This window comes from Carassius carassius, chromosome 6 (assembly GCF_963082965.1).
Source record: "Carassius carassius chromosome 6, fCarCar2.1, whole genome shotgun sequence".
NCBI lineage: Eukaryota > Metazoa > Chordata > Actinopteri > Cypriniformes > Cyprinidae > Carassius > Carassius carassius.
Window position 1 is genome coordinate 11,794,996 of NC_081760.1, and position 72,089 is coordinate 11,867,084.

The 72,089-nt window shown below is 37.7% G+C and overlaps 1 protein-coding gene across 1 annotated transcript; it reads right to left on the reverse strand.

Annotated features, from left to right (window-relative positions):
- Positions 1 to 36,316: 36,316 nt before the first annotated feature.
- LOC132142387 (SLIT and NTRK-like protein 1) lies at positions 36,317 to 39,624 on the reverse strand. The gene has a single exon (XM_059552203.1). It carries the CDS (start codon positions 38,544 to 38,546, stop codon positions 36,456 to 36,458), a length of 2,091 nt encoding a protein of 696 aa, XP_059408186.1. The 5' UTR covers positions 38,547 to 39,624; the 3' UTR covers positions 36,317 to 36,455.
- Between the last annotated feature and the right edge of the window lie 32,465 nt (positions 39,625 to 72,089).

Here is a 72,089-nt window from a genome sequence, read left to right on the forward strand (position 1 = left end):
TGCTCAAACCTAAAATGCAGCATCAGAATTTCTTTGTCATATATTTTGTTCAGTCAGCTGCACAAAAAATCAACACAGTCACTGTGCAACATAAATTAGGTAAATATTTTCAATAGTTAAATATTTACAAGGAAGACAATACCAGTCACAATGCAGTTTGCAAATATTAAGATGATAGCATTTTTGTTGGCTTTCAAATTATTTGTACTTATCTACAATGAAGAAAAAAAAGTGTAGAAACAATTTTCACTCGGAAATTGCTAGTAAACTTCACAAACAATTACAAAGAAAGGCAAAATAACACATTGGATTAAATGTGTAGGTATGAAGAATTCAAAAACCTCTTACTGTAATTGCCATCAGAATTTTCTTCTAAAATTAGTTTTTTTTATTGTTGTTGTTTTTTTTCTCAGGCTTCTATATTTAGTTTAGTTATTGCACTTTAATGGCAATGAAAAGAACTATTTATTGCCATTCAGATGAAACTACTGAACCAACATATAGGAGAATGAGAAAAAAAAGCTTATATATTATAGATTATATATATATAATCAAACTCTTCAGATATACAAACCCGATTCCAAAAAATTTGGGACACTGTACAAATTGTGAGTAAGAAAGGAATGGAATGTGGAATAATTTTCATATCACATAAATGTGTATTTTATTCACAATAGAATATAGATAACATATCAAATGTTGAAAGTGAGACATTTTGAAATGTCATGCCAAATATTGGCTCAATATCCGGGTACTGAAATGGCCAGCCTGCAGTCCAGATCTTTCAACCATAGAAAACATCATAAAGAGGAAAATGCAACAAAGAAGACCTAAGACAGTTGAGCAACTAGAATCCTGTATTAGACATACCTATATGTATAAAGCTAGTATTTCATTTAGACCATATCCAATATCTTTTTCATAATATGTTTGTGTATATTCATAAGTGAAAAGGAGCAATCAATACGTCACACACATGTGTATATGGCCTACACACAACAGAGCGCAGCTGAGCAACAGTTTTCTGCAGTACTGTCAGCATGCCAACATTGCACTGCATAATTTATTTGCCCTGCAGATGGCCATATCCATAGCAACTAATGCTTGCACTGCTATTTACAGGTGGCATCTGGATGCAACACTGATGAGATTTGAGGTTCTCACTAGAAACTATTACTGAGCGAGGAACACAGACATACTGATCCACATGAAAAGGCATGTTTCTTTGATTTTCTACACATAAATTCACCACCGAGACAGGCCACAGCGAGCAATGCACAAAGCTATCATGTACATACTGGCTGTGTCTCAACAGGAAGGCAGCAGCCTTAATGGCTTTCTGCCCAGATGGTCTAATAAGGGCATTTCTCTCAGAAAGAAGCTTCCAAGGTACTGTTACACGTATGCAGTTTTTCCTCACTCTTGATCGCTCCTTCTTATGGCAAATTCAAGAAATATTTTAAACACAACAAATGTGTGTGTGTAAATAATTGGTGATGAACAGTCTATAGAATGCACGTTATGGTACCATACTATAAATTTAAGTAAATAAAGTATGGTGACTGCCATACTCTAACATATGGAAACACCGCCCCTGCTCTAAATGAAAAAACTGTATCAAATTGTAGCTAGTGAAATGATGCTGCTTTCTGAGATAATTTAATTTGTTCATGGGTCATTTAGGCTAAAATCAGAGGAAACATCACATCCTTTAGGGAAAAATTTCAGAATTGCTTGCAATAAGCTCATTAAAAAAATCTAATCCAGATAATTAGGAAAACATACATTTTAAAGGGGTCATATAATGCATTTTTTTTCCTTTCTCTGTGGAGTGTTACAAGCTATTGTTGCATAAAGAATATCAGTAAAGTTGCAAAAACTAAAGTCTCAAATCCAAAGAGATATTCTTTATAAAAGTTAAGAGTCATCCACACCCCGCTAAAATGGCTCATTCTAACAAGCTCCCACATGTCTACGTCACAATGTGGGATGATTTGCATAACACTGCCCAAATGTTCACACAAGGAAAGAAGGCATAACTTTTATTCTCGCGGTTTCCGCCATCACTGTGTGTTTCAAAAGAGGACAGAACTAGAAATCAGTGGTTAAGTTGTATTTATAACACTGTTCCGGAACAGTTCAACCCAAATATTCAGATGTGTGCTGCACATTTTATGGAGGATGAGGCTTGTCTACTGAACCAGTAGCCTACAATGCGTCTGTGGCACAAAGGATGTTTCTATAAAGTTGGGCAGTTCCAACTTTGCAAGAACAGTCTGGTGCTTCTGACTCGCAGTCTGTTAGTAACGTTACATGTTTATTTTTAAATAATTTGCCAATGAAGATTAAAGATTAGCAATGTAGCAATGTAGAGCAGTAGCAATGTAGAGCAGGCTTGTTGTTTCTCTGATCACCTGCTACACAATGCAGGGTGATATACAATGCAATGTGTAAAAAGACAGTATAAGTCATTATAATCAGTAATTATGTTGCGACTGGATGCAACAAATGCTTCGTTTGTAATAGGTTTTATTGGTTTTGTCTTGTCTAGTGATGTCCGGTTCGTGAACAAATCGTTCTATTTAACCGGTTCTTCTTAGTGAACTGGACGAACCAGTTCAACAAATCAAACTGAATCGTATGAAACAGTTCGGGTCTCCAGTACACACTAATCCAAAAACTACTCAAACTATTTGGTTTATAAATGGGCCTGACACTCCGTCTGACACTAAATAAACCAGTATCCAGAGTTATTAAGTTACTCCTAACAGTACATTGACTGAACTGCTAAAAGAGAACTATTGATGGGATGTGCACGAGCAGAGCAGCTGGACTGAGTCTTGTACTGCTTGGAGACAGCATCACAGTGTTAAGGGGCATCAAATGCTTGAGGCATTCAGCCAATCACAAAGCACTGGATAGCTGGCCAATCAGAGCACACCTTGCTTTTCAGAATGATGAGCTGGGCATAAAGGATAAACAGTAATGCACATTATGTGGAAAATAATGTGTTTTTTTAACCTTAAACTGCATAAATACATTGCATTTCACCAAATACACAAAATAATGTTCTTTTTAGCCACGTCATATGACCCCTTTAAATATAGGCTACTTCAAAGATTAAAAGTATTATTATTATTATTATTATTATTATTATTTTCAAGTGAAAAAAAATACATTATATATATTCAGTTATAATGCTTTTGTTCAAATATGTTATGAGGTTCAGATTGGGTTTAGATGATGTTTATGGATACAACTGTCAATGTAATCTTTGCACAATGAGTCAAAACTGAATATGAATATATTACAAATGAAATATATGATATACTTATTTACTTACATGAAAATAATTGTATATCCGGTTTTTTAAATACCCTTTGTATACGAAGTAGTTCACAGTGTGTGTGATGTGCTGTTATTCCAATTCAAATGTAGTCTTCAAATTTGTGGTTATTGAATTAATTTGTATAAACACATAGATGACAGCTGGTGTGAGTGCCATTCTTTATAGCACAAATTGTCAGGTTAACATGATCCCTGCAGGTGTGGAGGCTGAAAAGCAGTTACACGCTGTCTTCCAGTGACAGTCAACAGTGAAAAGCTTGCTAGCAAATCCCTGATTTTCAAGATTAAACTCTGTTGGGCCTTAGTCATTTCCAATTGAAGTCTCAGTCCCTTAACTTACATCTTTTTATTGATACACATCAAATTCAATAAAATAGCTTTAAGCAAGCTGAATCCTCTCAACTTTTTCTTACTCTTAACATTCTTGTACATTCCTTACATTTACATTTAATCATTTAGCAGACGCTTTTATCCAAAGCGACTTACAAATGAGAACAATAGAAGCAATCAGACCAACAAGAGAACGACAACAGTATACAAGTGCCATGACAAGTCTCAGGTAGTCTAGTACAGAACACGTAGCCAGTTTTTTTTTTTTTTCAGGAATATGATAGACAAGAAAATAAAAGGTAAGTGCTAGTATAAGTTTGTTAAGTGCTGGCGAAAAAGGTGAGTCTTTAGATGTTTTTTTTTTAAAATGAGAAAAGACTCGGCTGTTGGAATTGAGATTGGGAGTTCATTACACCAGCTGGGCACAGTCCAGGAAAAGGTCCATGAGAGTGATTTTTAACCTTTTTGTGATGGCACCACAAGGCATCATTCACTTGCAGAGTATAGGTTTGTTGGTGCCATGCCAGTGGTCGTCTTGTAGGCAAGCATCAGTACCTTGAATTTGATGCGAGCGGCTACTGGTAGCCAGTGTAACCTGATGAGGAGAGGAGTAACGTGAGCTTTTTTCGACTCATTGAAGACAACCTTCGCTGCTGCATTCTGGATCAGTTGCAGAGGCTTGATAGTACATGCAAGAAGGCCCACCAGGAGAGCATTACAATAGTCCAGTCTGGAGAGAACAAGAGCTTGTACAAGAAGTTGGGAGGCTTGCTCTGACAGGAAGGGTCTAATCTTCCTAATGTTGTATAAGGACCGGGTCATTGTAGCAATATGGTCTGTGAAGCTTAACTGATGATCAATCACAACTCCTAGGTTTCTGGCTGTCCTGGAAGGAGTTATGGTTGACGAACCCAGCTGTATAGAGAAGTTGTGATGAAACGATGGATTAGCTGGAACCACCAGCAGTTCTGTCTTAGTAAGGTTGAGCTGAAGTTGATGGTCATTCATCCAGCTGAAAATGTCACTCAGACAGGCTAAAATGCGAGCAACTACCATCAGGTCATCTGGTTGGAATGAGAAGTAGAGTTGAGTGTCATCAGCATAGCACTGATAAGCAAAGCCATGGTTCTGAATGACAGATCCTAATGGCGTCATGTAGTTGTAGAAGAGAAGTGGTCCAAGCACTGAGGCTTGAGGAACCCCAGTAGCAAGTTGTTGTGACTTTGAAATTTCACCCCTTTCACCCCTCCAAGACACCCTGAAGGATCTATCAGAGAGGTAGGACTTAAACCACAGAAGTGCGGTTCCAGAGATGCCCATCGAAGCATCCTATGTGTATATGACTTTCTTTTCTCATATAAAAAAATTGTCCTGGCTATTCCAAGCTCTATCATTGCAGTCAGCAGGTGTTGCAGTTGAACAGTCATCAAATAAAGCTTTCACATTCATAATAAAACATGCTGCAGACAGCTCCGGGGGATGAATAAAGGCCCCTTGTAGCGAATCCATGAGTTTTTAAAGAAAAATATCCATATTTCAAACGTAATAAACACCTTTCTCTCACTTCTGCTGACTGTCATACTCTGAAGCAGTTTGGCTGTGTTGCAACAGCTGTGGGGATGAAGACGACAATTCCCATGATTCCACACCATAAAGAAGTGCACGGATAAAATTATTTAAAATAAGCAGTACAGTATTTCATTAAAAAATAAGAATTTTCAGTTTTGATAACTAGAGTTTTCCATATTTCTAAACTGCATAGGAACCCTTACTGTTTTAATTATCAGATATTTAAATATTTATTCATCAGATCACGAATGGTCACCAAGCTGGGACTCGAGCTTGCGTTCCCCGAAGCAGAACCGCACTGCATCTCGAAGCACTGCCTATACAAGAGTACTGGCTCAGACTGTTAGAAGATATTTAAATCACAAAAAAATAAATATTAGTTAAACACAACATATTTTTTCAGTGATAACTACGAAAAAAGTTCCGGTTCAAGCTCTGCTTGCTTCAGGTTTTATCTGAATACAGATACAAATAATTTTGTGATTGTTACAAATACAAATACAGAAACAAATATGTGCTTCGCTGCACAGACTCAGATGATTCACACTAATCTCTCTCTCTCTCTCTCTCTCTCTCTCTCTCTCTCTCTCTCTCTCTCTGCATATAAACTGCAATTATATTTTAGCAATGGAGGCGTAGGATGAGATGCGTGAGAAATTAATCCTGGTAACCGTAGTATAAGTGAAATGTCTTTTATACAATGGATTAGACAGAACAGACTTTCTGTCCTTATTCGCCCACTTACCCACTTTCTAAACTATGGAAGAATCAGGTTAACCTGCAATGATTTGTCTCTCCCACACATGCAGCAAAATTTCCAGGGTTTAACATCAAGAGCTTTGGGCATTTGTTCAGTTTATAAAAGCTGAGAGACTTGCATTGGACATTGGATTGCCTTTCAAACTATTTATTTCATCATGTACAAGAAAAAGTCGACAGGCAATGTATTTTTCACCCATTTCCTTGTAATGACAGCTCAACAAAACCCATTAGGATATGTTCTGAGTGCCGAAGACTTGGAAAAATGGGGTTTACCTGATAATTTTGAGTACAAACTGTATCTATTGTGTATTTCCAGCTAGATTATTCGCCTTCTAAGAAGATAGATTTGGGTAAAGAACTCTGCCCTAATGCCAGACACATCCATTAAAGGATTATCATGGGTAATCATTGCTCTGTCTAAATCTATCCAACTCAGGTCCATTGGGCCTATGGTTCAACAAACAGTGATGGGGGAATAATTTCCATTAAAACATGGCTATGTCCCTCAAATGGTGTTACTGTCATGGTTAATCATATCTACTGCTCTGCCAACTGCCAGTGACATTGTGCCTTTTACCAACAGGCCTGAAACTATTTCACCACCCACCTTGCCAGCCTTGACACTGAATTGTGATCAGCCCCATTGTGATACTATCATGTTTCTTGCAACCATATTTTACCTACACAGATGCTGTATTTGGCACTTATGCATGTCAAATATAATTTCTGCTATAAATATAGGCTTTCATTTTTGCAAAGTATATATATACATGTGTGTGTGTGTGTGTAGCTTTGCAAAAAGGAATGTTATATTTATAAGAGCAATGCGTTTTTTGGCATTATTTTTATTACAATTATGCACATCCGCTCACAAATTCTCATTGTTGTAATGCTTATAATTATTATCATTATTCTCAATGGTGATTCTCATTAGATTCTCATTACTGTAATATAATCTGTCTTAAAGTAGTTAAGTTAAAGTTAGTTAAAGAGGTAAAGTAAAGCACCATGATGTGTAAGTACTAAAATTTATGTAATATCATTATCAAGATTATTTTGCATTACAGTAATGAGAATTGGGGAAAATGAGTTTAACTGTCATGAAAATAATGTCCAAAAATACAAATTACCCTAAAATGTTCAAATATATATTCTTTCTTTCTTTCTTTCTTTCTTTCTTTCTTTCTTTCTTTTATTTTAAGGTGAAATATGAACTAAACATAATAGACATGTTCTCTTCATGTTTCATGCGATTCAACCAGTAGCATTCTTCTTGAAGAAGTAGCACAGCATTTGATATCATACTTCATTTTTTTTTTGTCATTTTTACTTGTTTATACTTGAATAAGTGGAAAATCTGTAAGACAAAACACACTCATATAAGATTCTTTGAAAAAATTCTCAATGTTTTATGCAGTACTTCTTCTCAAGTACATGCGTTTTGTTTTAAGGATGTTTAAATATTTTAACAACTGAGAAATGTGTAACTTAACAATTAGACAGCCCCAAACAAAGATGAAAATTTTATTTTGTTGTTGTTTTAGTTAAATTATCAAGTTATTATGTCAAAAAGGAAAGAGAAAATAATAATAGTTCAAATAAAATATCTTCTTCTTGTTTTGCATATTATGGTTTTATTGTTGTAGTTAAATGATCAAGTTATTATTTTAAACATGTTATATAAATATATATATATAATAATAATCTGTATCAATATCAGTCATAAAAGCAATATTAGCCAATCTCCATTTTCCATGACACGTCCCCTTGAAGCTCAAAAACATTTCCGTTCCTATACAGGGTTCCTCATTAATCTTCAAGCGGGAGATCCCATGTGAACTCAATGATGATCTCCCAAACAAAATGAACGAAATAGATGAGTAACAGTTGGCTCAGTCGTTTTGACAGCCATCATCAGTTAGTCAGCTGTAATGAACGCAGGACTGGAAGATTAATCAGCGAGAAGTAAAGTGACACACACAAGAGGGAGTGGAACGCTGGGAAGGAGTGAAGGTTGCTGAGGCCAGGACCTTTAAGAGTGTGGGATGATCCAATGAGGTGGCCCACTCTTCTTAGGTTGACATGACATTGCTCCGCTAATTGGTCCAGCAGGGAGAACAAAGCGAAGAGAGGGAATGCGAGAGATTGTATTGAAATCAACGCTGCTGTCACAACTACATAATGATATATCCGCATCCATACAACCGAGATGCATTCATATGGCAAACGTGCAGAGAAGTTTAGCTTTGTAAAGACACGGCACAAAAGCATCCATAATCTATCTGTTATTATAGTAATTTTAGTGTGTTTCATGCAAACCGTGCTATTATAAAAGCCTTTGTTATGTTCTAAAAAGAAGATTTTGAAGGAATAAAGAAACAGATCTAAGGACAAAAGAGAAAAGCTTAGCCAACCATAATTTTTCCATGTTGTGATCTCAGCCCAATGAAGTAGAGGCTGAAGATGAGGAAATGTGACATATCAGCATTTTGGTTCATGCTCTGATGGTCAGCGCTCATTCGGAAAAAGGACCTGTGACACTTTCGACTCGAAATTCGCTCGTATACCTTTGAGCTCAGGCCTAAAAAACTAACATCTTAGTTAGCATATATATTAGGGGTAGAATGATACATGTATTCGTACCGAACTGCCATGGTACAGACAACTCGATTCGGTGCATGAAGCCTTACAGTGAATACAGGCAATTCACCCCAAGGGGCACCCGCTATTTATATATCTATGGCGCAACGCTGTTTGATAACCAGCTGCCAGCAGAAGACCAGCGGATGCCATGAGTTGCACACTTGAAAACAAAGCCTTTTGTTGAAACTGTTGAACTGTTGAAAGCAGTGACCATGTGCTGATTCTGAAAGCCTCCCTCACAGACTGACAAAGGAGTTTACTTTAAAGGCTTGTGCTCTCAACTGTTTGTGAAATGGAGCTTTGTTTTAGTGTATCCTACTTCATCATTCAGAACAAATCCAAATATTCCATAATATTTCCATATTTGTGATATAACGTATCTGAATGCTAAATTATTATTTATTATATAAATTATAGGCTCGGGAAGATGTTTGGTGTAGGTTGCATTTTCAAATGCACATTATAAGCAGTGTTGGGAAGGTTACTTTGGAAATGTAATAGGTTACAGATTACAAGTTACCCTGTTTAAAATGTAATAGTAGTGTAACTTTTTCAATTACTTTATTAAAGTAATGTAACTAATTACTTTTGAGTACTTTTTGATTACTTTTCTAAATTTGTGAAAATTAAAGAATAATAAATAAAAGCATATACATCAACTTAAATACAGTTATCTAATAAGCATGTGATGTATTCTGTGTAATAAACTCCTAAACATTGGTGTTTTTGCTGTCTCTTTGTATATGATGATAGTTTTCTCAAAAGAAGTAAAATGCACATGAAGTGACACAGAGCAGTTCTAGAAATTATGTTTATGTGCTCGTGTACTCCTATATTGAGGAAGCAGAGGTTGAAAACACTGCGAGCTTCAGTAGGCCTATGTGTAGTAAATGAAACCATGTCTTTGGAAATAAAAACCATGGAAAAAAACCATGGAAAAAAATTCAGACTGGAAAATTCAAACTCATACAAACAAATTCATGGACCAAACTATTTTTTATTTTATCTATTTCGTCTATAATCGTTTATCTAACGATTTTATCTATTTTAAATCTTTAATTTGGGGACATGCAAAATAATTAAAAGTTCTCTCCTGAACTGCACCTTCACTTCCATTTTTCTCTTCAGTTTCTTTATTTTGCCCTGTTATGCATCTCTCTCATGACTTTAATACTCAAGATTGAACAAAACTATACTTTACAATACAATACTCTACAATACTACAATATCTTTATAGAAAAATCCTAATACTGTACACGAGTCATGTTTTTCCCTTACAAAAATTAACCATGATTTTATTAGCCTATATAAAAGTAAAAGTTTATTTTTTTTTTTTTTTGCAAATAGATTTGTATTTATTTTTAAATAAAATGCATTTGTAAAATAATTTTAATTTTTTGGTTATCACAGTTAAACAATAGTAACCATTTTCTCTGGATTTATAGATAAATATTAAAATGTTAATTTTCGTAAGGGTTGTTTTGTTGTCTGTCGTAGCTCCCCCTAAACCTATAAAAAAATCTGAATTTTTTTCAGCTAAATTACTACTGTAACATTACAACAGATAATAATGATGTCCTTTATATAGTATTTTGAGTGATGACTGATGAGCAACGTGCTGCTGCTTGATTAAATAAATAAAAAAACAAAGACAAAAAAAGCATCTTTACAGATGAAACTGACCTGAAACCCTGAACAGTAGTTCTGCTTCTCTGCTCCAGCTCTGCGCTCTCTCTCTCTCTCTCTCTCTCTCTCTCTCTCTCTCTCTCTCTCTCTTCTCTCTCTCTCTCTCTCTCTCTCTCTCTCTCTCTCCCTCTGTCTCTCTGTCTCTCTCTCTCTCTCTCTCTCTCTCTCTCTCTCTCTCTCTCTCTCTCTCTCTCTCTCTCTCTCGCATTGATTACTCGGAGTCTGATCCAAACCGTTTGGCGGAGGCGCGGAGAGCCTCCGATTTATTAGAGATTTAATTCTCAAATGGCGGATTCGCAAATGATCGCTTTAGTACATTCGGCAGGCAATTATACAAGAATGGTATTAAATAGCGGGCCAAATCATCTGCCAGGCCACAGGGAATTGTCCCGGTTCTCCCGGTGTCCAGTCCGCGCCTGATTTCCACAGACACGCAGAATGTGCGGGTCATATATTGAATTTTTGGGGCTTAATATTCACAGACACTAGTCCATGTCATGTTTTGATTCAAGTGTACTGACCTACTTTTTAATTAGTCATCCAAAATGTGGCATATTCCGTCCGCGTTAGGCATTTCGTTTTTATGACTGGATTCTACGAACCAGACTGTATTTCCGCATCCCAGAAATTATTAGGGCGGTATGTCTCAGAATAGTCAGTGCAATTTGGGAAATAAATCAGTTAAATCTGTATGTGAATGCATGTAAACATTCAAATGTAATCCCCTTTGTAATCGTTAAAAATGTCATAAGTAACTGTAATTTAATTACTCATTTTTTCGTAGTAACTGTAACTAATTACAGTTACAATAATTTTGTAATTAAATTACGTAACGCCCGTTACATGTAACTAGTTACTCCCCAAGACTGATTATAAGGAACTCAAACTTATGTACTTGTAGTGATGGAATTTGTATGGAGCAGCATTTACTGCGAGCTGAGTCATTCTGAGACACTAAAAAAAAAAAAACTGTTATCATGAGTGACTGAAAATATCACAGTGCTTCACTCAGAAATTGCCAGTGCATTTGATATTTATATAATTAAAATGCAGTCTTTGCGATTTGATAATCGTGCTAAACCATATCACATCCTCAGACATTATATGTCTAAGATATCATATCTCACAATCCAGCGCGGTCAATTCAGTGACACTTGAGCAGTGTTGTCAAGTGTTTTCTTTTTTTTTTTAAGACCTGGTAACCCTGCAGTTGAGCTAAAAAATAAAAATGCCATCTGTAAGTTGTGGTTGATGCTATGCTTCTTTGTAAATTAAATGTTTTTGACTAACTTTTTCCACTGTTGGTGTAATTTCTAATGTGAAATTACTATTGTATTAAAGAAATATTCACTTAGTTATTACAAAAGTTACATCTATATTGCTGTAGATCATTTAAACCATTATGCTGCATCAGAAGTCGGTCCAATATTAGTTTCATTAGGTACCTTTGTGATGTACCAAAAAATCCTAAAGAACTTCTTAAAAGAAGTGTGTGAACCAGACTTAACACTATTTCATATACTAGCCAAGACTGGTTTTTGTTGCTTTGTGTGTGTTAATTTTAGGCTCTGTTTAAGCTTCTGCTGTGTCTTCATTTTCTCGGATGGATATCGGAGGCAAATGGTGAATATTATTTCTCCGGTTTGATGTTAAATGAATGCGGCAGGAGCAGGATTCACCAGAAGCGCTTCGGGCTGAAGACGAGAGGTGGAGGTGAGGTGCATGGTATTGAAGATGAGAGATATGACAGACAGAAGGCAGACTGGCCAGCAGCGCGTGGGCTGTCAGCCTCAAATGCGTGGTGCTGCTCAGCCGGCACATTAAATTAGACCCGTGGGAGAACCCAGGCGAGGAGAGGAGTCCAATGCAGTCATGATGAGTTCAGATGGAGGAGGTGGAAAACCTTCATGCTGCATGCTAATTTGAGCTCAATTTCCTTATGTGTACCCATCATCTCCTAGCCTAGTTTTATTTCCACATTCTGGTCTTTCTTTTCTCCCTATAGTGTCTGCTGTCATTCCCTAGAATAAAATCCAATTGCACGGGCCCCTATCACCTTCAAACTGAATTTATTTAGGTACAGCACCGAATGGAAGACCCTATGGATGGATCACTTCTTGACAGAGTGGCTTGGGACTTTTGATCAAAAGCCCACAGCATCTGCAGGCCAGTCCTCTGTGTGTGGTATCATGCTGTAGTCATCAGTCAGCCTCACATCAAAGCATCTCTCAGCAGAAGACTGGCGCTCCGTCTTTGTCAGCGTGTGAAAGGGATCCATGGCGTCCCCTGTGCTGGTTGGTAGGTCTTCGGATTGTCTTAGAATCCTGGATTTTTAAAAAGCAACTTTTTTATTTATTTATTTTTTTTTTTTAATGAATGTGTTTGAAAATATATATATATATATAAAAAAATGCGTAGCTTAACAATTTGACAGCCCAAAACAAAATAAATTGTTGACCATTTATAGATTACAAAACACATTTTACAGGAATGCTAAGGGGATAATAATAATAATAAAAAAAATAATAAAAAAAATAATAATAATAATCATCATCATCATCAAAACGATTTATCATCATCTTCTTATGCATACTATGATTTATTATTTTTTTTAGTTGAATGATCGAGTTATTGTGTTGTCAAGTAAATAATGATGATAAAAAAGTTTACCATTCTGATCACAGCAACTTTGCATAGATAAAATAGGATAAAAAAAGAGTAGTGATAATAATAATAATAATAATGATAATAACAATAACAATAATAATAATAGTTTTTTATTATTATCAGTAGTAGTAGTATACTATGATTTTATTGTTTTAGTTAAATGATCATTATTTTGTTGTCAAATTAAGTGAAAAAAAAAAATTGTTCTGCATATTAATTATCAATCACTAATTAAAAATGATAATAAAAATGTCTATGGCATCCCCTATGCGATTTTGGGGTCTTTGGGTTGTCTTTTGTTCCTAATGTTTTGTTTTATTTTATTTAATTTCATTTTATTGCATTTATTTTAATTATACATTAAATTCTGATACTTTTTAGATGAGATTCAACTCTCAAACTGATGCAAAAGAACTGGCACAAAAATAGCAAGCAGAATGCATCTTCTACCTGAGCTTTCAGCAATCAGAGCAGCGTAACATAACAGTGTTCTCAGCCTCTGGCCAAGCACAGCATCTGAATGATAAAAAGAAAACAACAGAAAAAAACTGTTTTCTTTCACGGTCAGAGGCTGTAGCTGAAATAAGACTTACTGTGGCTGAAAGTGCAACTAGGCACATCATTGCAGATGTACACCGTACCAGCTGTGGCCTTGTTTGAGACACAAAAATAGTAGGAAACTCTCACACTGACCAAAAGTCAGAAGAACTAGCTAGTTTTTTGTCTACATGTCAGTGGATTTAATTTCAAGCAGAAGACAGTGAGCCTGTACTTGGATTTATTTTCTTTTCTTTTCTTTTCTTTTCTTTTCTTTTCTTTTCTTTTCTTTTCTTTTCTTTTCTTTTCTGTAAAACAAATCTCATGTGCATGCTACACGACAATGATATTATTTGTACTAATCCAACAACATGTTTGGGACAACACAAAATATTCCAAAATTGGGTTTTCAAGAATAATAATACAATTAAATAAATAATAAACTCATGACCTACATTTAGTAATTAATTTTGCTTTCGTAATTCATTGTGTTGTTATCGATAATGATATTTAATGAGTTGATTGAATTACTGATCTAAAATTACTATATTGTAACAATATATGTGTGTGTGTGTGTGTGTGTGTGTATGTATATATATATATATATATATATATATATATATATATGTGTGTGTGTGTGTGTGTGTATGCATATATATATATTAACCATTTGATTCACCAGCTTTACATACATTTTACCAAAAGTGACAAGTTACTTTTTTTGTAACATACTTTAAGGCATGTTACAAAAAAGTCAACAATTGAAGTAATAGTAATTCAAATAATTTAATTATTTATATATATATATATGCCTTCATTGTGACTGAACAATTTTCATAGACATGAAAATAAAGAAAACTCTTTGAATGAGGTGTGTCTAAACTTTTGGTCTGTACTGTATATATATATACATATATATATATATATATATATATATATATATATATATATATATATATATATATATATATATATATATATATAATATTTTTGCTAATAAAATCCTTTAAAACTTATAATATGCTTATCATTGTTTTCAGTATACCTTAGAAACATAGAAAAATAATCTACAAATACTGAAGCAGCAAACTTTGCAAAACACAAAATGTATGTCGGTGTCAAAACTATGGGGGGCCATATAAGCCATAATTCATTCTGGCACTCTCACACACATACATTCTCCATTCACGTACATACATTTCTAGTCTCACACACATACATTCCCCTTTCACATACATACATTTCTACTCTCACACACATACATTCCCCTTTCACATACATACATTTCTACTCTCACACACATACATTCCCCTTTCACATACATACATTTCTACTCTCACACACATACACTCTCCTTACACATACATATATTCTTGCTTTCACACACTTAAATTCTCCTTTCACATACATACATTTCTACTCTCTCTCACACACTTACATTCTCCTTTCACATACATATATTCTTGCTTTACACACATACATTCTCCTTACACATACATAATTTTTTATTTGCTTTCACACACATGCATTCTCCTTTTACATATATATATATATATATATATATATATATATATATATATATATAAATATACACAGTACAGACCAAAAGTTGGGACACACCTTCTCGTTCAAGGAGTTTTCTTTATTTTCATGACTATGAAAATTGTAGAGTCACACTGAAGGCATCAAGGGCTATTTGAGCAAGAAGGAGAGTGATGGGGTGCTGCGCCAGATGACCTGGCCTCCACAGTCACCGGACCTGAACCCAATCGAGATGGTTTAGGGGTGAGCTGGACCGCAGACAGAAGGCAAAAGGGCCAACAAGTGCTAAGCATCTCTCGGGGAACTCCTTCAAGACTGTTGGAAGACCATTTCAGTTGACTACCTCTTGAAGCTCATCAAGAGAATGTCAAGAGTGTGCAAAGCAGTAATCAAACCAAAAGGTGGCTACTTTGAAGAACCTACAATATGACATATTTTCAGTTGTTTCACACTTTTTTGTTATGTATATAATTCCATATATAATTCCACATGAGTTAATTCATAGTTTTGATGCCTTCAGTGTGAATCTACAATTTCCATAGTCATGAAAATAAAGAAAACACTTTGAATGAGAAGGTGTGTCCAAACTTTTGGTCTGTACTGTATATATATATATATATATATATATATATATATATATATATATATATATATATATATATATATATATATATATACCTTTTTTGCTATCCATTACTTCCTGTTTAAGCAGGACGTCATTCTCAGAGGAGGAAATACATGTGCAAGATCTGCTCAGCTTTTCCTCACAATTTTACAGTTATGCTATTCAAAGTCATCCTGTTTTCTTTTCAAGTACATATTTTAAGTTTTTATTTTTAACATATCATTATGTAACCAACGTGTTCTAAAGATCTGTGTACAAGTACTTAGACACTGATTTTGATCGTATTAACAGGGCTTAACGCTAAAGACATTTTCAACTGGTCCGGTTCGGCCTGTGGTTTATTTCTTTTTTACTTGCCCTGGCAAAATTTTCACAGGACTTGCCACAATCAATCAATCAATAAGACTTATTGTTTTCATTGTTGACTGTAAACATTGTATTGTAATAAATAATAACCATTTTGCACAAATAAATAAACCATGCTTTTTCGGGTCTTTCAGGTAGGCCTAACTATTCCAGTTAAGGATGCACTGATCAGGATTTTATTTATTTTACAATCAAATGAGCCGATTCCCATTCTCGTTGCCAATTTATTTAGTTCTTCTTTTTTTGTACATTTATTAAATGTTTATTTTGCTCTGTTACTGGCCATACTAACCCTGAGCAAACAAACAAACAAAAAAATATATGCAACATGAAGCAAGTGCACAAAACAAAAATATCAGATTGGCTTAATGAATATTTTATTATTACTATTTATTATTATTAGTTTTATTTCCTTAATTATATGTGTGTCTGCACTATGTTTGTAATTTCTGTACTGGAAGCTCGTGACGAAATTTCTTCTGTGTGTAAACACTTGGCAATAAAGCTCTTTCTGATTCTGATGAAAATGCTAATTCAATCTCTGACAACAGGTGGCGCTTATAGATCACTAATCTAGCACTGAGTTATTGCTGCAAGCAGAGCTGCAATTGAAAAAAAATAATTAAATAAGTAAATGAAAATCTAAAAATAAATAAACCGCAATGAGTCTTGAGTTATTTAAATAATATAAAGATATCGCTGTCCCTAACTTGCAACCTCCCACTTTATTCACTTCCTAAAGTAGATGAAAAAAAAAAAACCTTGGACGCTTATAATACATCTATCTGGCAACACGACTGAGGCTGAGCTCGCCTCCTCAATCACAACTCGCTCAAAGGACGAGGCCATGTAACCTTTTCACAATAATAATATTTATTTATTTTTTAAAACCCAGATAGCTTGCTGAAATACATCTGCGGCTTCCTCATCTACCTCAGCCATGCTGATCAAGACCTGTCACGGTGAGCCTGATCGCGCCTAACCTGCCTTCCGTTTCCACTATACTCTCTCTCGCACATACATACATTCTTCTCTTACATACATCTATATATGTATGTGTGTATATGTATGTGAAAGGAGAATGTATGTGTGTGAGAGTAGAAATATATGTATAAGGAGAATGTATGAGTTTGAAAGCAAAAATATATGTATTTGTAAGGAGAATGTATGTGTGCGTGAAAGCAAAAATATATGCATATGAATGGAGAATGTAAGTGTGTGTAAGAGTAGAAATGTATGCATGTGTAAGAAGAATAAAAGTGTGTGAAAGAAAAAATATATGTATCTGAAAGGAGAATGTAAGTGTGTGAAAGCAAGAATATATGTATGTGAAAGGAGAATGTCAGCGTGTAAGAGTGCCAGAATGAAATAAGTCTTGCACGGCCCCTCATACAAAACTTTTGGCCACGACTTTATATATTACAGTTTCCACAACACAACATAAGTGTTTCCTGAGCAGCTAATCAGCATATTAGAATGATTTCTGAAGGACCATGTGAAACTGAAGACTGGAGTAATGATGCTGAAAATTCAGCTTTGCATCATAGGAATATATTACATTTCAAATATATATTAAAATAGAGTTATTTTATTGGTTTTTACTGCATTTTTTATTAAATAAATGCTGTCATAAATGCTGTCATTGCGTATAAGGGTGTAATTTTAATAGCCGTGGAGATATGTGCATGTAAACATGGTCAGTGGTTCAAAATATCAACCACATTATCTGCTTAGAAATGCGAATACTTGCTCATACATTAAATACAATTGTGACTTATTGTGTTTCTGCATGATCAGACTTATAGTCTACACCTGGTAGACTAAACATTTATTGTAATCAACAACCCAGAACCCCTTAACAACCACATCAACTATCACACCCATAGAAATGCATAGCAATGTGCAAAACCTTACACTGTAAAAAAAAGTCCGTAAAAATACAGTACAATATACCGTAAAAATTTAAAGGAATTTTTCGTATTTTCTTTTTACAGGTGTTTCTCCGTATTTTTTTAATTACGCTTTGCATTGTGGGTACAAGAAGCCAGGGGCGCAGATGGGATTTTTTAATTGGGGGGGACCTTGCTGTCCAGCAGTCAAATTTTTTTCAGTCCAGAAAAATCACCAGCTCAGTCATAGATGACAGTACAATTGCATCTCAAAAAATTTGAATATCATAGAAAAGGTCTTTATGTTTTGTAACTTAATTCAAAAAAGCGAACTTTCTTATATTCTAGATTCATTGCACACAAACTTAAATATGTCAATATTTTTTTTAATTCTGATGGTTATGACTTACAGCTAAGGAAAATAAAAAATTAAGTATCTCAAAAATTTGAATATTCTATTTGAGCTTGAATAGTTTGATTAATTTTGAGTATAAATACAGGGTACCTCCTGGGCTAGTTTAGAACATGCAACCACAATTATGGGATTGACTGACTTCACAGTTGTACAGAAGACAATCATCAACACCCTCCACAAGGAGGTTAAGCCACAGAAAGTCATTGCTGAAAGGGCTGGCTGTTCACAGAGTGCTGTATTAAAATATATTCATAGACAGTTTACTAAAAGGAAAAGGTGTGGTAGGAAAAGGTGCACAAGCAACCATCAAGAGTCACCACACTCAGACGTCTTCAGGAAAAGGGTTACAGCCTTCACATTCCTAGAACCAAGCCACACCTGAACCAGAAAAAAACAACAGAAGCATTTCACCTGGGGTAAAGAGAAAAATAACTGGACTGTTGCTCAGTGGACCACAGTCCTCTTTTCAGATTAAATAAAATGTAGCATTTCATTTGGAAATCAATGTCTGGAGTCTGGAGGAAGACTGGAGAGGCACAGAATCAAAAGTCCAGTGTGAAGTTTCTGAAGTCAGAGGTGATTTGGGGAACTGTGATGTCTGCTGGTGTTGCTCCATTGTGTTTTATCAAGTTCAAAGTCAATGCAGCCATCTACCAGGAGATTTTTGGGAGCACTTTCATCTTCCATCTGCTGACAAGCTTTATGGAGATGTTGATTTCCTCTTCCAGCAGGAATTTAGCCCCTGCCCACGGTGCCAAAACCACTTCCCAGTGGTTTGCTGACCATGATATAACTGTGCTTGATTGGCCAGCCAACTCACCTGACCTGAACCTCACAGAGAATCTATGGGGTATTGTGAAGAGGAAGAGAAGTATCATCTGACAAACAATACAGAGGAGCTGAAGGGCGCTAACAAAGCAACCTGGACTTCAATAACACCTCAGCAGTGCCACAGGCTGATCACCTTCATGCTACGCCACACTGAAGCCCCAACCAAGTATTGAGTGCATAATTAAACCTACTTTGGATTAAAATTTTTCTTTAAAAGTTTCCTACTTTTAATTTTTCTAAGCTGTAAGTCACCATCAGAATTAAAACAAAACTCTTTAAATATTTCAGTCTGTGTGCATTGAATCTAGAATATAAGAAAGTTTGCTTTTTGAATTATTTTCCATGACATTCAATTCAATTCAAATCAATTCAATTCATTAAATTTTTTGAGATGCACCTGTATATAATCATTATGGTTACCGCTACAGGCACAACTGAGGCAGCTACCAGCTCCTCGTAGGACCCCGGGGTTAGGAGTCAGCAATACACACACAGAGAATGTAAACGTCAGTGGCAGCACCATCGTCGTGTGTTTGACAACAGAACAGCGTGTAGTGAGAAGGTGGGTACAAAGTAATGGTTAGATTATTATTGTGCTTCAGCCTGCGTCTGGCCTGAACCGATTCTTTAGCACCAAAACAAACACACCCATATACCCCAACAGGACCTGCTACGGTGGCAGAGAGAGCTAAACATGCTGCAAATGACAAGAATACCTGCAATTTATGAAAACATCTTCATCAGTTTGACAACACGTGCTGCAAATACTCACAATACAAACACATAAAGAAATGTGCAGCAAAAACACAGATGACATCGGAAATATTTAAGGAAACCGTAAAGTGACAAATATGGCTGGGGATAATTTATCAATGTTTGCTCTGAAAAGATCTTTGTTTATTTTAACAATCCTGGTCATACGATTCCTTAGCTTTTTTTTTTTTTGTGGATATTATTAGCCTAAATAAGCTGACTAAATACACAATTAATGTAACTGTGAACGGTTATGTAAGCTGGCTAACTTATTTTACAACTTACCTTACAAAAACTAAACATAGCCTATGGTTTTACTATTGAAATAAATGAATTAATGAATACATTTATTATATAAAAAAAGCAAACAAAAAATGGTTACTGTAATCATGCACAAATTAACCATGGATTTACTACTCTAACCATAGTTTAACCATGGTATTTGTACAACTGTGGTTATACAAATGGTAATCAGTACTCCAAAAAAAAAGTTTTTGTATTTCGTTGTGCTGCGAGTATTTGCAGCACGTGTGCTGTCAAACTGATGAAGATATTTTCTTAATTTGCTGGTGCTTTTTCTATTTGAACGCATTTTGTGAAGTTTTGCGCGTTGAGCTCTCTCGGCCACCGTGCCTTGCCCCTATTTTGAAATCTTCACACCACAGGTACATACGCAACCATGGCAACAACGATCGCAGAAACAAGCGAAGATGACACACAAGCATTTTCAAACAAAAGCCAACATGGATAGGTTGTGTGAAACAATGCAAAATCAACTTTACTCACCTATCAAAAAGAAACAAACTTCGGCGTCCGATTTGAGCCCTTCCCAATCCTTGAGTTTCTCTCCACCGCTAGAAAGCTGCTCCGATATTTACGTGGGTCCTGCCTCTTGCCTGATTGTAAACCCTCTTTTTATCTGCCATCTCTCTCTATTTTTGTATTTTTGTAAAACGCATTTGCAGCAGTACACAGCCATAGGCGAGACGGCTCGTTCGCTCATTGGCTTGTTCTGCGGCAACTGCACAGCCTATCGAGCGCAGGCTGATGCAACATCAGACCAATAAGGGCGCTTCGCGCCCTTCTTGCCACTTCCCGCCGAAACGGGTGTGGCCCAACCTATAAAAGGAGCTCGAAAAGGCTGACTCACCTGATTTTTCATCTCTTCAGCGAAGCTCACGCATCGCTGGATCACGAGGAAGCAAGCGCCGTCTGGAAGAGCATATCAGCAGGACGAGCCATCCTGAAGCCGCTGGCATCGCCGCCTTCCACTGCCGTTCCTGCTGCGCTATCCGGCGCCCATATCCTTTACATCCTTATTCTGTTATATCCTGTGTGTGTTTTCGCCCTGCGACGCACATTCACAAAAGAGCTGCGTCTTTTTAAAGATGCCCTCGTGCGGCTCGTGCAGAGCCCCGCTCAGCGAAGGAGATCGTCACATCATCTGCGTCTCCTGTCTGGGCGAGGACCATGCAGCACTCGCGCTCGCTGACGGCGGATGCCCTCATTGCGAGTTAATGCCTATGGTGACTCTGAGGACTCGCCTGGCATCCTTCTCGAAGCCTGCATCATCCGCTGCGCCGCAGCGCCGTAAGAAGCGCCGCTCGCAGCGCCTACCAGAACCGCCTCCAGCTCGGCCGAGCTCGCCGGTTCCCTCCGCTTCGCCGGCCTCCCTTGCATCGCTTCCCGATGCTCAGCGTCCGCTGCTTGCCGACGCTGAGCGTGTACTCTCGCTGCTGATGCATGTACTCTCGCTGGCCGCGGCGAGCCTCGGCCTCGAGTGGTCTGCACCAGCGCCCCCTTCACGTTCCCGGCTGGATGGTAGCTATCTTCCGGATGAGCGCTCTTCCTCAAGCTCAAAGCACGCCCCTTTTCTTCCTGAGCTTCACGAAGAAGTGGCGAAAGCTTGGGACGCTCCATTCTCGGCGAGAATCTGCTCATCTGTTTCGCCAGCATTCTCCACACTGGACAGTGCTAAGAACAGAGGCTACCAGTCACTTCCGCTGGTGGAACAGGCTATAGCAGCGCACCTTTGCCCGCCCTCTGCTGGACGGCGGACTAAGGCGGCGTTGCCATCCAAAGCCTGCCGCATGACGAGGGCAGGCTGCGTCTGCGTTACACACCATGGCTATGCTACAGATTTTTCCAGGGCGATCTTCTCCGCAAGCTGGATGAGATGGGACCTGAAGCGATCTGTCTCGCGGATCTGAGGAGTGCTTCGGATCTCTCCCTCCGCGCTACTAAGTCCGCTGCTCAGGCCATGGGAAGGGTTATGGCTTCCGCTACGGTGGCTGAGAGGCATTTGTGGCTGACGCTTTCTGACGTCAAGGAGTCTGAGCGCGCTGCGTTCCTTGACGTGCCGCTAACTCCTGCCGGCCTCTTCGGATCTTCCGTCAACGAGTTTGTGGAGAGATTCGCCGAGGACCAGAAAGCTTCGCAGGCGTTCAAGCACTTCTAGCCGAAGCGCTCCAGTTCTACAGCTAGCCGCTCTAGACCGGCCCCACAGAGCTCTTAGTCATGCCCACCGCCTCCTGCTGCGTCATCGCGACAGCGTCAGCAACGCAGCTCGGGACCCCATTCTCGCTCTTCAAGCCGTCGCCCCGCGCCGCGGGAGCCGCAGCAGAGGATTGCGGTGAAGCCAGAAGCCCCGAAAGCATCCTAGCACTGCTGGGAAAGCGCCAGTGTTCGAGTTCCGCTGCGGCCGAGCTCTCACCCAAGCGGGCCGCTGTTGCAGTTCCAAGAGTTGTGACTGCCTCAGTGTCTTTTGCAATGCGCAAGCCTGCACGAGTGCCCGCTTGCCTGCACACAAAAGCCGTTATCACGGCTACCCAGATGTTTCACAAAAAGAGTGTTTTTTCTGGTGTTCCGGCCACGGCCGATCGTGCTATAAATGTTGTGACGATGCCCACTCCTCAGTGCCCATCTCCTCATGTAAGCACAGCCCTGCACACAGGGCCTGGGCCCATAATGTCGACTCAAGTCAGTCGCACACACTGCATAGTAAACGTGCCCACCCCTCAGTGCCCACAATTACTATGTCACACGCGTCATGTGGTTTCTGTAAAAACGAAACCCGTGCACGCTCGTCCGGCCACGGCCGATGGTGCTATAAATGCAGTGACGATGCCCACTACCCAGTGCCCATCTCCGCATGTAAGCACAGCCCTGCACACAGGGCTAGCGCACATAAGATCGACACAGATCGGTCGAGCGCGCCGCATAGTAAACGTGCCCACTTCCCAGTGCCCACATAAACTATGTCACATACGGCGCGGGGCTTCTGTAAAAACGAGGCCCGTGCACGTACATTCTGCACAGGCAGACAGCGAGTTGAAAGTGGTAAAAGTGCACACATGCAGCCCACGGTTACTCGCAGATATATCGAGTCCCACGGGACCCGCTCAGCCTCCCCCCAGTCGGTTAAGCGCCGGAACGGGGTCGAGGAAGAGCGATCTGCCCGCTGTGATCAGCACACTCCCCGCCTCAGATGCGCAGCACACTCGAGCGCCGCCGTTGCCCAGTCAACAGAGCGCGTTTCGCATCCAGCCCTTAGCCATTCATGCAGATGCATGGTCAGCGCTTCCAGGGGTTTCGGATTGGGTGCTAGGCATTATAAAGAGAGGCTACTCGCTACAGTTTTCTCGACGCCCACCGCACTTTTCAGCGCGCGTCGAAACTACGGTCAAAACAGAAGTAGCACACATACTTCGGGCCGAAACATCAAAACTGTTGAGCAAAGGGGCTGTAGAGCCTGTGTCTCAAGCTCAAAGCAAGGGGGGGCTGTACAGCAGAGACTTTCTGGTGCCCAAGAGAGACGGGGGTCTCAGGCCCATACTGGATCTAAGACAGCTGAACAAGGCATTGATGAAACGCAGTTTCAAAATGCTCACGACCAGGAAGCTCCTCGCGCAGGTTCGCAGAGGGGACTGGTTCATGTCAATAGATCTGAAGGACGCGTATTTTCAAATACAGATAGCGTCAAACCACAGGCGATATTTGAGATTCGCCTTCGAGGGCCAGGCATACCAGTTTACAGTCCTGCCATTCGGCTTGTCCGTAGCTCCTCGTACGTTTACGAGGTGCATGGATGCAGCGCTCGCTCCTCTCAGACTCAGAGGCATACGAGTGCTGAATTATTTGGACGACTGGCTGGTTCTGGCCCGATCCAGAGCGGAGCTAGTGGACCACAGGGCCGTTTTACTCGATCACCTCGAGAAGCTCGGCCTCAGTGTCAATTGGGCGAAGAGTTCGCTGAACCCCAGTCAGACGATCCTGTTTCTGGGTATAGTTCTGAACTCGTGTTCCATGACGGCGTGGCTGTCACCACAGCGCGCGATGGGCATTCAGCGTGCAGCGAGTTCTTTCCGCTGCGGCACGACCGTGTCGCTCAAACACTGTCAAAAGATGCTCGGTCTCATGGCCTCAGCATCTCCGGTTCTGCGGCTGGGCCTGCTCCGCATGCGCCCCCTGCAGTTCTGGCTGAAGGCTCGGGTGCCGCGCAGAGCGTGGGCATCTGGCCGGCTGCATTTCAAGGTCGATCAGAGCTGTGTTGCGGCTCTAGCACCTTGGACAGCGAACGGCTGGTACCGATCAGGTGTAAGCCTGGGGACTTCCCCGAGTGTGAAAATGGTGTCTACGGACGCCTCCACTTCAGGATGGGGAGCGCTGCTCGAAGGCAGACCGTCCTTTGGCCTATGGTCAGAACGGGAAAAGCTCCATCATATCAACTGCCTGGAAATGCTGGCAGTGGAGAACGCGCTGATGCGCTTTTGTCCCCATATCAAGGATCACCACGTCGTAGTCCGTTCGGACAACATGTCCGTGGTGTCCTACATAAATCGCCAGGGCGGTCTCGGGTCCCGAAACCTGTGCAGGCTGACGGAACGCCTCCTGGTTTGGGCTCAGCGCAACTCGCGCTCGCTGAGAGCAGTGCATGTGCCTGGACTGCAGAATCTGGGTCCAGACAGGCTGTCCAGAGGCAATGTTCCTACGGGCGAATGGTCTCTACACCCGCAAACAGTCCGGCTGTTGTGGGAGAGATTTGGCATGGCGGAGGTGGACCTCTTTGCGTCCCACGAAAACGCTCACTGCCCCGCGTTCTTTTCCAAGAACGAAAGCGCGCTGTCACGGAGATGGCCGTGCTGCCCGCTTTATGCGTTCCCTCCCATCTCCCTCCTTCCGCATGTGATAGAACGGGTGAGAGAAACGAGATGTTCAATACTGCTTGTAGCACCTCTTTGGAAGAACCAACCATGGTTCCCAGATTTGATGCAGTTAGCAGATGTCGCCCCGTGGCCGGTACCGTTGAGGAGGGACCTCCTCTCGCAGGCCAGGGGCTCGATTTGGCACCCTCAACCGGAGTTGTGGTCCCTCCATGTGTGGGCGCTCAACGGTTACCCGCTGATCTCGCAGTGGGAGTGCTAAATACCATCACTCAGGCTAGAGCTCCGTCGACACGACGTCTGTATGCCTCGAAGTGGTCGGTGTTCTCCAGCTAGTGCACAGCTCGAGGTTATTCACCCCTTAGTTGTGAGGTGACGGAGGTCCTCTCCTTCCTACAGGAGCTGTTGGATAAGGGGAGAGCCCCATCCACGCTCAAAGTTTATGTGGCGGCCATCGCGGCGTTTTCTGAAACGGCGTCCGATCAGTCAATAGGAAGGAACGATTTGGTCATCCGGATCCTCAGAGGAGCTAGGAGGCTGAATCCTCCCAGACCTCCGTCAGTCCCTATGTGGGACCTCGCGGCGGTTTTGGAGGCCTTGAAGGGTCCCCCTTTTGAGCCTATCCAATCGGTTAGCCTTCAGCATCTGTCGTTCAAGACAGTATTCTTGTTGGCTCTCGCTTCTGTGAAGCGTGTGGGTGATTTGCACGCGATCTCGGTGAGCCAGTCATGCTTGGAGTTTGGGCCCAATGACTCAAGAGTCATACTCAAACCTAGGCACGGTTATGTGCCAAAATCCCTCAACACACCGTTTCGGGCTCAGGTTATTGCCCTGTCTGCCCTGCCGGTGTCAGGGGAGGATGGAGACTTGAGTCTTCTTTGCCCTGTCAGGGTTTTAAGAGCTTATGTGTCTCGCTCTGCTGCCTTTCGGCAGACGGACTAGCTGTTTGTCTCATTCCGTGGACGTTCCAAGGGAATGGCTGTTTCGAGACAGACTCTATCCAGATGGATAGTTGACGCCATAGCGTTAGCTTACGCTTCCAGGGGCCTTCAGTGCCCGTTGGGCGTCAGAGCACACTCCACAAGAGGCGTCGCCTCGTCGTGGGCGTGGTCTACTGGGATCTCCTTGCAGGATATATGTATGGCGGCAGGTTGGGCCTCGCCGTCTACATTTATCAGGTTCTATAACCTGGAGGTTCCCGCCTTGCAAGCAAGGCTGTTGTCGGTATAGTCGAATCAGGGCCCTGAGGGGAATTCTGAGTTCAAGAGCGCTATGCGCTGCCGACTGTTATATGGGCAGTATTGCGTAAGACCCGCATTGCCACATTGGTCAGGCCTTGCCTCGGCTGTGTGATGTCATATTGCCGCATCTACGGATGCTGCTAGATATGGGACGGAGGGCTTCCCCCCTTTCTGTCCTGGACTCTCTGTGAGTCCGTCAGGTGACTGTGCACTGTAAATCCTGGGCGTTGCTTCAGGTTTATTGGTGTGTGATCCCTGCACGCACGGCGTTTTACATTGGGTTCCCGTAGCGTCTTAGCTAAGACGCAGTACGAGAGATCTCTCGTAAGAGAACGTACTCGTTTACTAAACGTAACCTCGGTTCTCTTTAGAAGAGCGAACGAGTACTGCGTTCTCTGCCGTGCATACGATTCACTCTGCTTCGCTTCGGCGATGAAATAAATCAGGTGAGTCAGCCTTTTCGAGCTCCTTTTATAGGTTGGGCCACACCCGTTTCGGCGGGAAGTGGCAAGAAGGGCGCGAAGCGAAGTCTTGCGCGAAGTCTTGCCTATGGCTGTGTACTGCTGCAAATGCGCTTTACAAAAATACAAAATTAAGGATAATTTTTTGCTTCAGTATTTCGTGAAAAGAGACTTTTCCCGTAGCGTCTTAGCTAAGACGCAGTACTCGTTCGCTCTTCTAGAGAGAACTGAGGTTACGTTTAGTAACAGAGTACGTTTCAATTGCATTTTCACTTAATACCTCGCGACGAATAAAAAGTTAATGTGGATTTGAAATGCGTTTGAAAATGCAACATGCTCCTGGCCAGTCAATCGTTAGGCTACATCAAGGTGGGGCTCCGCAACAGGACACACAATAAGTCAATGTTCAGTCAACCAAACGCTCTCCACACTGACTTAAACTAAATTCATCGCAGGGTATTAAATGAAAATGCTATTGAAAACTCTTGTATGTAAGAGTCAATGCATTTAAGAAAAATAAAGATTTAAATCACCATTTTGCTGCACATTTGGCTCAGAATGCATTCTGAAATTCTCACAGCATTTTTGCTACAATTATTATGAGGTATTATGATTAAAATGTGTTCTACCCTCAAGTCTAAATGCATTTAGGAAAAATGTCAAAAGCATGTCAGAAATTTTGCTACAGTTCTTGCTTGGACATGTTAAACATATCTAATCAATTTGGGTAATACATTTTCACTTTAATTTTGCCACTTATAAAGTGTTTAAATGTTTTTAATTTGCATATTAAAACTAGTGTAGAAAATGGCAAATATAAATCATATAACAGAATTTTCATTTTGAACAAAATTATGGACACATGTATGGTGAAATGTAAATTAAAACACAGAACTACATTACCATTTTACGTATTGCATTGCCATTTTGCATATTTCAAATTGCTATCCATATGTTTCCATATTTATTTACCATTAGGGATGTTCAACACTGACAAAAAAATAGTCATTGAGTTGTTTATTCAGTTAACTTGGTTAGTGAAGTTGTTTGTGTAGGAAAGATTTAATCAATGTTTGGAGTGGCTTTAAGAATTTACAATGTGTTGTTTATAATTTCTTTGTTTGTTGTTATTGGAGATTCCAGATTGCTGTCATACAAGTTACCTTGTCCTCCCCCCATTGAGACATTCCCTTTGTTTTATTTTAAACATAAACATCCGGAGAAGAATGGCACCTATGCTGGAATTCATACAAATGTAAGGAAAATATGTAATGAAACTGTGTATAAAGCATTTTATGTTGCCTTTTAGTGGAAAATAATCAAAGGGTTAGTTCAGTCAAAAACGAAAATTCTGTCATTAACCTGTAAGACCTTCGTTCATCTTCAGAACACAAATTGAGATATTTTTGATGGAATCTGAAAGCTTTCTGACCCTGCATAGACAGCAAGGGCCCTACCACGATCAAGGCACAGACATGTAGGATAAGGACATTGTTAAAATGGTCCATGTGACATCAGTGGTTCAGCTGTAATTTTACAAAAATATTACTTTTTTTTTTAAATAAAATGAATACTTTTTGTGTGCAAAGTAAACAAAATTACAACTTTATTCAATGATTTATCCTCTCCTGGGAGAGTCTGCCGCCATTAACTAGAGTACCACTACGGATGCGTGTGCATTAATTTGCCAGTAAACAAGGTGCAGCGCATGCAGGGTCTACGTCAACAGCACCACACACATCCCCCATGGGTCAGAGAGCTCTCGGATTTCATCAGAAATATCTTTATTTGTGATCTGAAGATAACTGAATGACTTAACAGATATTTTATAAGCAATGTTTAAACTGGAACTTAATAATTCAATCTCAACCTGTTCTGCATGTTATTCTGTACTTTTTCATTCATTTTCATTTCTTGTCATTAACAGTCTTCCTGTGAAGAAATCCTGAACGAGTGTCAAAGGTTCAGATGAAGGCAATCTACGCTTCCAAGACTCATGTATGAACTACTTCTAGAATCCGTATAAATTAGAGTTTTTTTTTTTTTTTTTTAATCTCAAAAAAAGTAATTTCCTAATACTAAATGCACACAAACACTTGGAGCCCTGTCTGAATCTTAATTTGGATTGTATAGTTTTCTTAGTTTAACATTGAAATGTCAGGTATGAGTGCATAAATCTTTGTTCTTTATTTTCAAATGCTGTACAAGAAAGTTTTTTTTTATTTTTCGATGTCAATTGTAGATGCAGATAATTTAGCATGAATAAGAGGTTAGTAATCTAACTAGGGTTAGTTTACCCATAATATTATATGAATAATCTCATTCCAATCCTGTTAGACTTTTGTTCATTTTTGGAACACTAATGAAGATCCTTTTTATTTAAATTTGACAGCTATACTGTATTGGACGTTGAAATGGTAGTTGCATAGGCTGTCAATTGAGGGACAGAAAGCACAAAGATTTCATTAAAAATACTCTTTATTTGTGTTTCAAAGATGAATGGAAATTGTATGGATTTGAAACGTTATGAGGGAGAATAACTGATGGCAAAATTCACATTTTGTGCTTTTTAAAGAATGTTGTGTTCTATGGGAAAATGGTGTCATTTCACTTGACTGACTATAAGTCCGTAGCAATTGTTAATAATGACAGCCCTGTCTTTGTATTAATTTTTACCCCATGTATTTGAAAATGTTTGTCTTTGTGACCACTATTTGGTGCAACACCAATACTGTTCACTGTTAAGTACCTGTTCATGATTTCTTTTTTCTGCATGTTGCTGTTTAAACTAAAAATTGTTCTATAATACAAACATTTTCAATGGTGCTTTTCAGATTGTTAAATTGATGTCATAATATTTTTGTCTTCACCTGTTTAAGGCAAATAAAAGCTACTGAACGCATTTTTAAGAATGTTCACATGAGGTAAAAATAAACCATGTTCAATTTATACATATTGTGCTGGATTTATTTGCTACAGAAGAGGCCTATGCTATATATTTTTTTTTTTAAATCTCTGCATAACGAATTTTCCGTTTATGGTACGGAAGAAAATGCTAATCTACAGAAATTTCCGTTTTAATGTTGAAGGAAGTGTCCATAAAGTGTCCGTAAATTTAACAGAAAATGTCCTGGTAATTTTCTGCCAGTACATTATCCGTTTTTTTTCACAGATTCTTTTTTTTTTACAGTGTAGAACATCAGCGTTTGCATAGCAACAGTGAGGCAACTGCCTAGACTAACAGACGTGAGTTTTGCCCAGGTAAACACTGAAATAATCTTCTAAAAATGTACAAATTTAAGTATGTTTACCTCATCTTTACAGCTTCATCTTCACAAGTCCCAAGAGCTGTGACCTCTAGCCTGCAATATAAGCCTCACCAGCTTTAACAGCACCAGCCACCATACACTGCCAACATCATAAATGAGTCTCGATATAATGATCTGCCCTATTATGATCTTTATATACAGCTCTTTCATTAATAACCGACCTTCAGCACCTCAGCCAGTGACTCACTCTCACACAGAATCTGATGCTTCTGTTATCTAAGGTCTGTGCTTCGCTTCTGTGAAATAAGGATTGCTTCTTTTCACAGACAACAGCTCATAGCAGTTTTCCAGTGCAGGGAAGAGCCGACTGAAAACCACAAAAAAACAGCAAGCAGTAATGATTCTGACATTCACTGTGAAACAAAATGATGCATCTCGAAGATTTCAGAGGCAGGAACGTCCTTGAGAGGACCGGGTCAGTGACTCAGGAAAGGGAACAGGGCTTAATTGCGGAATGAAAATGTGCAAAGAATAACAACAACTTCCAGACTGCTTAGGAGTATCGCCCTACCACAAAGTTTGCATCTAAAAATCAAACAAACAAATCAATATTAGCACAGACCTTCAGAATAAAAGCATCTCCACATCTTGTCCACAAAGGTTTAGTCATGGTTTTCTGTATAACCATTATATACTAAACTTTAATAAAGCACAATACCTTCACAGCTCACATATTTGAGGGCAAAGAAGCAGCAGAATTTCAAAAAAGCAATCAATTTGTCCTTGCTGAACAATGTATTGATCCATTGGCCATCAAGAACCCAACCTAAATCCCTTAAATCCCATTAGAGTTGAGGATGGGAAAGAAATCAATCAACGAGGCCTTCAGTCTGAGCAGAAAGGGAACAAACACAGCTCAGAGAAGCACATGAGTTTGTCACAGTCTGCTTCACCATCTGTCTGTCCGAGCGGTGGAGAGCGTCCTTGGATCAGGTATTCTTTCTGAGAGCAGATTCCTGGATACCTTAAATTACATGATATTCATGGACCGTCCCCTAGTGGGTGAAAAACAACAACAAAAACAAAAAACATTGAAATAACAGAAAACACATATTTATATATATAATTGTTTTCTATTTTAAAATGGAATTGATACCTGTGATGCAAAGTTGAATTTTCAGAATCATTACTTCAGTGTTCTGTGTCCCATAATTCCTTAAGATATCATTCGAATATGCTGTTTTGCTGTTCAAGAAACATTTCTTATTATTATCAATGTTAAAATTAGTTGTGCTGCTTCATATTTTGTAGAAACTGTGATACATTGTCAGCAGGTTTCTCTGATGAATAGAAAGTTCAATTAAATGGGCATGACAAATTTATGTGGCATCTTAAAAATTCTGTTTGACAGCCACAAAATGTTCATATAGGCCTACTTGGTGTTGACTGTAGACAGTATGTCTAATTTTATTATTAAAGTCTAATTCTACTATTTTTTTTGTAAAAAAAAAAATGGTTTGAAATGCATGATTGTGCCATCTGTCAAATAAATGACACTCTTGTTTTCTTATGCAAAGATATTTATACATTTTTGAGCATTTTAAGGCTTAAGTGTGATTTTTGGTACACTTTACAATTTCTACAAAAGCTTAATCTGACAACTGAAGTAAAAAGCAAACAGTTCAATCAGTCACACAAATAAAACAGAAACAGATTGTACAAAATACCCCCAATATTATTATTATTATTATTAATATATCTTTCATTATCAGTTCAATCAAAATAAATGCATATCAAGCCAATATCATTTTTATACACACAGTTGAATATAACAACCTTGGCCTACTTGAGACACCAACTTGGACCAGCTCTGCAATTTAAAACACTCAGAAGCAGAAACGGTGCTAGTGTGCACCGAGTTACCTCTGGGCTGCTTTTATGCTTCTGAAAAGTAAAGGAGGACTAAAAAGCATCACAGCACCTCCTTGAGTTCTAAATTCCCCGCACTGGCATGTAGGCCATGCTTCTTTGATTTAACACATTTATTCACCACACTATACACCAATTCTTTCTTCCCAGGTGAAGGAAGGTTTCTATAAAGCTCCCTTGCCATTGAACAAAGTGTACGAGAGTGGAACACAGGCACAAAACCTGTTAAAGGATGTGCAATAGTAGGGCATGACTGGAACGAAATTATGGGCAACGTGAGGGAATTAGGGGTTCTCACAGGACGTCATAGGATTTAATTTAAGATGGGAAAAAAGTGAAACCACAGACACCAGCGTTGTTTAGCCAACTGCCATCCCTCGAGAGAACAAAGAGGACTAGTGTTGATTACCCAGCTTGGCAAGAAAACCATTCAACCAGTGTTGAGGATCATACCACAGTGAATATCATTATCCAAGTAATTCTTGGCAAGATAACATCATTTGAGAGACTTTGCAAGAATTTGAGTGCAGATGTGCATACAGCTGTGGAAATTTGCATACTGAAAATCAGATCTCTGCACTCTGAAATGATCTAACTAATAATAAGGAAGAGGAACCTTTTTGCAGATTGATTATTTTGAATTAATGAAAGAAATAGTTCAACCAAAATGAAAATTTTCCAAAAATGTTCTCTCCCTCAGGTCATCCAAAAGACGAGTTTGTTTCTTTATCGGCAAGGATTTGGAGAAATTTATAATTACATCGGGTGCAGTCAGAATGAGAGTACAAACAATTCAAAACATCTTAATAATGAATTTATTTCTTACAAGCATGCAGCTTTTCACTTCAGCTTTTCACATTAATTTTGATGGACTGGAGTTGTGTATAACTTGTGGATTATTGTGATGGTTTTATCAGTTGTTTGGACTCATTCTGACTGTACCCATTCACTACAGATGATCCACTGGTGAGCAAGTGATGTAAATTCAAAATTTGTTCCCATTGAGAAACAAACTCATCTACATTTGAAGGTGAGTACACTTTAAGCAAATTATCATTTTTTAGTAAACTTTAAATGTTAAATACATACTGTATTAGACAGTATAAACTGTATTACCACGGTCATTTTTACTCGGCTTGAAAAATACTTTTACAGTGGATATTTAAGCCTCGATTAAAGCTTAATATAGTATTTAAACTGGAATATATTTCTACGGTTTTGATTCGCTTCATAACAGTGGTCAACAGTTTGATCCCAGAAAATTCAGGGTTGTGGCCTCCAAAAATCACATGTACTAAGCACAATTTAAAAATGACTGAACATCTTCCCTTTTAGGTTTGTTTAACTGAGTCTTTTTCCAAACAGAGATGATGAAAACATTGCATTAAGAATGTGACCTAAATTTCACATCAAACAAATATGCAAAACAACACTGCAACACTGTCTCTGACATGTTGAAGATCCCCATGTGCAACAGGTATGTTTTTTTGTTAGTTTTTTTACTCACCCATAAATAAACCTTATATACTTATTGAAAGAATGAAAAAAAAAATCAAATTAGTCCATGGAATATTTCCCTAGGGTTTAAGTCACTTGGGACATTCCTGCTATGCATTTTCATGTTGCTATCAAAAAAATAAATACATAAAAAAATAAAAAAGTCTAATAAATAATTAAATATTAAAAATATATAAATAAATAAATAAATAAATAAACATGTAAGCTAACAGTCAAACCCTTACTTCACTTAGCCAGTGCCTTTTAGACATTAGTAGACATTAGACATTATGCATTATATATATATATATATATATATATATATATATATATATATATATATATATATATATATATATATATATATATATATATATATATATATATAAACTCTGATTAAAAAATCATATAGCAGACACTTAATTGACTTAATTAAGCAACTTAACTTGGATTAATATGTTCAAGGTACAGTATACATTATTTAGTCATGCATTCCCTATAAATCTAATTCACAACTTTGGTGTTTCTAACACTATGCTCAGCTTTTTGAGCTACAGCAATTTAAGAGTCAAACATATTTCTGAAAGTCTAGTACACAGTTTTATAGATTTTTTTTTTAAATTAGGCTATAACATAAACTTACATTTTTGACATCCTGCATAACAGGAATGAATAACCTATATTCTTCTGACCTTTTGAGAGCTAGACATAATCCATTAAATATCTTTCCCATGTGAGTATGTATTAATTTGATACCATTAAGTGCCTTTCATTTTTAAAAGTCTGTAAAGCATTAGCGTTTCATATTAACCGCATTGACCAGTGCTTATTATGTTCACAGTAATGCACTGAACTGCATAATGCTGAGAATTTTGTAACCGAAATCTGACAATCACAAATAGATTTGTAAAAACAGGACATCTTTACATTCACAATATATACCCATTGTAACTTCACTCAACCTCCACCACATTTTATTTAACAAAATATAAGCAGATCAAATGTAGCAAAGCATAGAAATGTAACTCTGAGACAAACTTTTGGAAAAATGCACCAAATAATAAACCATTGCAATATGACAGGAACCCTGTTGGGACGTTCTGCTGGACTGTAATTCAACCTCTCGACTTTTGTTTTGTGCAACCTAAATCAAATTGACAGGTAAGAGGGAAAAGCATTTCCCAGTGCATTTTCCACACTTCCAGCAAGGCATGGCCATAAATAGGTTGCTGGATGGACATTGTATTATTCAATAAACTAACATAATTAGGGCCAAGAGCTTTAACATGAAGGAATAAAAATGTAAGCTACAACATCTAGATGATATTCGGACTATGGAAATGGATGGCTTTTAGCCGTTCTTTATTTATGTTGTTGTGTTGTAAAATCATTACAGTTATACAAACTCAACCTGAAAAACATCAGAAGTGACATTTAAATGCTAGCAGTAAGATGCATGGCACTGCACTCTACATCTTGTTTGTAAAAATGGCATTTTGGAAACAGCGTTCAACTTATGTTCTTCACTACTAAATTTGATCCTGCCCTTCTCTCCAAGTATTAGCCATCACAGTGACACACTTAGGCCTAGTTATGTTGATAATGTGAATGCTGGTTCGCCTACACATACCTTTGAACTTCAGCTCCCAGCATGGTTTCAAATGCTTGACAGGCAACAGCGACATCTAGAGGCAGCTATTCGATCTACGGCTGCTGTGATGACATCAGTCAAATGCACAGACATGCCTCTGTCTGCTTCTGGTATATATTTACACCTTTTCATCCACTTTATAGGACATATCGCAGTAGCAAACAGCATAATATTCCTTTCTCATATTTGGACCAAATAGATGGCTTTACAAAAGCTCACAATACTTACAGTGAAAAATAGGCTTTTGTGAAGGAACACTTCATCCCATAAAAAGAATAATACTAATTAATAACATTAATAATAATAATAATAATAATAAATAAAAATAAAGGCATCTTAGTCTATGTGCACTCTGAAGACTTATCGAAAATCTGCACATACAAAACATTTCTTAAAAAAAAAAAAATACAAATAGAAATAAAATCCTCCCATTGCGTTGTCCTTGTATCCACATGCTGTATCCATCGACACACAAGATCATGAACCACTGGAGCTACATTGAATTTTTGCAGTATCAGCATGGTCACCTGCTTACCTGCATCCCAAACATGTCAAGAGTTGGCAAACTATAAGATAAACACATTTTACATTCATAGAAGAGATGACTAGGCAGATACATGAGAAATCTGCACAAAGAAAAAAAAAAACAAGAAAGAAAAAAAAATGTTTAAATTATCCCCACATCAACCAATAAACAAGCAACTGATAAAGCGGAAAGTACATGCATTTACAACTGATTATCTCCACCTTTTTGCCCATCCACCTTTGAGAAAGAGAAATCCAACAGCAAATACAAATTCTAACTGAAAAAAAAAAAATAGAAGAAATAGTACTTTTAACATAGTCATATATAGTTTTATATTTATATATTTATATATTTATATATATACTGATAACATGAAAGAAGGGTCGCGTTGGCTTCCTTGATACTATGTTAATGGTTCCCAGTGTGTGTTGAGACCATGCGAATCATGCAGATATGTTACAGTCCATTATTTACATTACATTCATGCGTTCGTGCACTGTTCCCACGTCCCCTTTTGAGCGTGTTTTGCAGTCTGAACTGGGAGGAGAAAGAAAGAGAGAGGTTCTATACATATATAACAGTGGGGGCCCCATCGCAGTGTTTCATGGATGCAATACTTAACTGAAGCAACAAAAATAGGCTATTTTTTCCCCACAGAGGCGAGTCTGAGGTCTAATGTTTGTGTGTCGCCCTCCATTGTCACTGCAACATACAAAACGCAGTACATCCATTTGCTTGTTCATGTCTCCATGAGCATCATTTGTCAGAGAGAGAGTGGGCACCACATTCGTAACCTCTGTTTGGCCCGTCTGCATGATAAGCTCCGCTGTGCCAGTAGGATGAGTCGCATACTGTCTGTAAAGAATTGATTTCTGACGCAGAAGAGTTGCCGTCTCTCCGCTTAGATCTCTTTCGATTACGCAGGATAAAGACCAGCATTCCCACCACGGTGAAGGCAGACGTCACGAAAACCAAGAGCAGACCGGGCACGAGCACTGAAATGGACACTCTGCTAGGCTCCAGGTAGGAGTTTGGCCGTGTCCCTGTGTCTGCCGGGAAAGTGCTGTTTTTGGACAGGGAGGTGGGGGAGATCTTCTCATCGAGTTGAGGGCACATTAGATCGTTCCTGATTCGCCGGAAATCCCTCTTCCAGAACTCCTCGGGAGATTCGCATTTGAGATCGCTCACAATGACGTCTGCCCCAAGCTTGTCTGTCCACTTTTTGAAGGGAACAATGTTGCATGAGCAATCCCAGGGGTTCCCATGCAAATCAATCTGGATAATGGAGTTGAGCTGGTCTAAGACACCTATTACAGGGAGATATGTAAAATAATTGTTATGCAAGCTTATTTTAGACAAAGACACCCCCAAAAATGAATCCACGGGGAGAGCTTTGAGCAGGTTGTTGTTGAGGAAGAGCACCCTCAAGTTGGGCATTGGGCTGAAGGTGCCTGGCATTATGAGCTGGATGTCATTATATTCCAAACTGAGATACTCCAGGTTCTGAAGTCCAATGAACATCTCCGCCATTAATGTATCCAAGTAATTCTTGTCCATGTAGAGCCACCTCAACTCCGTCAGATTGTGAAAAGTGCCATTTTCAATCATTTTAATGTTATTCCCCCCCAAATCAAGCAAATTTAAGCTATGGTATCCTCTGAGCTGGTTCCTTTTGATGGTATGAATGTTGTTGTCGCGCAGATTTAACTCATGTGCACTCAGGGGTCTTGGTTTGAGATTAGCCACGCTTTCTATTTTCCTGCCCTCGCAGTTAACCCCAAGCCCTTGTCTAGTTCCTATCAACTTACAACTACAGGACTGAGGGCAGGTCGAATTAGCAAGCGGCTCCCTTTCATTGGTGCCCGTCGCCATGGCTGTGGGCTTTGTTTTCAGCTGCCAATTTTCCCTGGCTTTTCCCGGACGTCCCCTGTTACGCCCTCCCCCAGCATTATGGGACTCCGTCACCCCACTCGCTTTATAGGGTGTTGGACGGGGGCCGCGATTGGGAGTCTCATCTTGGGTGGGAGGTGCAACCAGGCTGGAATCCATGCCGCTCTTTGAAGGGCACAACTCCATCTCAGCCGTTTCGTTCAGATCGTTCCCTTGCAGCCGAGTGGGTGCCTCGCAAATTACTCTTCCTATGAGCACATTCTGCGGGATGTTCTCTAGCCATTCCTTTAGGGAAACCAGGTCGCAGTTGCAATCCCATGGGTTGTCCTCCAATAAAACCTCCACAATGCCAGGTATCTGCTCTAGAATCCCTTCATAAGGCAACGTTTTTATTCGGTTACCTCTCAGATCGAGGTGCGTGATGGGCACATTCTGAAACACATTTATGGGAAGAGCGCTAATAAGGTTGTCGTTTAAGATTAAAACTTCAAGCTTACTTAAGTCCCTGAACACGGACGGTTCAATGTCCCTCAGAAGGTTGAAGTCAGCTTGAAGGTACTCCAGGTCATCTAAACCAAGAAATGTATTCTTTTTGAAAGACCTAATCTTGTTGTTATTGATGTGCAGCCGTTTCACAAGCTGCAGTCCCAAGAACGCACCGGGCACAATGTCATGCAAGCCATTGTTCTCCAAATGCAAGCTCACAGCATTGTAAAAGTTAGCAAACTCGTTGGGGAAAAGTCTGGATAAAGAATTCCCGTGAAGCAAGAGATGGTAAAACTGGGAGCTTGGACCTGTCAAATGGTGCAGGTTCGTGAGGCTCCTTTTCTCACAGTCAATGTGCAAATCGCCTTCTATTGCATTGCAGGAGCAGATTTGCTCCTTACAGACGTCCCTTGTAACATTCCCGATAGCTACACAAAGAGCCGCCTTCAGCAACACAATCCAAAGCAGCATTTTCAATACAACACAATCATCCCCGACATCAAGACATGAATACAATCAGCAAGAGGGCAATAAATAAGATATATATCCAGTCTAAAAAAGCAGAGTACACTCTGTGATTATATCCATGCTCAGCTCGCTATGTCCAGATTGAGAAAAAATCGATAGCAAGAAGCCTTTTTTTCATCACCTCCCCATCGCATGCTCTCAAAACAATCTTAAAGATTACAAAATGACATCTTCAACTCAATTATTTGGCTTTCCAGACTCGCAAATCACTGACCTTGTGCATTTCTCACATATCCACGGCGCGGGAGCTGTTCTTTCTCCCGTGGTGCTGAAATCACACCGCATACATCTCTATGCATCGCAGTAAGATTAATCCGAAATTTTTACATCTTTAGCATCCGTCCTCGGACCTCGGCGGCTTCGTTCAACGCATTTGTATCACAAAGACAAATGCTGTGAGATTCTGGACTTTTCAACCCGGTGTTCACTGGCAGATCTAACACCCTCTGCTGAGCTGCAAAGGCAAAAATCCATCGGATGAGGGAATGCTTGCTTGCTCGCTCGCACGCACGGTTGAAAAAACAGTCCACATATACAGGGCAAGTGTTGGAAATGTCCAAATAAGTCGCCTTCGAAGGGTTTAGATTGGTTTCATTCCAGGATGGTTTTCTCCTATCTGTCCACGTCGGAAGCTTTCGTAGAGACACTCCGTTTTCTCCATTCAAATGTCTTTAAAGCCCACGACATTTCCAGAGACCTCACAGACGATATTCCTGTTTCAGATGGGGGAAGAAAAAAAAGAAGAAAGCTGAAGTATTCCACAAAGCACAGGTGTTGTTCGAAAGAAGGTTTCTTTTTTTTTCAGCTGTGAATCTGTGAATGTGTGTGAGTGTGTGTGGAAGGGGAACTGCAGTTGAATGCGGTAAAATAATTAACTACTCGACGTGCATGCAACAGTGCAGCCGGTGCGCTGAGCTTCTTCTATTACTGTCACAACAAACACTGCGTCAAGACTATAGGAACTATGCGCACATACGCTACGTCACAGCACTCAAGACATGTGATTTGTAAAATATATGTGCGTTTCAACAGGAACGCTGGGCATTCCCTTTTATATCACCCTATATTGCTTGATTTATTTTTAAGGCAGTCAGACACATAAACACATCAAATCTCTATTAAAACAAGTGTGAACTGATTGAAACTCAATGCGTACATGTACATACCATATATATATATATATATATATATATATATATATATATATATGTGTGTGTGTGTGTGTGTGTGTGTGTGTGTTTATATATATGGCCAAAACATATCTAACATCACACACACACACGCACAAAGCCTTTCTTCATATATTCGGTGCGTGAAACATGCAGATAACGGGCTTTTGTGTGTCTATTCGCGAGTATGTGATTGATGGGGGTTTTATAATCACTTGCAACACTGCGCTGGCAAAAACATGAAAGCACAAGTCTTAACTGACTCTCTTGCCATCACGACTCCGTCTCTGGTATCTTCAACTGTACTGTAGCCTATGAAAACTCTTTCATATCTGAGGTGTGCTTGCCTCCAACGCAATCAATAATTTTTATAAATAAAAGAAATAAATCAAAAATAAATCACTTTTCTGCATTTAAATGTGTTAGATAATGCAAGTAAAGCGTTGGCTTTGATGATGAAGGAAAGCACTACTGATAATTAAATGAAACTCTATTTAGAATTGAATATCAGCCAGATGATACTGGTATTCATAATAAGTAACTGCGAATACATCATATGGAAATGTATATGTAAAGTTACATTTTAACTTTAGTGTGTGTGTGTGTGTGTGTGTGTGTGTGTGTGTGTGTGTGTGTGTGTACACTATATCAACCAAGTACAGTGTTACCTGCATAAAATACACTCACAAGACTAAAATCAAAAAGTTTTAACATGAAATTCAAAGTAAAATACTCTACTGCTAGTCATGAAATATAACAAATAAATATAATTAATCTAAGTAGGCTACTAGATTTAGTTTTTACAGTGATATAAAAATGGAATAATAATAATAATAACACACACACACACACAAAACTGACGCTCACAAAAACAGAATCTACTTAAAAAATAAATAAATAAATAAATACTTATGTATGCATGTTTGTTTGTATGAATGTGATTTTATATTCTAAATAATCAGTAGCATGCTCAAGTGAAAGCTAAAGATGGATGCAACTTTTATACAGCACTGTGTTAATTTGTAGCTTAGTCCAAAACAATTTATTCACTTATACACAACATGCATCTCCATATCACAGAAGCAGCTGCCATACATCTTGCTCCTCAACATAAAGAAGTGCATTATGGCACCCTCTGTCTCCAGCGTTTTTTGATCTTATGTCAATATTGTGTGGATGTGTACAGGTCAAAATAATGCACCCGGTTCAGTCAAGACCATTTCCAACTTCCTTTGGCCTAATAGTCTGCTTTTGTCTCCCCATCATAGGTTTGACATATGGCCCACAAATTTAGGAAGAACTGTTGTGTAATTCACTTCTGTGTAGGAAAACCAAAGAAACTCTTTCATTGTTTGGAAAGGAGACAATGTTGCAGGAAAATTTAGTTTGAAAGTGTGCAAAGCTCAGTGTTGTATTTAATTTATAGTTTCAATCTTCCTCATTGTGTTTATTAGTAGCAACTAATAGAGTTCAAACTTTTTTTAAACATCAGCAGTACTACCATTTTAAAAGCAGGCTGAAAGAGGCTGTTGAGTCATGTTTAACCTTGTTTTCAGGTTTATGTTTGGACAAGGATAAATAATAAGTGCAACATACATTTCCATTGCCAATCGACTGCCATGGTATGAAGAGCCACACTGCAGTAAATAATGGCCTAGATGCTCTGAGTGGCACTATGAAAGTTTCATGTTCTATAGACGGGTTGTATTCAGCGTTAACTGCATATGAAAGATAAATGGGGAGGTTTATTTATCTCATTCATGAATGTAAATTAATGAGGACAGATGCTTTCAAGCTACAATATAAAGGTAATATATATATATATATATATATATACATATATATATATATATATATATATATATATATATATATATATATATATATATATATATATATATATATATATATATATATATGATAAAATAAATATGACGTGTGCACCAAGTTTGCTGAAGTCATATGCTCATTTGTGGCCATTTTTCCAAATTTGTTAAATGGAAACAGTAGAGCTTACATTCTGCATAAGCATTTGAGTCTTTTGAGAAAATAAGATGAAATTAAGATATACTAAGTTATGAATATGGGATAAAATGTTAAGAAATTATGGCATAAAAAATAAAGTCAATATTATGACACAAACACATCTTAAGTATAACCAAAGACTATAGAATATTATAGGGATGTAGGATTGACACCAAGTGGTTCAACTAGGTATTGCAGACCAAATTTAAAATATTGGAGAGGGTTTTTTTTTTACACCCGGCCCCTCCTCCTCAGACATGACGCACATGCAGGTTCCCAGATTGAGACACAAACAGGAATGAAATATGCTATGTTTTCTGCCAACTGGCAACCCAGGTTGCCGAAATACAATTGGGTAAACTGGCAGTGGGCGGGGCTTCAAAAAAACAAAACAAAGATTAACATTCTGGCCCTGAACGCAACATTTTCAAAAGAGAATATTTTATTTAATTTTTATTATTATTATTTTATTTATTTTTTTTTCAAATTAACAATTATGTAAACTTAGCATGTTTCATATCTGCAAACATATTATGGTATTTTTATGCTTTAGTAGAGTCAAAATCTTACATACAGCACCTTTAAAGAGACTTTGGTATAACATAATGCATAGCTGAAATGATGAGATAAAAAGTCTAAACTATGACATCAATTGTGGCAGAAATTGGCTTACATATTATTGCATTCATAGTTGCCAAAGTTACAACCATAGTTGTAAAGTACATTTGAAATGCTGCTGCTTTTACATGAAGAAGGATTTTAATAATAATAATAATAATAACAACAACAACAACAACAATAATACATTGTATGTTATGGTCACCTTAAAGACACGCTAGGACACTTTACTAGAGAAAAAAAAAAAAAAAAAACACAACTTCTATCTATATAACTATATCATATGATTAAAATAACACATTCTCTACAGGTAGAGCAAGTATTTGGCCTATACATGAAGAACCAGTTAATTGAATGGTAATAAGCAGAGTAAGCATTCTGCTGAACTTATCCCTCAATACCACTAAAGAATCTTTGATGTGCTACTTATTAATAAACTTATCCCTACTTATCCCTCAATACCACTAAAGAATCTTTGATGTGCTACTTATTAATAAATAAGTGTATCAAACCATATATTAATAATATAGGGACCACAACAGTCCATAATCAGAGTCTGATTTATACCAGCCATCTCAGTCTGAAAACCTCCATCCATGGCTTGTGTAAATAAATGTTCAGCAGAATGGAGAGCTCCCAACAGAACAGAGCTCATTAGTGTCTGAGCACCATGCACAGATTGGCTCTATGGATGCAGAATGTGAGACGGTGGAAATGAGCAAACCCAAGCTCCATTTACTGGAGACATGCATTGTGGACAATAAAGGTCGTTGGCCTCTTGTGAGGCCTCACAAACTCTAACGACATACAAGTGGGATAATGACATTCACTGATCCTTGACCTAAATACCAGGTCAAACCTTACCAACTGCTTTCTTGAGTAAAAAATATGCTGTGTTGGGTTATTATGGAGATACTGTAACCCTACACATTCATCCTGACAAAAATAAATAAATAAATAAATAAATAAATAAATGAATGAATGAATGAATGAATGAATGAATGAATGAATGAATGAATGAATGAATGAATAAATAAATAAATAAAATTACCAGATTCAATCTCTATTATATATTTTTTTGTGTGTAGTGGAGTTGTTTTTATAATATTTTAGATTTTTGAATAGTAAGAATCCCATTTAAGTTACTGAATACTTTTGAAAAGCCTTGAAAATATTAATGTCAATTTTATTTAGGTTGTTCTTTCAGAATTTTATTGAGTTGGATTTTCCTTTCTTTTGTTGTGTTCATCTCTACCAAGCTATAATTAAAATAATGTAAATGTTAAATAAATGCCTAGATTTTCAGGCAAAAATATAATTTGATGATTGAGACGCGCCGGCGCGACAGTTCGGTGAGCATTGAGCACTGGGAATGGCAGAGGACATGAACTGAAAAGCACCGCCAATGTTTCGCCCTCCGTCTGAAAACACAACAGCTCTATATCAACCGCAAACATTCACCGCTACACCAATTCGTTGCACGATACCAACGGTATGGCATGCATGTTGAAAGGAATGTCAAAGTCACAATCGTTCACAGAAAACAAACAGACTATAGTAACCCTAGGAAAAGTCAGGCAAAATGTCAAGTGACAGCTTGCCTGACTAAGCAGGGAACGAATGTCGGCAACATCAACTGCGAAAATGAAACCGATTTCAGTGCTTGTATACGGCAGGTGTCAAGTAGTGATTTTACAGACCTGTTAGTATGAATGAATGACATGGCATTGGAGTCTTCCTGACAGAATTTTCGCTGACGCTTTCATTCCCACCACATAAGAAAAAATAAAAATCATGCTTTAGAAAATCATATTTATGAGATACCAAGTCAGAATTATTAAATACTAAATCATAAACATGCATAAAATATAAAATTATGATATAAAAAGTCAAAATTATGAGATTAATTACAATTATAATCACAAGGAATAAATTGAAATTATGACAGTTCAAAATTAAGATAAAAAGTCATAATTATGAGAGAAACTTTTATCTTATCATGACTTTTTTATATTGTAATGTTGTCATAATGAAATAAACATACTGCATGTCAAAATTCAGAAAATAATGTGACATTATAATTATGAGGAAAAATATGAAATCATTATATAAAAGTCGTATTTAACTTTATTTTAACGACTTTTTGTCATACTTTGACATTATTTTGATAATTATGACTTTTTATCTCATAATATTGACATTTAAAAAAATGGTATAATGACACCATTATGGCATATTTATTCCATAATTACAACTTCTTTTCCTTCAGAATTATGATTTACCAAGCTTCTTTTTTTTTTTTTCTCACATGGTGGAAACGTGCTTCCATATGAACACATTCATAATTGTCAGTACAGTGGATACATTTGATATGCTGCTGATTTTACATTAAGATTGATTTAATTAACTAATAATGCAATGTATTTATAATTCAATTCAGCCACATTAGTATCTTTTCCTTTGAATTTTAGTTCAATAAACACATGATTCTGTAATGTGATTAAAATCATACATTCTCTGCAGGTAGAGCAGCATAGCCTATATATGAAGTATCTGCTCAGCTTTAGTTAAAACGTCTGTCTTACTGTGTCAGTGTTGTTTACTGGAAGGTGGAAACAAATGTTTTCAAGCCAGTAAATCTATAGTGATCAACATATCATTATTGTAGGGATCTATATGTATAATGTTGATATATCTGCTCATTTCAACTGACATATATATTATATGTATGCCTATTCCCAATCTTAACTAACCTGGCACATAGCCTGCTAATTTTACTGCACTAATTTACAGCTCAAAAAAAAAAAAAAATGTATCTCAGACTGCACTGGACAGAGCAGTCTATGTGCTAATAAATCCCTGTTCCTCAAATGTCTTTCTCTACTGCAATTCATCATACACAAAAAAAAAAAAGGTTCTTCAGTGATGCTTCAGCAGTTCTTTGTGGAGGTTGAGTTGCTATATAGCAACATTACCTTATTAATTAATTAATATCGTATTTAAGAACCTGTTAAACACCTGCATGGTTCTTCAGCGGCTCTTTGTGGTGGTTAAGGTGAAATAGCACCGCTGCTGTACATAAAGAAGCTATTGAGCCAGTCATTAAGTTTTTTAACTGTGTTTGCACTTGGATGGGATTAATGCAGATTAAACACAAATTCCAAGTATGGGTTACCATACGTGCCAACAATATACTCCATTATACTTCATTATACTCCAAATTTGTAATTGTAGTTTTATTTTTAATGCAATTGCAGTAAATTAAACTTAATTTACTAATTTACATCAGATTTTAATTTATAACATATATAAAATACACATACACACACAAACAGTCTTTTTTATTATTTAATGAACACACACAAAATAAAATGTCTCTGTAACTCATTTACACATACCATATAAAAGTAAAATCAGTAAAAGGTTAAAGCTCTGGTGTTGAATTATCCAAAAGATTTTTAGTTTTTTTTCTTCTCAAATTTCAGACCCATCACCTATGTAAGTTTAATTTGACTTCCAGTACAATAGGCGGCGATAATGCTCTTAAGGAGTTATTCACCATTAAACAAGAAGAAGGTGTTACATCCGGGACATTTATGTACTTTGCACACCTAAACGGGCTGAATCTTTTCTCACAGTCGCCATTTTATATGACCTGCGAATCACAATGCTGAGCATACGAGGATGGAAAATACAGAGAATAAGTAATTTATGTTATTCACACAGTATTAATTTTATAAAATCACATTGTGCTCGCGGTGGGGAGCTGAGGAGGAGGTTGCTTTTAACAGGAACACTGAAAGTAAGTGTTTTATCTCATTTACAATATATATATATATATATATATATATATATATATATATATATATATTTATAACATATCGACTTATAGTGATATTTGTATGCCGTGCGGTTTTAAACAGGCCAAAACTTTTCTCATAGACATAATTTTCTTTGACTCGTGATACTGAGAAGACTGAGAAGATGTTACTTTTTGGAAAACACCAAAAGTAAGTGATTTAACTCATTCACAATATTACAGATGGTTCATGCTGGAATAACTGAAAAATGGGTCTGGACTCTTTCTAGTAGGGCTTCCCTCGATTAAAGATTTTCTAAAAACTGTTTTATTTTTATTTTTTAAACATTATATTGGCATATTGGCATTTTTAACAATGTAACTACCCCAATAGGTTGATGCTGGGAAAAAAATTAACAAAGCATCAGGGAACATCTGCATGTAATGAAGGAGGAAACAGAGAAGCTTAGACCCAACGTAGAGCTCCTCAAAGAAAGGATGTTGCTGATAAAATGCTATTGGACATAATTGTGTCATGCTATTGTGTCCAAATATAACACAGAGATTCTCTCTGAGTTCCTGTGTTTCATACTGGCCAAAATGCTCAGTACAGTAGTGTGCTAATTGTCTCCTTATTTAATTGTGAGAATTATGACTATTTTAATACTTCTTTCCTCCTTTGCCTTCCTCTTAACATAAGCTCCTTTCGGATCTGTGAGATCATGCCAATGTTGATGTGGACCAACAAATTCTCACACAGCTCTCTGTAATGACACCCCGGGTCCTTCACGTTTTGCAGAGATGCCTGAAAGAGAAGTTCAGGTGCATGATTGATGAATGAAGATTAGGGTTTGGAACCATTAGAAAATTTCTGGTTTCCGATTCCAGTTCCATTAAAATCAATAAACAACTATTTAAAAAATTGTGGTAAGGAAAAATGCATAATACTCAACTACTCAATGCTCAATACTGCTTATTACTTACTGTCAACTTGATGTAAAGGTTGGCAATGTCAAAATTCAACATATATTACAGTATACAAATTTTCAGGTTCTGATTCCACTTCCATTTAAATGAACCATTATTGTTTTTTTTTTGTTTTGTTTTTTTTTTACTATTTTGCCTTCATTGAATGTTGTTTTATTAGAAGATAGTAAGTAATGGTGAGTAATGCTAGTCCATCAATCAGCATGTGCTTCAAAATTGATGTTTTTTACACTATCAATAATATATTGCTTTTCAAGCAGGAATTGAGGGCTAAGACACTTGTTCATTTCCTTTAATTAATGAATTATAAACTGTTATGCTTATAACCATGTATGCACACCCTCCATAAAGCCCCTATTTTACAAATAATAATGCAGTCAGGAGATGATGTGATGCAATGAGTGGTTTCCACATTTTTAAACATTTAAAATACATGAAACTACATAAATAAATATACACGTACTATCGTGGGAAACGTGCTCGGCAGTTAAAGACACGATATATAACAAATATAACAAATATACATTTTCTAAATAAGATAATTTATATTATGTATACTGTCAAAAGATACACATGTTTGAAATTCTCTTTCAGTCCACTAAAGACTCCAGAAATATTCAGAGAAGCTAAAATCTGCTTGCTGACTCCCCAGAATAGGTCTGAATATTGATTATCCACAAAGATGAATGTGGTTACAAAGCCCGACTGGCTCTATAGCTCTGGGAAAAGGCCATAAAACTTCAATATTTCTTGCAGAGTCATGCTGTAAAGACATATCGAACAGATCATGATAGGACTCCGGCTGCTTAGCATACTATACATATTCTATTTCAACAAATTTCACAGGCACAGAGAAGCCTGAAAATGCAGTGGACCAAAACATTTTCCCATCCAGTATTTCCCATTCAGTGTGAAGATTTTGCAAAGGTGTATGAAACAAATATTAACAATAATATACACTGCTCTTGAACATAGTAACTGAATCTCCAATTTACCATTAGAATTTTTGCACATTGTCATGAAATTTGCATTACATCAGCATCTGCCTCTGGGTCAGTATATACAGGAGACTTGAATTTTGCACTGCTGCCTTTGTCAACTACTCAACACACATTACAGCTTTATTTATATTTCTTATTACTTTATATGTACAAAATGTTCCAACCATGTGAATCGCAAACCAGCTAATCAGAAATATCACTACAATCTCGTTCACAAAAGATCTTCCCTTGACGTGACTAATATTCAATCAAGTCAGGTCATGGCAACTCAAATCCATGGAACTTGAATTTTAATGACTTTCTCTCCAAGTGTGTTTTGTTTTTGTTTTTTTTTGCAAGCCAGATATAAAACTCCTTCCAACTCCAGTCTTGCCAGTGGAAATATAACTTATACTCTTGAAAATAAAAATAAAACAAGTGTGCTGAACGTCACTGCATCTTTTCATTGAACACCGAGGAGGCCCTTGAAGTCTTTTAGAGCCCTGCCTCTCTAATCAGATCTTTGCCCTTGGCAATCAAAACCTCTGATGTGAGTGTAACAGAAAACGCATGGCACTTCAGCCCCCGTTGAGCCTCTCCACACCGCCTAAGGATAACCAGATGTGATCATCAAGAACATGCAGGTAAAAAAGAAAAAGAAAAGAAAGAAAAGTAAAATAAATAAATAAATTCATGATTAAATGAATTAATGAATGGCAAACAAACATAAGTAACTTTAAGTTTTTATTTTATATCCATTTCTATATTCATTTTGAACAATAACACACAATTCATAAATATTAAACCGTTTAACATTATTACATACTGAGTGACTGATACCATCTTTGTCATGTAAATTACTTGTTTTCATTGAGTTAACAGTTTTAAAACGTTTGATTTAAATTATTTTTAAGATCTGAGGTGAGCTGTATGTTGTCGCTTTCAGTATGGCTATGAATTAATCTGAATCAGGTGAATGTGTGTGCAAACACACAATGAATTTGTAGTTCTTTTTTGGTACAACATACATATATGACATTGAGTACATTTAAATAAGAAATAACATTTAAATAAGACTAATGGGGAAGAATAATTATGGCTAATAGTATTGTACATCGGGAAAAGAAGATTTATGTAAAGATTTGTGCATTATTTACTGTATATACAACTGTATAAGTAAAACTATTTATATGAATTTACATTTCTAAAACTAATATCGTTATGGGTTTGCTGGTGTGTAAGGAAGGCGCATGAGGAAGACGATATACAAAAGGGTACTTTTAATAATCGCAGGAGAATAAGGGCACATCCAACATAATACAATACATAAACGTAACTCAACTCAGGATACAGCATCAATCACGGACAAGGAGGAACTCAAAAGACAGGGTATTTAAACAGGAGACAGAAATCAGGTGAATGGAGACAGGTGGGGATTAATCAATTAACCAAACAAGAAAAGGAAGATGACCAAATAAGGACACTGAAAGTCAATGAATGTAACAAATATAAGCAATACATTTTTTTTATTAAGAATCAAATTACAGAAGACAGGTGGTACTTTCTGTGTTAGCTGTTTAAGCTGGAGTTAGTATGTGTGTGTGTGAGGGTGTGTGTGTGTGTGTGTGTGTGTGTGTACTTGTTTTTCTATTCTGGTGGGGACTTAAACCTGAATACACACAGACTCGTGGGGACTCATGTCACGATGGGGACCTAAATTGTCTAATTGTTAATTAGACACTTAGACATTAGACACTTTGAATAAAGCACATAATCAGTACTTGAGAGTGTCACGTTCTCAGTTCGAATGCTGTTGTTCCTGTCACGACGTTGCAGAAATAGAAACTAAAGTGTTTCGTCGTCGTGGCTAGTTAGGACAAAAACTCCAGATGACAGATGGCAGTTGACAAAAAAAAAAAAAAAAACACTTACATTAAAGGAGGGACTTGAAGCACATCTCCAGAACAGAATATTATAAAGACTTGGTGATGCCACTAAGCAAACACCTTGCAACCATCTACAATCCCCCTGCAACTGCATTGCAACATGCTAAGACCATTCAGAACACCTTAGCAACCACATACTAGAGAAACGGGGTGTCCTGGCAACCATCCACAATACTTGCAGTGGCTTATTTCACACAAGCAAGCAACACTCTCATTTTCTTCAGATTTTTTTTTTTTTTTTTTTTTCAGATCTATTGATAGTTTTTATATTGTCTGTCGAATTTACTATCCTACACGGCTGGAATGGCTACTTTTTTGGAATGGTGTTGGCGCAGTGGATAAGACACATGCCTCTGGTGTGAGAGACCAATGTGTCCCTGAGCAAGACACTTAACCCCTAGCTGCTCCAGAGGTGTGTGACCTCTGACATATATAGCAATTGTAAGTCGCTTTGGATAAAAGCGTCAGATAAATGTTAATCTTTATGTTTACTTTCAAGTAATATGTAATGTTTAAAGTAATATTTTAGTTTAAACATGTAAATCATGCTTAAATCTGATGTCAGTCCTGTTATGATGTGGCCCAAATAACTTTTCCCAAAAGACTATACAGATGGCCACAATAGAAAAACATTCTTGTCGACAGAAACACTGAGAGCAGAAATAAAGCAGCCCATTTAAGGTCACATATCGAGTGTTTTAGAGGAAATCAGTGAAGGCTATTTTTGCAGGCTAAAGTCAGCTAGGCTATATTAAGTCTCAAGTGTGGATGAAATTAAAATTAAAATGCTTTTATTTGACAAAATGTTTGTGAAAGTGATTCATGTACAGAAATTGGAAGATCAAGACTGAGCATAGACTGAATCAATAACCCGGCTGACAGGATAGCTATCCCACATGATGTACTGCGGGAGGATTTCACATGATTAAGCAGCAAATTTGTTCCTGATTGATCGAAGGGAAAGGGATATCGTCACAGTTTTTCCCATGTTGCTAATCTGAGACCAGTGAGATTATTTTATGTTATGTCATCTGTGGAAATGTGAAGATTAAGTGTTAAATTGTATTGATTTTTATAGATTTTTTTATTTTATTTGTATTATTATTAAAACTTCTTATTAATTAATTAATTTCAAATGGTTTGGCCATATCATATTGCCAAATACATACAAACATTTGACGTTGAACCTTTGGAAATTTAACCTAATTAAACTTACACAGAAACTATTTAGGCAACGATGAAGCTATTGAAATAACATGTTTATTTATTTATTTAGTGTGTATTTGATCACATGAAATATTACAATGAATATTTAACAATAAATAATGAAATTATTATAATGACAACATCAGCTAATGAATAAATGTAAATATTAAAAACAAATTCTATTATATACTAATAAAAAATAATAGCAAATGTATTATTATTATTATTATTATTATTATTATTATTATTACTTTGTTGTTGGATTATATTTATTTATTTATTTATTTGCTTGCTTGCAAATTGCTTGTTTGGTTGTTTGTTTATAAATATCCTATTTTTTTATAACTATGCATTTTAGCATTTCATATGGTCATCTGCATACAGACTTTTGATGTTGAACCCTTGGCAATTTAACTTAAGCAAACTTCAGCTCAAAGCTATTCATACAAGCGTTGCAGCTATAGAATCAGCCCATTCATGTTATTATATCAATACAGCTCAGGCTCAAACTAAGTGTATTTACTGACTGCATCTGGCATCTCGAAAAACAGTTATATCACTCTCATGTTACCATGGTATCCTAACATTGACCTGCCCGAATCTCTGAGATTATTTAAAAAAAAGTCACTCCCAAGATAAATGGTGCAAAATGTTATAATTCTAGCTTCTAGATGAGAGGAGAGCTTGCTGATGGTTCTGCCAGCAATGCTCAATTTAAATAAGAAAATCTTTTTCTGGCTTATTTTTCATCTACCGCTTAGTCCTTATCATTGTTTTTCAAAATCAATAGCCTGAAATGAGTCACAAGGCTTGTGAATTGAGGCCCAGCAGCAACATAAAGAGTGAAGTAAGCACAAGCTCTCTGTAAACTGGCATCAAAACCATGCAGAGTTCTATGCCTGCAATTATTGCACTCCAAGCTAGTATACACAACAACCTCAAGTGGAACAGAGCTTTTAATGGTGATCTCAGCCAGAGAAGACAAAATTGACATAGCCTTTTTATGTGTCAGTTGAGATTCGGAGCAGCTATATGTTGGGCTCATGTCCAATCAAGACGTCAGTTGTGGCTGAAGGGACTAAGCCTGCAATTTGAGAATTAATTTGATTTTGGTGATATGAATGCATTTATTTGACCATTTGAATGATGATGATGTTGATGATGATGCTGCTGCTGATGATGATGATGGAACAATTTGGATTGTACAAAAGCTTTTGAAAAGTGATTTCCACTCTACAAAATATACATATATTTATATATATATATATATATATATAATTATTATATAATTTGTTTTGTTTTATCCATCTGTATTTAGTTCCCCTCTTAAAAAAATGACTTCAATCAGGTGTAGCTTCTCAATGGCATACAAAGCCATTTGACATTCAGCTGTGATAATCTGTGGTCATTTTGATTAGCTCATTTTAATTAGCTTTCCTGGAGCATTTCAGTCCTTAGTAGTGCAACTGAAGCATACAATCAACTATGTGTGGCAAAACACTGTAAAAATATCTCTGGCATATATATATATATATATATATATATATATATATATATATATATATATATATATATATATATATATATGTGTGTATTGGTACAAAACAGCCCCTCCGTGGATGGACTCCAAACTGGATGAAAGAGACAAGAAGAAACTGGTCAGAGAGGCTACCAAGAGGCCTACAGCAATTTAGCAGTGAAGCAGTTGTAGGAATTAATGACAAAGATTGGTCATTGTGTGCTTTGACAGCTATATCACAAATTCTCCACAAATGTGGCTTGTATGGGAGGGTTGCGAGAAAAAAATCCAGTCCCCAAGAAATGCAATCACGACTGAGCTTTGCCTAAACCTTGATGATTCTGAGGCCATGTGAGACTATGTGGCCTCAACACCAAACAATATATATGGGAGAAATCCAATACAGCTCATCATCCAGCATTCCTACAGTAAAGCATGTAGGTGATGATATCCTGTTATGGGGGCGTTTCTCTGCAGCAGGAACTGAAGTACTTGATAGGATAGAATGAAAAATGGATGGGGCAAAAATACCGTCAAATTCTTAAGGAAAATCTGCTGCCCTCTGCCAGAAAGTTGTCAAAGGGAAGAAGGTTTACCTTCCAACATGACAATGGCAACAACCACCAACCACAGTATGTCTAGTGGAAATCCAGCAGATCACCATAAATATAACACAATTCCTACAGTAATCTGACCAAAAATGTATTGTGTTTTGTTATTATTATTATATTTATTTCTGACATGTTGGTGTTATATATTTCACTTGGAGGTCACAATTAAATATCCTTCTTAATTTCAGGTTGCAAAGCAATAAAATGTGATTATTTAAAAGGGGTGGGGGTGGGGTTCTTTTCTATACCCACTGTAATAGAATAGAATAGAATAGAATAGAATAGAATAGAATATATAATGTTTGAATTGTGCAGCCGAACACTCACCTTCTTCATGTGTTAAACCCATATGACCATCACAAAAGTAACATTTGTAGATTTTTTTTCTATACAATAATAATTCTGCCACTGCCATCAGTGTCTTTGTGATTATTATATTATATTATATTATATTATATTATATTATATTATATTATATTATATTATATTATATTATATTATATTATATTATATTATATTATATTATATTATACAACAGTTCTTTCTGGTCCTTGAATCTGATTGGCTGAGAGCCTTTTCCAGCCTTGCAATATTCTAGTGATATCTGAACTCCAACCGTTTCACTATTTATATCACTCTGCTTGCAGCATTTCTCACAGTGAGTTTTATGGCAGACAATACAGTGCCGCCCATAAGTACTGGAACAGTAAAGTCAAAATTGCTCGCTCTGCTATGGAGTCAAGACATTTACAAATATGATTAAAAGATGAATATGCGACAAAACAGAATGTCACATTTTATTATTAGGTCTTTCGACACATATGTTTTACCAAATAAAAAGGACAGCACTTTTAAAGTTCATCCCACAATTTGATGTGACCATAAGTATTGTAACAGTTGAATTTAAGGCAAATGTAAAAGGTTAAAAGCTAATATTTAGTTGCAGATCACTTGCATGCAATCAGAGCAGTGAGTCTGCAACCCATAGACATCACCAGACTCTTGGGCTTTGAAATGCTTTTATCCAGCCTTTGATGTAGCCAATTACAACTGTTGCTTGTTTTGGGGAGTTTCTGTCTTTATTCTCCTCTTCAGCTGGTGAAATTAATGTTCAATCGGAGTAAAATCTGGAGATTGATTTGGGCAATCTAGGACTTTTACATTTCCTTGACTGAACTGGCAGGGTGTTTTGGGTCATTGTCCTGATCTATTATGAAGTACTTTCTAATGAGTTTGGTGGCATTTTCTTGAACATTGGTAGCCAAGATGATTTTGTAACCTTCCAAATTCATTCTGCTACTGCCATCATACAATATTTATTTATTAATTAATTTATTTATTTTTACCAATAAATGTAATTGTACCCTCAATTTAAAAACAGATTTGTTTTATTTAAAAAATGTTGAACCATTCAGCACAGTGATTGAATATATGTCATGTTGAATTATGGAGTGAGGAGAAATTTAACTCTTTAAAGGGGGTACCATTGTGTTTTGTGTATTCTGAGTTGTTTACAGTGATAAAGAGATGGATACTCATGCTAAACATGGCCAAAGTTTAAAAAAAATAATTTAGAAGAATGACTGAGAATTTCTGTGCCGAAAATCTTACTTCTGGGTTGGTACAAGTTTGGCTGTTTTTTTTTTTTTTTGGATGTGAGGGAAAGTTTACCGTGTTCAGCTTCCCCAAGAACCCAGCGTTACATGAACAGTGGATGCAGTTTGTTTTTCCCGGGCAGCAACGGAGTGTATCAAGTGCATTTGTGTGTTCTGGTCATTTGAGTGACGAATGTTTTATAAACAAGGCCCAAGTCGACACTGGATTTGCACACCGTTTGCTATTAAAACATGGAGCCGTCCCTGTGATAAAAGACTCCATTCATGTAAGTACAATTGCCTCAGATTTCTGTATTTTGTTGGAAATCAGCAATTAAGTGAATATATGTTAATGGAAAAACATGAAACATCAGTATTATAGCTCCGCTCATGGCACGCCTCCAGGAGCTCGGCTTTTTCCGGAAAGAATTGGAAAGATGTGTTTTTCTTTTATAAATATGATAAAACTAAAGACCTTTTGGATATATGAAGGATGCAGTACAACTCATAGGTACTCAAGATTAACATGAGATTAGGTGAAACTGTGTATGTTATGTACCCTTTAATGTTTACCGTATTTTCCGGACTATAAGTCGCACTTTTTTTCATAGTTTGGCTGGTCCTGCGACTTAAAGTCAGGTGCGACTTATTTATCAAAATTAATTTAACATGAACCGAGAGAAATGAACCAAGAGAAAACATTACCGTCTACAGCCACGAGAGGGCGCTCTATGCTGCTCAGTGCTCCTGTAGCCTACACTGAACAGCATAGAGCGCCCTCTCGCGGCTGTAGACGGTAATGTTTTCTCTTGGTTCTTGGTTCTAAATAAATGCTACTTATAGTCCAGAGCGACTTATATATGGTTTTTCCTCGTCATGACCTATTTTAGGACTGATGCGACTAATAATTAGGTGTGACTTATAGTCCAAAAAATACGGTAGATTTAACTTTATGTGCACAAACATGAACACCTTCTCAATGACAGCACGTCATTGACGTGCTGATGATAAATGGATATAAAAAACTGACACATTTCACACTGATTTAAAATAATACTTTACTTTTACATCTTGATTTCACATTAGTTTGAAGAATATCTCTTTAGTAATTCATTCACTGCTTTAATGATTTCAGCAGTTTTTTCAGGAAACATTAATGTCCATAAATGGACTGTATTTTTACATAGCGCTTTCAACAGACCACATGGCCATCCAAAGCACTTTTACAATTTGCCTCACATTCATCCATTCACCCATTCACACACTCATTCACACACCGACTGTGGTGTCAGCCATTCAAGGTGCCATCCAGCTCGTCGGGAGCAGCTGGGGTTAGGTGTCTTGCTCAAGGACACCTCGACACCTGGTCAGGTGGAGCTGGGGATTGAACCACCAACCTTCCGGTTTGTAGACAACCTACATGAACCACTGAGCCACTGCCGCCCCATACATGAAAATCACTTTATCACTGGAGGCAGCTTTATTATAAATCATGAAATCATATTTTAGCCAAAAAACATCAGTTTAAATAAATAAATATATAAAAGTCTTATTGGATTTGTTTCTTACAAACATGCAGCTTGTTTTAACAATTTATCTAATATTTAATAATATTTTCATTTTAGCAGGTTAGCTAAAATAACATTATGTAATTTCCAATAGAGGGCACATATTTTAAATGAACCAAAAGCTAGTTTGAAACAACAGCTTTTTTTTATAGAGTCTATGGTAAAGCAGTGCTATTTTATCATACACATTTGAGTGAGACGAAAGTTGTTATAATGCTACTCTTTGCATTCGCTCAGCGGCTGCTATTAGACACTTGCTGCACACTGCAGTAAGCTACATTGATATTAGAATATTATATTAAATGAGTCCTTTTATGATTGTTTAGTTTGATAGATAGTTTGATTTTGTTTTGAGGGTGTACTAGAACATGCTCTCAAGCTCAATTTAAATCAGTAAACTATCTTTCTCCCAAGCCTGGCACAAAACGCTCAATTAGTTCCGGGAATGATGAAAGCCCACCTTCCGAAAAACGAAATGTGATGTGATTGGTTAGCTGTCCCAGTGCATTGTGATTGGCGAACAGCTTAAGACTGTTTCAGTACTGCCCCACCCCTTGCCAAAGCAGCAAGTTCTGTCTGCTCCGTATAGTTAAGAATGGTGTCAACATTACTATATCAATTTGAACTGGTTTCAGAGCCAGAGAATTTTGAACAAGAATATTTGCACGCACGGATATTGCAAGACATATTAGATTGGTAACTAGGTTTGGGTTGATAGACAATGGCACCGTCCATTGCAGATGACTGATAGATGTCATGTTGTTGAGCCAGGTGTTCTGACAAATAATGCAGAACACCCTCTCAATACAGTTTTCGGGAAAGAAAATGACATGGATACAGAACCCGAACCCCAAATACGAAATGGGAGGATAATATATATATATATACATATCAATACTTTCTCTCTCAGTTATATCATTATCAGCATCTGCGAGCCGCTATTAGTCCTGGCATTGAAACCATGGTTAATTTGCTGTTACCATGTCTACAAGAACAATGATTTTTGGTGTTATTCTTGTTAAAACCATGGAAAGTTTTGTAAGGGAACATGGAAGATCAGAGAGAATAGATGCGTTGGTGGTAATGAAATTATTTCTGACATTAAGACTCGTTATTAACGTCAACAGACAAAAAAGTTTCACACGAATGTGCCTGAAAGTGATGCACGGGCCTCGTTTTTACCTAAATGGTTTACAATTTATTTTAATACATATAAAACATGTATAAGGTGTGCATAGTTACTAACACCTAAATTAACATATCACATTTGTTTTTATTACTATAAGTCTTTTTCCTCAAATGCTATTGAGCTTTAAATTTGCATTTGAGCCCATTCGGTTAAAGTAACATAATTGGCATATGATTTACAGTTTATTTTAATAAATATGAAAAATATAAAAGGTGTGCATTATATATAACACCTAGATTAACAGTTTACACTTGGTTTATGAATGTAAGTAATTCTCCTCAAATACTATTGACATTAGAACAGTGTATACCAATATCGCATGTAACTTTAAAGACGGTCCCTACATTTGCGAATATCAATCATCCAATGTCAAGGCAACTTTATGCCAGTTTTTTTTTTTTTACTTTCTGCCATTTTCTAATCTCTGTGCCGGATTGCTGAGGTCTTTTCCATCAATTATGACCAATCACCCGCAAACATGAGGTGTGAGTGGTTGGGAGAAAGGCCCTGGTTTATTTTTTTTTTTGAGCAACTGGGATGGTGCCCCCTAATAAAAGTAAAAGTAAAAGTTGCCTGAAATATAAAAACTCAAGAAAAGTACAGTGTGTACTTTACGAAGGACCCACGGAGGAGATCGGAAGGATACAAAAGAGGAGCTACGACAGTGAAGGATGAGAGAGGACCAGGCCTGGGCTTTATTTTGTGTTTGGATTTTGTTTGTGCGCGGCAGTCGTCCGTGAGGGGCTGTCGCGCTGTTTTGTGTTTATTTTATCATTACATTTTTTATTTAAATGTCCACCGGTTCCCGCCTCCTTCTGCCTGTCATTATGAAGTTTTATAGTTTTACACTGGTGTCGAAACCCGGGAGGAAGGAGGGACACACTGCCGAAGATACCTCGCCGCTGTGGTGAATCCATGGTGCCATCGAGCATGGCGAAGGAGTCTGCCACCGTGGGCGCTCGAGGCGGTGGGCTAGAGTGAGTTGCCGGGGGGACGGACGAACTTGCTGCCGGCCGCCCGCGATGTGGAGGGACGGCTGCCGTCCGTGAGGGAGCGGAGGAGTCGGTGCCATTCGCCAGGAGGCCAGAGCCTGCTGCGGTCCGCCATGATTGGGGAGGAGCAGGGAACGGGGGACTCCTGCCAGCTGCCCGAACACAGAGGAGTGTCGTGCCATCCACTGAGGGCCATCCAGTGCCGCTGCCAGGCATTGTGGAAGAATTCACCTGGTGGAAGGCAGAGCGACAGTGTGTCTGGGAACCGGAACAGATTTTTTTTTTCTCCTCACTCCCCTCTCTCGTCTCGGGAGTACCCCCCGGTCTGCGAGGGCCAATGGGGGTATGTGATGAGTGGATTGTGGCTGAGAGCCGTGGGAACGGAGCGAGGCCGGTGAAGTGATTTTGAAATGAGCGTCATCTGCGCCACTCATCGGTCTCGAGTCCCACGGAGGAGATCAGAAGGATACAAAAGAGGAACTACGACAGTGAAGGATGAGAGGGGACCAGGCCTGGGCTTTATTTTGTGTTTGGTTTTTGTTTGTGTGCGGCAGTCATCTGTGAGGGGCTGTTGCACTGTTTTGTGTTTATTTTATAATTAAAGTTTGATTTAAATGTCCGCCGGTTCCCGCCTCCTTCTTTCTGTGATCATGAAGTTTTATAGTGTTACATACAAATACTCCCAAAAAATAGTTTAAGTACTGTAACAAAGTATTTTTTTCGTTACATTACACCACTGCGTAAAACTTATTATTAAAAGTTGACTAATATTAAATGATTTGCTGCTTCTTCTTACTTCGCTCTCTTTAACGTTAAACTGATGCTTTGCGCTCTGCTTCTATGAACAGTAAACCCCGCCTACTTTGATTTGATTGGCCATCTCAGTCATTTTGAGCACTGTTAGACTGCTGAGGCTTTGATCTGTGTTCGATCCTTCCACTCCACAGACCATTTCTACATGTCCTTCAGGTCAATCGCTGCAAACCAATCTATGGGATGGATGCACCCAAAGATGCATTTCTGTGTCAACATCTTGAATGGTAACCGATGAAGCTCCATGTTCAAAACTCGCAGATTCAAAACTGGCCGTAACCCACTGCCTATCTTGGGTACAATGAAGTTTAGAAGGAGTTACACCACACTCACGATCCCCAAGGTGTCAGACAAACAAGACTGAAAATCTAAAAAAATAATAAACTGTCTGCACACTTGAATCCTTAAAGCAAATTTAATCACCAAGCTTTTGGTCAAACACAGGAACTACCATCATTGAAGCACCGTACCGCCAACACCAATAGCTTCCAAGAGTGCCTTGTATGGATCAGATCGATGTTGCCGATCGAAGCAAAAAGCTATTATGCATTGCACCTGTTATTTAACAGCTACTGGGATAAATTCCTCATTTCAAGTTCACTTGGGCCTGCCTCAGCGCTAGCATTGCTTTCAAAACAACACATCTCACCTGTGCTCGCATATAACATGCACAACTTGTCTTCATACAAATGCCTTTCAAAACAACACATTAAGAGTCTGCAAATTTCTAAAACATAAATTCTTGTTGACTAAACCACAGCACACGTTTCAAATTTCTAATTTTTACAACCAAGTGGAACCATTCTGATTCCACTAGCGAGTTTCCAGAAAAGTGAAAGGTCACACTCAATATCTGCATCAGGAATAAACGGTGGAACACTGGGAATTGACACTTTACTTGTTGGAGTCACTAACGGTTGAACATAAAAAAAGCACCACTTACTGTTATCTGAAATCGACTCTTCAATCAAACGATTCACTAGTTGTTAAATGTTGAGAATTTTCTCAATAAAACTAAACTGAAATCAAATGTAAAATTAATCTTAATGTGTCACTTTACTTGTTGGATATCTATTTATCCACACACACACACACACACACACATATACATATAAACAATTTTTTTAATTAATATTGTAATTGAGAAAAAAGAAAATGACAACACACTTGCTTAATTGTCATTAAAATAATGTCACAGTGCAAACAATCTAAATTATATTTTTATTGTATTTTCTTTATACACTTGTAATGCACTCAGTCTCAAATACAATTAAATATATAGTAGGGCTGCATGATAAATTGCATGCGATTGTAATGTGCATCTCGTTAGTAAAGCCTGTTCTCTGATTAGTAGTAAATCTCCAGCACATGCTGTCAGATGGAGCAGCATTTTATTACACAGAGCTGTAGATGACAGACAAACTACACAATATTGCATTCATAATCAAAGGCGATTCATCTGCGATTATGAACGCGATATTGCTTTGCTTGTCAGTGATCTATGGCTCTGTGTATTAAATGCCGCTCCATCTAAGAGCCCTATCTCCAGATCAAACATATAGTATTCCACTGAACTCTGCCATGCATAAAGTTCTGTGGATTTCCCATTGACCCAGTCTGCACATGGCAGCACAGAGATCAGAGTGCAGCAGCTGTCAAGCAAATTTTCTTTTTTTTTGAATTTCTGCCCGGGTCTTTGCTTATGCACACTGCAATCTCAAAGCAAATCTCACAGTATGGCTGTAAGCTTTATATAATGTCTGTGATAATGAAATGACATGAAAGTGCATTTCAGGCGTACTTAGCAGAAAGACTTATTACTGGCCTCGGACGGATGCTAAGAATTTAAAACAAGTGGGCAGGACTTTTGTTTGCTGCTTTTATACTTTTTTAACATGTTTTCAGTGTTTTTGTTGGGAACAAGTCAAATGTGTTTTCAGTGCAGAACTGATAGGAGCCAAACAGCATTAACATATTCATACACCCACACAGATAAACTTTCAACCCTGATTCTCATGATTCCAAATCAGTTTATGATCATTTGCCTGTTTATTTCATGACTTCTTACGGTAGAAGAAATACACTATTCTTTAATACATCCATTATTTAAAGACTGGACCCTGTAGAGCAACTCAACAAATTGCTTTGCGAAAAAACAACAACAACAGAATAATTATTATAATCAGCCATTTTACAGAAATAGCTACATGACATCTGGTCAGGCAGTGAATACGTTCTAGCCGCAGTAGTTCAAATATTTTAAAGCATTCGATGCTCAAATCGAATCTGAAATATTCGCATACACAAACAATTGGAACACCACGCAGCTCCGTCACTACTATCCATTGGAAATTAATGACTTCCGGTCTGTCACTTGTCATTTGTCGGAGATAGTGGAAAGGCAGCTGAAATGTTTTTTTTTTTCTTTTTACTATGCACGCATCTTTGGAGCATAACGGCTCTGGCGAGGTTTTGTTCCATCCTCCACGTCGTGCCAACTTACACAAGGAGCATTTCAGAAGTGAAGCATCAGGATTCGCGAGACCATATGATTTGCCTGTCCGACGTTGTTTGTCTTGATTATTTTTGTTGTTCATGGCTAAGTTGGCTAAATGTTTAAGTTTTGTCCAGTTTAATTGTGTTTAAAGTTGTATTTATTGTGATGTCCTACTTTGTTGTGCTGTAGACTACAAAATTAATACAATTTAAAAGTCCAGTTATGATTGACAAGGATAACAGATTTGTAGCTGTTTACAGTCATCTAAAATACATCCTCAATTATCTTGCATAACATTTCTGGGCTCCTGTTAAGGATATAGTGATGTGACATATGATCAGGTGATTGCACAGGCTGTTTATTTTGAAATTGACAGGATTTATTTTAATTTTTTTACTTTTATTTTGTATCTACTGTACTGTACAGCTTGGATGCAGCATCCATCAAAAACAGGTGAACGTTCTAAGGATCGCAACAAATGACGGCAAATACAGTATGAGTCTCCCTCAAGATCACCATCAAAAGAAGAATACACAAGTTGTTTGAAAAGGAGAGTTTAATTTGATTGCATTAATCTTAAATAGCAGGTCATATGGTATTTTAAATTGTCCTAGTATTGAGTCCCCTACAACAGATTTTAATGGATCTATGGTCAGAAAACATTTTAATTTTCTTAGAATACACATTTAATATCATTATCATTTTTAATGTTTTCGAAACTATTCATTTCAAGCAGTTCTGAGTTTAAGGTCTGCAAACTCCTCCCTTCCATAAGCCTACTCTGCTCTGATTGGTCAGAAGGTCAAGTCTGTTGTGATTGGTCTTTCTATATACAATGCATGTTACATTTACATTTATTCATTTAGCAGACGCTTTTATCCAAAGTGACTTACAGATGAGGACAGTGGAAGCAATCAAAAACAACAAAAAGAGCAATGATATATAAGTGCTATAACAAGTCTCAGTTAGGTTAACACAGTACACCTAGCATGGGATTTTAAATAATATAATATAAAGAAAACAGATAGAATAAAAAAAGAATAGAGCAAGCTAGTGTTAGAGGTCTTTACACATACACACACACGCATACAATTGCATAATTAATGAAAAGAAAATAGAATATAAAAAGATTAGAAAGGTAGTTAGATTTTTTTAAATAATAGAATTAGAATAGTGAGTGTTAAAGTTAGACGGTCAAAAAAAGATGGAAGAGATATGTTTTAAGCCGATTCTTGAAGATGGCTAAGGACTCAGCTGTCCGGATAGAGTTGGGGAGGTCATTCCACCAGCAGGGAACATTTAATTTAAAAGTCTGTAAAAGTGACTTTGTGCTTCTTTGGGATGGCACAATCAAGCGACGTTCACTTGCAGAACGCAAGCTTTGAGAGGGCACATAAGTCTGAAGTAACAAATTTAGGTAAATGGGTGCAGAGCCAGTGGTAGTTTTGTAGGCAAACATCAATGCCTTGAATTTTATACGAGCAGCTATTGGAAGCCAGTGCAAATTGATAAACAGAGGTGTGACGTATTCTTTTTGGCTCATTAAAAATTAATCTTGCTGCTGCGTTCTGAATTTATTGTAAAGGTTTGATAGAATTGGCTGGAAGACCTGCCAAGAGGGCATTGCAATAGTCCAGCCTGGAAAGAACAAGAGCTTGAACAAGGAGTTGTGCAGCATGTTCCGAAAGAAAGGGCTTGATCTTCTTGATGTTTAATAAAGCAAATCTGCAGGATCGGACAGTTTTAGCAATGTGGTCTGAGAAAGTCAGCTGATCATCAATCATAAGTCCAAGGCTTCTAACTGTTTTTGAAGGAGTTATGGTTGATGTGCCTAACTTGATGGTGAAACTGGGATGAAACGATGGGTTTGCTGGAATCACAAGCAGTTCTGTCTTGGCAAGGTTGAGTTGAAGGTGATGGTCCATCATCCAGGAAGAAATGTCTGTTAGACAAGCTGAGATGCGAATAGCTACCGTCGGATCATCAGGATGGAATGAGAGGTAGAGTTGAGTGTCATCAGCATAGCAGTGGTATGAAAAGCCATGTTTCTGAATGACAGAACCTAATGATACCATGTAGACAGAGAAGAGAAGTGGTCCAAGAACTGAGCCCTGAGGCGCCCCAGTAGTTAGATGTTGTGACTTGGACACCTCACCTCTCCAAGATCCTTTGAAGGACCTAGCTGATAGGTAAGACTCAAACCATTGAAGTGTGGTTCCTGAGATGCCTTTTGCCAGTAGGGTTGATAGGAGGATCTGGTGGTTAACCGTGTCAAAAGCAGCGGACAGATCAAGCAGGATAAGTACTGAAGATTTTGATTCCGCTCTTGCCAGTCTTAGAGCTTCAACAACTGAGAGCAAGGCAGTCTCAGTTGAATGTCCACTTCTGAAGCCAGATTGGTTGCTGTCAAGGAGGTTGTTGTGTGTGAGAAATGTAGAGACTTGGTTGAACACAGCTCGTTTAAGTGTTTTTGCAATGAAAGGAAGAAGGGAAACTGGTCTGTAGTTCTCTAAAAGAGATGGATTGAGTTTGGGTTTTTTTAAGTAGTGGAGTTATATGTGCCTGTCTAAATGATGAGGGAAAAACACCAGTGTGGAGGGATGTGTTGATGATGTGAGTGAGTGCAGGTACAACTGCAGGAGAAATGGCTTGAAGGAGATGAGATGGAATAGGATTAAGCGGGCAAGTTGTTGGGTGATTAGAAAGGATGAGTTTGAGACTTCTGCCTCAGAGAGTGAAGAGAAGGATGTAAATGAGTGTAAGTTTGCTGGTGATATGAGCTTGACTGATTGTGGTGTGGAAAACTGTGCACTAATGTGTTTAATTTTATTAATGAAAAACGTTGCAAAGTCGTCAGCTATTAGAGATGAAGCAGGAGGGGGAGGAGGACAAATAAGTGAGGAAAATGTTTTAAAAAGCATGCAAGAGTTAGACGAATTGTTAATTTTGTTATGGTAGTATGTCATTTTAGCAGTGGAGACATTAGCAGAGAAAGAAGATAGGAGTGACTGATACATATTAAGGTCAGTAGTATTTCTGGATTTGCGCCACACCCTTTCAGCAGCTCTAAGCTTAGAACGGTGTTCGCGTAGAACATCAGATAACCAAGGGGCAGAAGGGATGTTACGGGCTGGCCTGGAAGATAAGGGGCAAACAGTGTCTAAACAAGATGTAAGAGTGGAACAGAAAGTATCAGTAGCACTGTTAGCATCCAAAGATGCAAACAGTTTAGGGGAAGGAAGTGAAGATGAAACCATTGCAGAAAGCCGGGAGGGTGAAAGTGTGCGTAGGTTACGTCGAAAGATGACATGTGGAGGGGTAAGTGAAGTGTCAGGGACCATGTTGAGGTTAAGAGTGAGGAGGAAGTGATCCGACGTGTGCAGTGGAGTAACCAGAACATGATCAGTAGAGCAGTGTCGTGTATAAATAAGGTCCAGTTGGTTGCCTGATTTGTGAGTAGTAGTAGTTGACACTCATTTGAGATCAAAAGAGGCAAGCAGAGTGTGGAAATCAGCATACAGAGGTTTATCTAGATGGATGTTGAAATCTCCAAGCATAACTAGGGGAGTACCATCCTCAGAAAAGGTTGAGAGCAACACATCTAATTCATCCAAAAAGTTACCCAGTGGTCCTGGGAGTCGATAGACAACTACAAAATGTATTTTAAAAGGGTAGGTAACAGTAACTGAATGAGATTCAAAGGAGCTGTTGATACCCAAAGATGGTAAAGGATTAAATTTCCAATCATTAGAGATGAGCAGACCAGTACCTCCACCTCTTCCAGTCAAACGGGGGGAGTGGGAAAATGAGAAATTATTGGAGAGTGCTGCAGGTGTAGCAGTGTCCTCTGGTTTGATCCAGGTCTCTGTTAGGGCCATGAGATTAAGCTTTGAATGACTAATAATAGAAGTAATGAAAACGGCTTTGTTTACAGCAGACTGGCAATTCCCAAGACCAATAGAAAAAGAAAGTAGTGTATTAGCAGATATAGACAAAGTGTGCAGGTTGTTAAGATTGCACTGTCTACATTGTGTGATGTGTGGTTTGCGAGTGGTAGTGATAGTAGGGATCTGGAAACACATAGTAAGATTTGGTTCTAAACAAAAAAACAACTGAAACAGAAATGAAACATGTTGGAAACGAAACGCTTATTACCATAATATATATATATATATATATATATATATATATATATATATATATATATATATTGCTCCGGAGGGTTGCTTGCAAACACAGATGCAACAAGATTACAAAAATGGCATTCATATTGCCATATAAATTCGAGCCCTAGTCTGAGCATGTGCAGTCGCAAGCATAACTTGATCAGTACATTTCTCAGTTGTAACAGTTGTAAGCTTAAACGTTTTGTGGTACACGTGTGGGTACTCTGTTAGAATGCCCAGTGCGGCTGAAAACACAGCGTCTTCTTGACATGATATAAAACATACTAACTAGCGGAAGTGTCTGTGGGCAGGTCAGAGTGTTCGTATTTTGCAGGCAGGCAGGGATTATGCCAGTGTGTACATTTGTGATGTATATAGGTAACAGGAAGAAGATTCTTTTGAGAGACAATGTCTTTATTTATCATGCACTTTTTTGATGAACAACTTTGCAGACTCTTTATATTGAAGGTTAGCTACATTACAAACTGCAAATAAATAATAATAATGATAATAAAATATTTTTTTGAAAACCCATATGATCTGCTCTTTAAAGTTAAGAGTTACAAGAAATATTTTGACTGCTACTGTGGAAAGGGAATACTGCTTTCTAAAAAAAAAACACCTTATTTGTGTTTGCAAACCAAATGTTATTGCACTTTTGTTCATACAGCAGTACTTTTAAAATAAAAGTGAGCAATGGACTACTTTTGAATTCATTTTTGAATTTTGTGCATTACATAGTCATGCGATTAATTGCGATAAACAATTTTTATTGTTGTCCAGCACTACTTTGTATAAACCCTAGCTGATGTTACTTAAATTACTAAAGTTTTCAAATCTAATAATTTATCCAACACATCATATGATCACAAATGGTAAAATAACCGTTTAGCGACCATTGAATTCACAGTTTACTAACATGTGCATCTTTCATCTTTCTTTTCATCACCACTAAACAGAATGAATAATAATAATAATAATAAAAAAACTCTTGTCAGTCGATGGTTAGTAAAACAGTTTCACGACATGTTTTCATAGTGCCACTGAGTCATGGCATTAACAGTTTTCCTGTGGATAAACCTACAAAGTTTACTCCATATTAAGCTTCAAGAAAGAATTTTAACTTTGAAAATGGCATGCACCACCATCAACTGAGACTTAATTGCATTTTATGTTTTATTAAAACATTGACCAAGACATTAAGTCCAGAGTTTCCCAACCTCTTCTAACAGTTTCACTGAGCAATGCCAAATCTCTCTCCCTCCTACTCTCTCTGTTTATGTCTGTATCGCTGCTGCTTGTGCCAGCTAAAGGTCACCCGAATGCAACAGCACAAGCCTGAATGCTGCCCTAGTGTTAGTAGTCCTCTGCTGAGCAATTATGGCAACTGAATTACCATGGCTTGCAAGGTTGTCTGGGATCATTACCAATTAACCTTTAGGGATGCCTGGCACCAAGTTTGAGCATGTTTTGTCAGGGAAACAAAGGGGACAGGAAGGAAAACACAAGTCTAAATTATCCAGAGCTTGACAACACACAATTACCTAATAATTATCCAGAAGCTCACTTCGGCAGTGCTTCTGCTGGCATCATAATAAGGTCTCATAATAAGGCAAAGTTGTTATTGCATATTATCTTTGAGAGAAAAAAATAATAAATAATAATAATAATAATAATAATAATTGTTGCCTTGGTGGTATGTTTCGGTTCATTGTCATGCTGGAAGACCCATCCATGACCCATCTTCAATGTTCTGGCTAAGGGAAGAAAGTTCTCATCCAAGATTTTACAGTACATGGCCCCATCCATTTGTCCCTCAATGTGGTGAAGTCATCCTGTACCTTTAGCAGAAATACAGCCTCAAAGCATAATGTTTCAACTTGTTTGCTTGACTGTAGGTATGGAGTTCTTGGGGTCATAGTCATTTCTCTCCCCCAAACACGGGTGAGTCGAGTTAACACTTTGAATGGTACGGTCCCACATACAGTATGGGATTCTTATGTCTGTGCCCCTGGGAGTATGGTCCCACATATGGGATTTAGAACGTTCGCTGATGTCGCATAACTGCCAAATTCAAACTGTGTTGAGCCAGAGAGAGACTTGCACTGCTCTTGTCATATTATCACAACTATGCAGTGTTCTTAACCACGTAATGCATATTTTAGGTTTCAGAAATTTAAATACACATAAATACTAGTAAAACAATACATTAAGAGTTTGAAAAATACACACATACCTCTATGGAAACAATAATAACAATCCATTTAAATTTAATTTGCAGATGTGTTTTATTTATATATATTAGATCCACATAAGTAAGTAATGTACACATGTAAGTAACTATACAGTTCACTCTATTCTTCACCCAGTTCACCAGCCTCTTATTACTTGTATTTCGGGAGAAATTGATTAATTCATATGCTGTAAATCCAACTGAGAGGACTCTCTGAACTGCAGTGCATTTTAGTATCAACAGCATTTCAGATGTTTCTCCTAAAATTCCTTAGGAGAAATGGAAGTAGACACAAATGAGACATGAAAAATATTTGAGGGGAAAAAAAGTCAAAACAGAGATTGTGTTGGAAGAAAAATAGAATATCTCTTTATTGTCTTGCTGTAATCTCTTGCAAGAGTCCATTATAAAAATCTATAACGGCTAAGAGGTTGCTGTTGATTTCTTTCAAATTTAATGTTCCGTTAAGGTGGAATAGAGACAGGAAACAATTGGACAGGTGAGAACTGAACAGCAGCAGGAAAGTATTTAGTTGGGATTTAAACCCATGTTGTCTGAGGTATAGTTGTGCCTTCACATCGATGTGCTGCCCACAAGGCTATGGCTCTGACGAAGGGCACTCTATGCTCAGGATACTAAGGGTGATTATCTTATATGTCTCATTGAGATATCAGCTTTGTCTTTTCAATTCAATTCAATTCAAGTTTATTTGTATAGCGCTTTTTACAATACAAATCGTTACAAAGCAACTTTACAGAAAATTATGTTTCCACAATATTTAGTAGTAGCTAGTAGTTTGTGCACGTTTGACAGGATTTTAGAAAAAATAAAAAATAATAATAATAATACAAGACGTAGTCAGCTAGACGATGAACTATCAATATTATTAATTAATAGTTATCATATGATGCAGTCACACATGTAGCAATAATTATTTAGTTCTGTTGTTGATTCAAGGTTAGGATCATCTGGGGTCCTCTGAGGGTCAGCATCATCTCTTCTCAGGTGTTCTGGATCCAGACTGGAGCTTGTGTAAATCCTAGTTACCACGGGATGTAAATCCCGTGGCAAAACATAGAATCAAAATAGAAGACATCATTAGCATAGCTGATGTTCCAACAAAGTAAAATTAGTTTAACACAAGCTAAAGAATAAAAATGCACATTTGATCAGATGCAATTCACAATTTAAAAGATACATTTTTCATATGCTTGGCGAAAGAGATGTGTTTTTAATCTAGATTTAAACAGAGAGAGTGTGTCTGAACCCCGAAGGCTATCAGGGAGGCTATTCCAGAGTTTGGGAGCCAAATGTGAGAAAGCTCTACCTCCTTTAGTGGACTTTGCTATCCTAGGAACTACCAAAAGTCCAGCGTTTTGTGAGCTTAGGGTGCGTGATGGGTTGTAACGTGGTAGAAGGCTAGTTAGGTACGCAGGAGCTAGATCATTTAGGACCTTATAGGTAAGTAATGATAATTTGTAACTGATTCGGAACTTAATAGGTAGCCAGTGCAGAGACTGTAAAATTGGGGTAATATGATCATATTTTCTTGACCTGGTAAGGACTCTAGCCGCTGCATTTTTGAGTACCTGTAGCTTGTTTATTGAAGATGCAGGACAACCACCTAGAAGTGCATTACAATAGTCCAGTCTAGAGGTCATGAATGCATGAACTAGCTTTTCTGCATCAGAAACAGATAACATGTTTCGTAGCTTGGCAATGTTTCTAAGATGGAAGAATGCAGTTTTTGTAACATTGGAAATATGATTTTCAAAAGACAAATTGCTGTCTAATACAACACCCAGATTTCTGACTGTAGAGGAAGTAACAGTACATCCGTCTAGTTGCAGATTGTAATCTACAAGATTCTGTGTAGTGTTTTTTGGTCCAATAATTAATATCTCGGCCTTATCCGAATTTAATTGGAGAAAATTATTTGTCATCCAATCTTTTACATTTTTAACACACTCTGTTAGCTTAGATAATTGGGAAGTTTCATCTGGTCTCGTTGAGATATATAGCTGAGTATCATCAGCATAACAGTGGAAGCTAATTCCGTATTTTCTAATAATATTACCATGGGGCAACATGTATATTGAAAATAGACGGGGACCTAGGACGGATCCTTGTGGCACTCCATATTTTACTGAGATGACACCCCATTTAAGTAAACAAAATGGTAGCGATCGGACAGGTAGGATCTAAACCATCTTAGAGCCTGCCCTTGAATACCTGTAAAGTTTTGTAATCGATCTATGAGTATGTCATGATCTATGGTGTCGAACGCAGCACTAAGATCAAGTAAGACTAGAAATGAGATGCAGCCTTGATCTGACGCAAAGAGCAGGTCATTTGTAATTTTAACAAGTGCAGTTTCTGTGCTATGGTGGGGCCTAAAACCCGACTGAAATTCTTCATACAGATCATTTTTATGCAGGAAGGTGCTCAATTGAGCAGACACAACTTTTTCTAAAATTAGACATAAATGGAAGATTTGAAATAGGCCTATAATTTGCCAGTACACTAGGATCTAGTTTTGGTTTCTTAATAAGAGGCTTGATAACCGCCAGCTTGAATGGTTTTGGGACGTGACCTAAAGATAACGACGAGTTAATGATATTGAGAATCGGTTCTTCGGCTACAGGTAACAGCTCTTTTAGTAATTTAGTGGGTACAGGATCTAATAAACATGTTGTTGGTTTAGATACAGTGATAAGTTTATTTAGCTCTTCCTGTCCTATAGTTGTAAAGCACTGCAGTTTATCTTTGGGTGCGATGGATGAAACTGAAGTGTTAGACGCTGTAGAATCTACATTCGCTATTGTATTTCTAATGTTATCTATTTTATCAGTGAAGAAATTCATAAAGTCATTACTATTTAACGTTGGTGGAATATTTGAATCAGGTGGCGTCTGGTAATTTGTTAACTTAGCCACTGTGCTAAATAAAAACCTTGGATTGTTTTGGTTATTTTCTATGAGTTTGTGGATATGCTCTGCCCTAGCAGTTTTTAGAGCCTGTCTATAGCTGGACATACTGTTTTTCCATGCAATTCTAAAAACTTCCAAGTTAGTTTTTCTCCATTTGCGTTCAAGACTACGAGTTACTTTCTTGAGAGAGTGAGTATTACTGTTATACCATGGCACGGTACGTTTTTCTCTAACCTTTTTCAATTTGATGGGGGCAACAGCTTCTAATGTTTTAGAGAAAATAGTGCCCATGTTGTCAGTAATTTCGTCTAATTCATGTGTATTTATGGGTACAAATAGCAGTTGAGATAGATCAGGCAGGTTATTTGTGAATCTTTCTTTGGTGGCTGGAACAATAGTTCTGCCCAGACGGTATCGCTGAGACATATAGTTAATATTAGTTATACGCAGCATGCACGATACAAGAAAATGGTCTGTAATATCATCACTTTGGGGTACAATATCTATAGCAGTAAGATCGATTCCATGCGATATAATTAAATCTAGTGTCATTTTGCTTGACTCCAAATGAGTTTATTAGGTCAGTAAACGCAAGTCCTAATGTATCATTTGCATTATCAACGTGAATATTAAAATCTCCCAT

Excerpts from the sequence above, each read along its gene's own strand:
- LOC132142387 (XM_059552203.1), bottom strand. The coding sequence starts at position 38,546 with ATGCTGCTTTGGATTGTGTTGCTGAAGGCGGCTCTTTGTGTAGCTATC.